Source organism: Chenopodium album, chromosome 20, assembly GCF_948465745.1.
Source record: "Chenopodium album chromosome 20, dcCheAlbu1.1, whole genome shotgun sequence".
Taxonomy (NCBI): domain Eukaryota; kingdom Viridiplantae; phylum Streptophyta; class Magnoliopsida; order Caryophyllales; family Amaranthaceae; genus Chenopodium; species Chenopodium album.
The window spans coordinates 22,793,045-22,865,133 of NC_137853.1; the positions used below are offsets into that span (position 1 = coordinate 22,793,045).

The following is a 72,089-nucleotide window of genomic DNA, read 5'->3' on the forward strand; positions in this document are numbered from 1 at the left end:
CGAAGAGCTTCAACCGTGAGTTAAAGAGGAGCACCTTTTGCCCTTTGACAAAATCTTTCTTGATGATTTGGGCGTCGTGCCACGCTTTTGATCTTGCCTTATACATACTTGCATTCTCATAGGCACTCAACCTCAACTCCTCTAGCTCATTCAACTCTAAAAGCCTTTGCTCCCCCGCACTATGGAGATCCAAGTTGATTTGCTTGATCGCCCAATGAGCACGATGCTCCATCTCCACGGGTAAATGGCAATTCTTCCCATATACAAGCTTGTAAGGGGTGGTCCCAATTGGCGTCTTGAAAGCGGTCCTATAAGCCCATAGAGAGCCAATGAGCTTAGAGGACCAATCCTTCCTCGTTCTGGCAACTGTCTTCTCCAAGATCACTTTAAGCTCTCTATTTGTGACCTCCGCTTGACCACTTGTTTGGGGGTGATAAGCAAGCCCCCGCTTGTGAGATACCCCATATTTCTCAAGTAGTCGAACGAAGGTGTGGTGTTTGAAATGTGACCCCCCATCACTAATAATCGCTCTCGAAACACCGAATCTTGGGAAGATCACTTTCTTGAAGAGGTTAACCACCACTTTTGAGTCATTTGTTGGAGAAGCTACGGCCTCCGCCCATTTGGACACGTAGTCAACGGCAACCAAAATATATTTGTTCCCATTTGAGGAGATAAAAGGGCCCATGAAATCTATCGCCCACACATCGAAAACTTCAAGCTCAAGGATGGGGTTTTGTGGCATTTCATCCCTTCTCGAAATATTCCCCACCCGTTGACATCTATCGCATTTCTTGACAAACATCCACGAATCTTTGAATAAAGAAGGCCAAAAGAGCATTGATTGAAGAACTTTTGAGGCGGTTTTCTGAGCACTCATATGCCCACCACACGGAGAAGAGTGGCACATATGGAGAACACTTTGAAACTCATCGTCGGGGACGCATCTCCTCAACAACCCATCAACCCCTCTCTTCAACAAAATCGGTTCATCCCAAATATATCTCTTTGCCTCGTGCTTGAGCTTTCGACGTTGTTGTGAAGTGAAATCAGGAGGAACCGCATGCTGACCCTCCGGTGAACTATCCGTACTTTCCGCCCCAAAAGGGGCCGGTTCCTTATCACGAGGAACCGCATGCTGACGGGACTCCCCGTCAACCGGTTTGGCCCTATTTGCCCGGGCCTTCATCTCAAGGCAACCCCCGTGTGAACTACCCCACCTCAGAGGGGTATGATTACAAGGCACCGGGGGGATGTGATTACCATGAGGATCCTAACTACCCCATGTACACATCAAAGCCACTTGAGATGCACCCTCCCTTTGACCCTCTTCTAGACTATCAACAAGAATTGTACCGGAACCGTGGTTTTCCACCGGGCTACACCGGTGGATGGGATCCCCATGGCCCCCCTATTGACGTCGACTATGAATGGCGTCCGTATGGAGAGGGCTCTAGTTTCCACATGGAGGACTAGGGCCCTCGGGCCGTAATTTAGCCCTTCCTCCCACCTATTTTCCATTTTTGTTCAAACCGAGGACGGTTTTTCGTTCAAGTGTGGGGGGTGCTTATTCATTGTTTTATTCAAAGGGCTTTGTTCTATGGGGCATATTCATGGCCAATAGGTTTCTTTTGCAAGCTTTCTTTCGATGTTGGTTGATGCTCACCTTCTCTGTTCTCTAAAAATGATGAATTGATGATAACCTTGTGTTGTTTTGGCTCCCAATTTCACAAATCCAAACTCCCTCTTAATCCCAACCATTTTTCTTTTCTTTGTTCCTTTTCTTTAGTAGTTTCTTATTTTATTTTGTTTTCTTGTTATTTCTTTTTATATATTTCCCTTGCTACTAACCAAATATTTTCCAAGTTGTTTTGGATTTGACATTTTATAGGGCTTATTGGCGCATTCCCCAAGTTTTTTCCGGGCAATGGAGCTTCATGATTGTGGACTTGCAATTTCTCAGCGTTATTGGGTGACAAAACTCCTTCTCAACTCTTTAAATATTTTATTTGGTTGCATAGTTTAGGTTAGACTAGGAAGGAGTTGAATGGTTCGAGGTTGTTTGATTTGGTTATAAGGAACTTGCGATCATTGATGTTGTAATTAATGATCATTGTATGGCGATTGGAATTTATTTGATTTTATGCCTCTTTTGTGATCCTTTTTTATTTCTTCCTCTTCCTTTTGTGTTGTTTTTCTTTGTTCTTTATTTTTTTTTTTTTTGTGACAATCATGACTATGACAAGTTGAAAAATTTTCAATGTGAATTTGCTCACTCATTTGGACATATGGACTTGTATGCTTTCTTGATGACATCTTTTTGAATGCTTACCTTCCTAGTTGATGAGGGTCTATACGGTATGAGAGTGTTTAGGGTTGAATTAGACACATTTTAAGCTAAGGTAGCCCGGTTTAGAACTTTTGAGGACGTTTAAACTCCTAGTTCACGGGAAAGTGGTAAGATGGTGTTGCTCTCCGTAGTGAATAGGATTCCTTTGGTTGGTATTTGCCTATTTTTATCCCGTGTGAGAGTCATTTGTTCAAGCTTCCATCATTTTTGTGAGCGGCATTTTGGATCCTTAACTATGTGTGACTTAATCCTTGTGTTGGTATCTAGCTCCCAAGATCGTGACCATATAACTCTAGAGGAGGAAGAGGGCATTTCTTCTCATTTTTCCTTGTTTTCCTTGTGTTTTGTTACAAATTTGGTTTTTATTTTACATTCACTTTCTTTCTAGCCATGTTGAGCCTTATTTCCCCTTTCTTGGTTAAACCATATTACAAACCTAGCGGCCTATGTTCTATCGACCCTTGTAGTTAGTGAAGCATCGGCTTGTGAGGTTTGAGTTTGATAGTGTTGATTTTGAGCAAGGAAGTTATGTAATTTGGTTCAAATAAGGTCTTGAAAGTTTATTCATGAAAAGAGTGTGCAAAATGAGATGAATGAAAAATATGAAAAGAGGTGTAGTATTGTTGTGTATTTTGTATTAAAGGTTGTAATTTGAGATTAGGTTCAATTCCTATGTTGTTCTTGAAGAGATGGCCACTCTTATGCTTCACTTAGGAGTTTCCATCAAATTTTTCAAATTGGTTCCCAACCTTAACCTCTAGCCATGATATTACAACCCTAGATAAGACCCTTGGATTTTAGAGGGGTGTGGTCAAAGAACGGTGGAGGGAGATAGATTTCAACCCTATGGAGAGAGTATGCATAGTTGAGATGTCGGGATAACCTCATTGTTCCACATAGAATTATTCTTTTTTCCGGTGCCCTCGAGGAATCATGAGGAGCCAACTAGGGGATGAATTGAAACTAGTGGAGAGAACGTGGACCGTCTTGGATGGGGCTAGGGTGGAGGATGAAATCATTAGTTCTCTATGCTTAGCTTAGGTTTGTCTCCTTGAACCATGAGCATCTTATAACGTGTTTTCCCTCTTGAATTGAGAAAGGTAAGTATTCTTTGTTGAATGTCCCTACGTTTGAGTCCAAATGGAGCACTTTCCACCGTGACACTGGATTGATTTTCTTAAACCTTGTCATGTTACGTTTGTTGTGTTTATTCCTTGTTGTAGTTCTTCCTGCTTGAGGACAAGCAAGAGGCAAGTGGGGGGATTTTGATGAGTGGCATTTATGTCACTCTTTTACCCTTTTTCTTTAAGAATTCTCCCCTCATTTAGCACTTGTTTGAGTCTTTTTCAAGCACTTTGTCTTAGCTTTGCTTTGCCTTGTTTCCTTTTATGTTTTCCTTTCTTTTCCTTTCTTTTTTCTTTGCTTTGTCGCTTTCCCCTCTCTACTATACTCATGTTTGTGTATGAGTGTTTGAGCAGGTTGAATGGAGTGCTCGTGTGATCTCGCTCGAGGCTTAGTTCACCCTTTTGAAGTGCATTGACAAGGGAATAATCGTGTCGTTTGACGACTACACCTAAATCAAATGAATTTATAACGCTCTACCAACCTAATATGAGTATAGGGCAAATAGAGGGATCGAACCACAAGGAGACATTCACAAACACCGCATTCACTACTTAAGGCTTAAGCTATCTCGGAACAAAACGTGTGAATGACTAAGAGATTAAACTAAGGATTAAAAAGGACTAAAGATCAATATAACTAAACACCAAGGGGAGTGGGTAGGTGTAGACACCACTTGATCATGCAATAACACGGAAGCAAATTAATGGTAAACTAAACATGCAAGAATATCGAAATAAATCCCGACCTAATCGCCTTCCGGGGTTAATCGGTTTCTCCTAACATAGCCTCTATGTTTCCACACTAGAACCATATATTAGAAGGTGCAATCAATGAACTATCGATAGTAATGAATCTCAACTAAGTCAACTTCCGTTTCTTATTAGCAAAGATTCACCTTTAATAAACTAACAATGTGCACTTGCAAGAAGATCAAAGAATATCAAGCATGCAAAGACTTTAATCACCATCAACATAACCCCAACATCATAAGCATGAATCAATCAACAACTACACCATCCCCATACCCTTGGCTAAATGACTACTCACAAATCATATTGAAGACAATATCAAGCCAATATGATTGCTTGGACCTGCTGATCAACGGCGACAAGGCCTTGATCCGCGACCAGGTCTATCGTTATATTTATTCCCCGGGCGGCCTTATCTGTTAACTCTGCCTATCTATTTTTGAATCATGGAATTTTCTTCCTGAGCTGCGGAACTAACGACTTTATTAGAAAGTAGAATTACCAACTTTTACACGAATTTTCAAGTGGATGAGATCGGTCGAGTGGTTTCAGTTGGAGATGGGATTGCACGTGTTTATGGATTGAACGAGATTCAAGCCGGGGAAATGGTGGAATTTGCCAGCGGTGTGAAAGGAATAGCCTTAAATCTAGAGAATGGGAATGTAGGGATTGTTGTCTTTGGTAGTGATACCGCTATTAAAGAGGGAGATCTTGTCAAGCGCACTAGATCTATTGTGGATGTTCCTGCGGGAAAGGCTATGCTAGGGCGTGTGGTCATCAAATCAATAAGCATCAACATGATCAATAAGCAAAGAAGGAAAATCAAAATAAGCAAACAAAACTAAATACTAAAGTAAAGAAAGAGAGTAAGAGATTGCTCATTAATTGAAGATGAAGATTTACAAAGATTCAATCAAGCTCCTTCTTCAATATCCAAGTTCATCAATGAAAATCCACACTTTCTCTCCCTATTAATGAAGTTTCTCTCTCTAGATTAGGGCTAAAATGTACATAAAAATCTCATTACAATCCTAGGGGTATTTATATGCCCCTCACATTACCCTAAAGAAGGATTAAAATTCACGGAAATACCCACGAGAGCGGCCGCTCCATCGAGGGGGAGCGGACGCTCTACAGGGTATTAATCAAAGCAGCCGCCTTATTGGAGCGGGTGCTCTCCCAGACAGGAGCTGACGCACCAGGTGTGGAGCGGGCGCTCCTCTCTGGTGGAGCAGACGCTCCATAAGTCTGGAAAACCGGGGAATAGATGAGTAAATGGAGCGGGCGCTCCTCTCTGGTGAGCGGCCGCTCCTCATGAAAGCTCCGGGCTCTTTTCCAAATCCATGCTCCTCTCTTCCGCTATTCCAATGCACTCAAAAGGGTGGACTAAGCCTCGAGCAAGATCACACGAGCACTCCATTCAACCTACTCAAACACAAACATAAGTATAGAAGAGAGGGAAAGCGACAAAGCAAAGCAAAAACAAAGGAAAAGAAGGGGAAAACACAAAAAGGAACAAGGCAAAGAAAACTGAAACAAAGTGCTTGAAAAAGGCTCAAACAAGTGCCAAACGAGGGAAAAATCCTTAAAGAAAAGGATAAGAGAGTGGCATAAATACCACTCATCAAAATCCCCCACACTTGCCTCTTGCTTGTCCTCAAGCAAGAAGAACTAAAACAAGGAACAAACACAACAAACATAACATGACTAGGTTTAAGAAAATTAATCAAGTGTCACGATGGGAAGTGCTCCATTTGGACTCAAACGTAGGGACATTCATCAAAGAATACTTACCTTTCTCAATTCAAGAGGGAAAACACGTTCTAAGATTCTCATGGTTGAAGGAGACAAACCTAAGCTAAGCATAAAGAACTAATGATTTCATCCTCCGCCCTAGCCCCATCCAAGACGGTCCATGTTCTCTCCACTAGTTTCAATTCAAACCCTAGTTGGATCCTCATGATTCCTCGAGGGAACCGGAAAAAAAAGAATAATTCTATGTGGAACAATGAGGTTATCCCGACATCTAAACTATGCGTACTCTCTCCATAGGGTTGAAATCTATCTCCCTCCATCATTCTTTAACCACGCCCCTCTAAAATCCAATGGTCTTATTTAGGGTTGTAATGTCATGGCTAGAGGTTAAGGTTGGGAATCAATTTGAAAAATTTGGTGAAAACTCCTAAGTGAAGCATAAGAGTGGCCATCTCTTCAAGAACAACATAGGAATTGAACCTAATCTTTAAATTACAACCTTCAATACACAATTCACAAAAATACTGCACCTCTTTTCATATTTTTCATTCATCTCATTTTTTTTCTTTTTCAATCTCTTTTTTTTTCTCATTTGGTTTTCGTGAGTTACAACTTCCTTGCCAAACCATTTGCACACTCTTTTCATGAATAAACTTTCAAGACCTTATTTGAACCAAATTACACAACTTCCTTGCTCAAAATCAACACTATCAAACTCAAACCTCACAAGCCGATGCTTCACTAACTACGAGGGTCGATAGAACATAGGCCGCTAGGTTTGTAATATGGTTTAACCAAGAAAGGGGAAATAAGGCTCAACATGGCTAGCAAGAAGGTGAATGTAATATGTATGACATGAAGTTTTCCATCCTTTCGTTGCCCAAGAACCGAACCAATAGCCTCGTCGCTTGCATCGCACATGAGCTCAAATGGAAGAGACAAATCCGGACCTTGGACAATAGGGGCGGTGCAAAGGGCTTCTTTCAACCTACAAAAAGATTCTTGACAAGCATCATCAAATATAAACTCTTTGTCTTGTTGCAAGAGGGATGTGAGAAGCTTTGCAATCAATGAAAAATCTTTTATAAAACGCCGATAGAACCCGGCATGGCCAAGAAAGGATCTCACTTCCCTCACGTTGGTGGGGGGAGGAAGTTTCTCAATGACCTCTACCTTAGCTCTATCAACCTCAATGCCGGCATGGGAAATTTTGTGCCCAAGAACAATCCCACTTTCTACCATAAAATGGCACTTTTCCCAAATCAACACGAGGTTAGCCTTCTCACATCTTTCCAAGCAACGAGATAAATTAGATAGACAATCTTCATAGGTGGCTCTTCCAACGGAGAAGTCATCCATGAAGACCTCTATCTCATCCTCAATCATATCACTGAAAATAGACATCATGCAACGTTGGAATGTTGCGGGAGCATTACAAAGCCCGAAAGACATCCTACGATACGCATAAGTACCGTAGGGGCATGTAAAAGTCGTCTTCTCTTGATCCTTGGAGTCAATCGGGATTTGGAAAAATCCCGAATAACCATCAAGGAAACAATAGAAGGAATGCTTTGTAAGTCTCTCCAACATTTGATCAATGAAATGTAATGGAAAATGATCTTTGCATGTACTTGTGTTAACTTGGCGATAGTCAATGCACATGCGCCAACCGGAGACAAGCCTAGTGGGAACTAGTTGATCGTGATCATATTTCACTACCGTCATGCCCCATTTCTTAAGCACAACTTGCACGAGAGATACCCAATCACTATGAGAAATTGGGTATATAATTCCCGCATCAAGAAGCTTAGCCACTTCCTTCCGCACAACCTCTTGCATGGAAGGGTTAAGCTTCCTTTGCCTTTGCCTAATGGGTTTGGCGTCTCCCTCTAGATCAATTTTGTGCATGCTTAAAGAAGGACTTATACCTTTGATGTCATCAATGGTATAACCCAAAGCTTTCTTGTGTTTTCTCAAAACATTGATCAAGAGGGAGGTTTGCTCCTCCGTTAGGTTGGAATTAACAATTACGGGGAAAGACTCATTAGAACCAAGAAATGCATACCTCAAGCCCAAAGGTAGAGGTTTCAAGTCTACCTTCGGTGCTCCCTTACCATTGGTGCTCTCTTCTTTTTCCTCAACTTGAAAGAGATCATGGATGTGAAAAGCCTCTTCCTTCATGCCCTCATCCATGCACTCATTATTGCTCTCCTCAAGCAAATCCTCATAAAATTCTATGTCGTCCTTGTGAGCACCTATCTTGGATTCATTCAACAATACACTTTCAAGAGGATCATTAGTAGCATGCAAGTGGGAGCGAGAAAATTAATCAAGCATGGTATCAAGAACATCTATTCTAAAACATTCATCACTTGAGGAGGGTTGTTGCCTGACATTATTCAAATCAAACTCAATGGAATCATTGTCAACTTTCAAAGATATCTTACCCTCCTTCACATCGATAATAGCTCTAGATGTAGCTAGAAATGGTCGACCTAAAATTATAGGAATCCTCTCATCCTATCCATCTCTAGCACATAAAAATCCACGGGGAATGTGAACTTTCCCACCCTAAGGGGAATGTCCTCAACCTTACCCATGGGGAACTTAATGGAACGGTCCCCTAGTTGGAGAGTAATGTTGGTGGGGGAAAGGGTTCCTACACTAAGCTTTTGGTAGACGGAGTAGGGCATGAGACTCACACTTGCTCCTAAATCACATAAAGCTTTATCAAACTCAATACCATTAATAGCACAAGGGATGGAAAAACTACCCGGATCCTTCAACCTGGTGGGAAGTTTGTTGGAAAGAATTACACTACAATTGGCGGTCAAGCTCACCGTTTCACACTCCTATCTCCCACTCAAAAGATCTTTTAAAAACTTGGAGTAATGGGGCATTTGTTGCATGGCATCAACAGAAGGAAGGGAAACATGCAAATTCTTAATCACATCCAAAAACTTCCCAAATTGAGCATCAAGCTTAGCTCTCACAAATCTTTGGGGAAAAGGTAATCTCTCCTCTCTAGGTTGGAGATTTAGGGGCAAGGGGGTGGTTTCTTTCTCCTTTTGCACCTCAACATCCTTCTCCTTCTCAACATTAGAAGGCTCTTTGGTTCTCTCATCCCCTCTCTCTAGCTCTACCTCATCTTGAGATTCCTCCTCAGCTAAGGGGTCACTCCCCACTACCTTCCCACTCCTTGTTGTCACGGCATACAAAGGTTTTGGGTTGACTCCTTGACTAGGGATAGCAGAAGAAGAAGAAGAAGAATTAGAAGCAAGTTGAGCAATTTGGGTTTCAAGCATTTTCATATGAGCATTGGCTCGCTTTTTATCCTCCTCATTTCTCTTCTTTTCTTCCTCATGCATTTTCATGATGGCATCTAGCTTAGCCATCACGGGATCATTTGGAGGGGCCTCAATTTGAAGAGGTTGTTGAGGTGGAGGAAGTTGGGATTGATGGAAACCCGGAGGCCTATTGGTTTGGGCATAGTTAGAAACATATTGGCCCCTATTGCCTCCGGTGCCTTGGTTGGGAACATTGCTTTTTCGATTGTGTCCCATATTACCTTGATCACCAAAATTTTGATTTTGATGGTCATGGTATCGGGAGTTGGGTTGTTGGTTTTGATAACCATACCCGCTTTGGTTAGAGTAGCCTCTTCCATTGAAATCGGAAGGGCCTCCCCCACCATGGTATTGGTTACCATAACCGCCGCCACTTTGGTTCCAACCACGGTTTCCACCTTGATTCCAATTCCCCATTTGATTGGAGTTTGGCCTCAAGTTCCCTACATTCTCCATTATAGGAGAAAAATTTATAGCATTGACATCTTCCACATTATCATCATGTTCATAGTGAGGGGGTTGAACTTCACAAGCATACACACAATGGGAGGTATCATGATCATATGTTTCACAATATTGGCAAAACATGGATCCTTGAGGCATTTTATTATAAGAAGAGGGGGAAGAAGTGGTCATACCATTGCCTCCCTTGGTTGAAGGGGAGTTATTACCATGAGGATTGGACTTCTCTTTCATCAATTCGTCCATTTGATTGGCCATCTTGGAAACTTGGGTAGATAGGTTGTTGATTGCGTTGGCTTGCTCCAATGCATAGACGCCCTTGCTAGAAGTAGCCTCCCTTTCTCCTTCCTACCAATCATCATAATGCTTTGCGGCCTCCTCTATGATGCACTCCACTTCATCCTCTCCTTTGTTCATGATTGGACCGCCGGCCGCGGCGTCTAGGCTTTTTCTCCCTTGAGGTGTGAGACCTCCATAAAAAGTGTGAATGAGTTGATACTTGGGTATCCCATGGTGTGGGCATTGACGTTGAAGCTCTTTGTATCGGTCCCATGCCGCACTTAGAGTCTCACCACTCTTTTGGCGAAAGCCTTGAATCAAAGACCGAGCCTCAGCTGTCTTCCTATGGTTGTAAAATCTCCTCAAGAAAGCCGTAGTTACTTGTCCCAAGTTGTGAGAGAGTTAGGGGGCACCTCATTCTCTAGCCATTCTAGACCTCTCCCAATTAAAGAAAATGGAAACATCTTGAGGCGGATGTACTCTTGAGTCACTCCATTGGCTTTGATTGTGTCACAATATTTCTCAAATTCTTTCAAATGCTCTTGAGGGCTCTCAAATTTCCCACCCGAGAATTGTTTCCTCTCTATCAAAGCATTCAAATTGGGCTTGATTTCGAAATTGTTGGCTTGAGTGGTAGGAGTTAAAATCCCACTTTGTGCTCTAAAGGCTTCGGGAGCCCCAAGACGACTCAAAGGTGTATTCTCCCCCATTCTAGAACCTTCTTCACTTTCGGACTTAAAGATTGAAAAGGGATTAATTCCCGGACTTGATGGTGAATTAAGACTATCTAAGTCTTCACTTGAGGGTGAAGATGGTGGAGTATCTTCCAATTCTCTTACTCCTTCTTTCGTCGGGGTGTGAGAATTTCTACTCCTCGCTCTCGCTTCTGTTCGAAGTAAGGACAAAGATCTCTCTAGCTCCGGATCGATTGGAATCAAAGACCGTGACCGGGTTCGTCCTCTGTTCATACAACAAAGCTAAGGAGAACATAAGCATTGACAAGTAACAAATAGTAGCAAATACTAACAAACAAGAAATGAGATAGTCTCAAATAAAGTAATGAAAAAGCAATGGAAGCCGTCTCCCCGGCAACGGCGCCAATTTGACAAGGGAATAATCGTGTCGTTAGACGACTACACCTAAATCAAATGAATTTATAACGTAGTACCAACCTAATACGAGTATAGGGCAAATAGAGGGATCGAACCACAAGGAGACATGCACAAATACCGCATTCACTACTTAAGGCTTAAGCTATCTTGGAACAAAAGGTGTGAATGACTAAGAGATTAAACTAAGGATTAAAAAGGACTAAAGCTCAATATAACTAAACACCAAGGGGAGTGGGTAGGTGTAGACACCACTTGATCATGCAATAACACAGAAGCAAATTAATGGTATACTAAACATGCAAGAATATCGATATAAAGCCCGACCTAACCGCCTTCCGAGGTTAATCGGTTTCTCCTAACATAGCCTCTATGTTTCCACACTAGAACCATATATTAGAAGGTGCAATCAATGAACTATTGATAGTAATGAATCGCAACTAAGTCAACTTCCGTTTCTTATTAGCAAATATTCACCTTTAATCAACTAACAATGTGTACTTGCAAGAAGATCAAAGAATATTGATGGGATGAAGAACGGTAGGTCGTTGGGCTACCACCCCACCCAATCAAACAAAATTTATAACTCAACTAACCCCTATAAAGTGTAGTGGTAAGTCAAGGTCGAACCCAAAGGAATGGAGGTCGAATGTATATTGCCTAAGTCAAGCTACTCCGAAGTCAAATGCGGGGTATATGATGGAAACTAGAGCTAGAGCTAAATGATGCAAAGAACTTGTATAAAATCAATATAAAAGACACTAGGGTAATGGATCCACATGTAATTGTAATGGAGAATGGTAATTTGGGAGGTCAAACCAACTAAGTCAAGTGATATGAAGGAAGATCAATCATGTATCCAAAAGAGCATACCAAGATAATTCTCCTAGAGGTCTAACTAGCGTCAACTACGCTAAACACTACCTAGGAAACGTCACAAGGCACCTCAATCGTGAAATTGCAAGTTACTAATCAATGGTCCGTATCATAGCAAGCTTACAATGCAATCTAGTGCAACAATTAAAGATGGCCAAGCTTCAATCAATTACACACATGCACATGAATTATCAACCAAATTTAATCATATCATCAACTCCATCAATTATCCCCAAATTACTCTAATCCATCACTCAAACATGCTTCACCATTTCCCTAGCTAGAAAACTACTCACTAGCCATGGAAATCAAGATCAAAACTACACTAATCATCAATTTCATCATCAACATATTTGAAATCAAATTAACAATCAATCAAACTTCAATTAAACTTCAATCAAACATCAAACAAACTTCAATCAATCAACAATAATATGGAAAACAAATGATTACAACTAAAATCAAACTTGTATTGAAATCAAGAAGAAGATCCTTACAAACTTTGATCTAAAGATCAATTACAATGAAGAATTCTTGAACAATCAACCAAAAACCATGAGTTTCTCTCTCTTCAATCCTTGAGTTTCTCTCTCTAAAATTCTAATAAAAAACTAACAATATGAATTCTAATGTCAAGCTTATCCAAAAATAGAAGGAAATAACTATATATACAAAGAGGAGGTCGATATTGACGCCCAAAAATAGACCCACGCCGGTGCGCGCGCTTGGAGGAGAGAGAGGAGTGCGCACGGGACACACCCAGAAAGGTGCGCCCGCACGCACCAGGTGTGCGGCCGCACTCGTCTAATGTGCGGCCGCACACTCCCCGAGTGCGCCCGCACCAAACTGGGTAGCCCCTCTTCTTCTCTTCGTCCTAGCTCAAGTGGTGCACACATCCTAGATGATGATGATGGAGGACAAGGTAGGCAGCAACTTCCTTGGAATTCTTGAAGAATATAAGCCATGAAAAGAACATATACAAGGCCTTGAAGCATGCTCCTTGGATCCCCCTTTGACTTGAAACTCCTTGCACAAGCATTAGGCATGAAAAACAATGAAAGATCATGGAGAGGAAGCTCGGGAATTCTTGGGCAATCAATCACAACCTACAAACAAAGGATAAAAAGCAAGTAAAAGGGAAAAATAACAAGTAAACTAGAAAATGCATAAAAAAGAGAAACTAACTACAAAAAGCATAAAATGAAGAAAATAAGAATAAAACTAAGGAAAACTAAAGAAATGAGTAATAAAATGGAATGAAATTCATCCAAAAAGAGATCAAATGAGTGCCATAAATGTCACTCATCAAATATCAAGCATGCAAAGACTTTAATCACCATCAACATAACCCCAACATCATAAGCATGAATCAATCAACAACTATACCATCCCCACACCCTTGGCTAGATGACTACTCACAAATCATATTGAAGACAATATCAATCATCAAATCAATAAGCATCAACATGATCAATAAGCAAAGAAGGAAAATCAAAATAAGCAAACAAAACTAAATACAAAAGTAAAGAAAGAGAGTAAGAGATTGCTCATTAATTGAAGATGAAGATTTACAAAGATTCAATCAAGCTCCTTCTTCAATATCCAAGTTCATCAATGAAAATCCACACTTTCTCTCTCTACGTACTAATGAAGTTTCTCTCTCTAGATTAGGGCTAAAATGTACATAAACATCTCATTACAATCCTAGGGGTATTTATATGCCCCTCACATTACCCTAAAGAAGGATTAAAAATGCACAAAAATACCCACGAGAGCGGCCGCTCCATCGAGGGGGAGAGGACGCTCTAGTGGGTATTAATTAAAGCAGCCGCCTTATTGGAGCGGGCGCTCTCCCAGACAGGAGCGGACGCTCCAGGTGTGGAGCAGACGCTCCATATGTGGAGCGGGCGCTCCTCTCTGGTGGAGCGGACGCTCCATAAGTCTGGAAAACAGGGGAATAGATGAGTAAATGGAGCGGGCGCTCCTATCTGGTGAGAGGCCGCTCCTCATGAAAGCTCCGTGCTCTTTTCCAAATCCATGCTCCTCTCTTCCGCTATTCCAATGCACTCAAAAGGGTGGACTAAGCCTCGAGCAAGATCACACGAGCACTCCATTCAACCTACACAAACACTCATACACAAACATAAGTATAGAAGAGAGGGAAAGCGACAAAGCAAAGCAAAAACAAAGGAAAAGAAGGGGAAAACACAAAAAGGAACAAGGCAAAGCAAACTAAAACAAAGTTCTTGAAAAAGGCTCAAACAAGTGCCAAACGAGGGAAAAATCCTTAAAGAAAAGGATAAGAGAGTGGCATAAATACCACTCATCATGCATAGGATTAGGAGAAGAGAGGAGCATGGACTTGAAGAAGAGCCCGGAGTACATAGAGGAGCGCCCGCTCTTCCCATGGGAGCGGCCGCACCATTTACTTCCCTTCCAGCCTTGCTTCACAGCTGAGCGCCCGCTCACCTTAGAGGAGCGGCCACACCGTTTCCTCCCTTCTTGCCCTGTTTCACAGGTTTAAGGAGCGCCCGCTCACCCAAAGAGGAGCGTCCGCTCCGCACCATGGAGCGCCCGCTCCTGTCTGGGAGAGCGCCCGCTCCACTAAGGCGGCTATCTTAATTAATACCCTTTAGAGCGTCCGCTCCTCCTCGATGGAGCGGCCGCTCTCGTGGGTATTTCCGTGCACTTTTATTCTATCTTTAGGGTAATGTGAGGGGCATATAAATAACCCTAGAATTGTAATGAGATGATTATGTACATTTTATCCCTAATCTAGAGATAGAAACTTCATTAGTAGAGAGAGAAAGTGTGGATTTGCATTGATGAACTTGGATATTGAAGAAGGAGCTTGATTGAATCTTTGTAAATCTTCATCTTCAATTAATGAGCAATCTCTTACTCTCTTTCTTTACTTTTGTATTTAGTTTTGTTTGCTTATTTTGACTTTCCTTCTTTGCTTATTGATCATGTTGATGCTTATTGATTTGATGACTGATATTGTCTTCAATATGATTTGTGAGTAGTCACCTAGCCAAGGGTGTGGGGATGGTGTAGTTGTTGATTGATTCATGCTTATGATGTTGGGGTTATGTTGATGGTGATTAAAGTCTTTGCATGCTTGATATTCTTTGATCTTCTTGCAAGTGCACATTGTTAGTTGATTAAAGGTGAATCTTTGCTAATAAGAAACGGAAGTTGACTTAGTTGAGATTCATTACTATCGATAGTTCATTGATTGCACCTTCTAATATATGGTTCTAGTGTGGAAACATAGAGGCTATGTTAGGAGAAACCGATTATCCCCGAAAGGCGGTTAGTGTAGACACCCATTTGTGTCCCCCCAAAACCAAACCCAGTGATGAATGCCTTTCACGTCGAACCATAATCGAATGAGGTGAAAGTGTGGAAGAGTCAAGTGTTGCGGTTTAGTTTTATTTAAAATTCTCTTCTCTCTATTTTTGAAAACAACTCTAATAGCCAAAACAGTTTATTTTTGGTTCGTAATAAGGGTCCAATAATAGTGTAGTTGGATGGGGCTCGAAAAGACCTTTCCAACGATATATTATAAGCCCAATTCCGATGAATATTGAGGAAGTTATGGCCAAAATGCTAAACTGGGCCCGGTTAATTATTTACATACGGCCCAATGATTTAGAGGAGGGCCCAATGTTAATTATTATTTCTAAAATTATTAGGATTAATTATAACTTTCTAGAAGTTTCTAGAAGGTTCTTTTTAATTCTAATATTATTAGATTTAATAATTATTTTAAGATGGATTTTTATTTGGAATAAAATATTATTATTATATTATTATTTTTAAAAGACACGTTTTATCTTCTGTACGGATTCCGTAGATCAATTTGGTTAAAGATCGGATTCCGCGTGGAAAAGCGCCTGCAAGTCAGACTGTCGCCAAACGACAAGTCTGTCGCTTGACGACAGACCTTGTCGCCTCGCGACAGTGTGTTTTTCTGGCGACAACGTGTAGTTTTATTCCTAATCAAATTCTATACTTTTCCGGACTATTTTCCTTATAAATAGGGTCTCGAAACTCTGTTTTCATTCATTCAGAATCACCCAATTCTCTCTATTCTCTCTTGAGCAATATATGCTTTCTTTCTCTCTCTCTTTCTAAACCAACCCTTTTAAACACAATTCCGCATACACAAGATTTAGAATCACCTAGCCAAGTTCGAAGTTGCCTTCGCCCTAGACGTGCAAGGTTTAATATTTTCTAAGGGTTTGGTCTAAATCTAGTCAAAACTTTATTTACTTTGCTTCTAATTTAATTCTTTAATTATTCTTTTATTATTTCCATTGAAGTTTACTAACTTGTGTATTTTGTCATTAGAAAGAGGTACGAGGCTTCAAAGTAAGTAGATTAGCTTACTCCCTATTTCTTTTACAATGTAGAAAGCATGCTTATATTGTTTAATATTCCTAGTATCATGTTTTTAATATTCCTAGTATCATGTTAGGATGTTTTTAATGCTTTCTAGTATCATGTTTAGGGTGCCTCTTATTATTTCTAATAGCATGTTAGTACCATGTTAGGTTTAAAGCTTTTATCTTTATTGTTTAGTGACATGCTAGGAATTGTTATTAATCCTGTTAGTATCATGCCTAGGATCTTGCTATTATTATTAAGCTTTATTATTAACATGATTTTTATTGTTACTATTATGATTATTATTATGTTGCTTGATTTTATATTTATCATTATTGCTTGATCACACCTTTTATGCTTGTTAAAGGGAATTTGTACTTGAAATCACGCTTAATAAGATAATTAATAATTTGGTTTATGCTAATATAATTTTAATTCAAGTGATCGCCAATACTTTTTTTATTTGTGCATTAATATTCAACCAACATAGATAAACAGGTTTAGGGTTAATCTAATGTTTGCATGTTAGTCAAAAAGCGCACATGAATACGAGTAGAACAAAGTAGAGGCCTATTTTATAGGGCGGGTCCTTTCTTTTGTAGATTGGATTCGTACCCTCATCCCCGAACCCTGTTTGGTTCCTGACCTTATGGAGTTGACGATCTCCTAGATCGTTTTGGGTTTACAAGTTCCTAAAACTTGTTGGCGACTCTTTTGCTCTAGCTTTCTTCCCTTTGGAACGCCACCATACTTTAGTGTATGATCACAGTGGGGTTCAAGCTTGGGGTTATAGTGCTTGAAATATTCCCTACAGTTAGGTCGGACTTTATTTTGATATTCTTGCATGTTTAGTTTACCATTAATTTGCTTCCGTGTTATTGCATGCTCAAGTGGTGTCTACACCTACCCACTCCCCTTGGTGTTTAGTTATATTGATCTTTAGTCCTTTTTAATACTTAGTTTAATCTCTTAGTTATTCACACCTTTTGTTCCGAGATAGCTTAAGCCTTAAGTAGTGAATGTGGTGTTTGTGCATGTCTCCTTGTGGTTCGACCCCTCTATTTGCCCTATACTCGTATTAGGTTGGTAGAGCGTTATAAATTCATTTGATTTAGGTGTAGTCGTTCAACGACACGATTATTCGTTTGTCAATTTTCTTTTTATTTCCTTTTCTTTCTTTATTTATTTCCTTCTTTTATTTTTCTATTTTTCCTAGCTTAGTATAAATACCCATTTTTGGGGTAATTAGAGGAACAATTATCAATTATTCTATTCTCTAATTAGTTTTAGGAGAGCTTCTCTCTCTAGGTTTAGCTTAGGGTTAGAGTAGTTTAGCAAAGAGAAAGTGAGGGTTTCACCATTGTTGAGCTTGGATTTTGAAGAAGAAGATTGATCATCTTGTTTGTAAACTTTCATCTTCAATCAATGAGAATCTCTAACTCTCTCTCCTCTATTTTATTTGCTTTCTTTTGATTATTGTTTTTGTTGTTGGTATTGCTTGTTAATCATGTTGATTCTTGATTATTTGTTGATTAATCTTGTTGTTATCATGATTAGTGAGTAATTCCCCCATTAAGGGGATGGTTGTGGTGTAGTTGGATCTTGAGCATGTTCTAGAGTTTAGAATTGATTTATTTGTGATTAAAGTCTTTATATGCTTGATATTCTTTAATTTTCTTGCAAGTGCACATTGTTGGTTGATTAAAGGTGAATCTTTGCTAACATGAAACGGAAGTTGACTTAGCTAGGGTTCATTATTATCTATTATTATTTAATAGTACCTCCTAGTATATGGTTCTAGTGTGGAAGCATAGAGGCTATGTTTGGAGAAGCCAATGAACCCCGGAAGGTGGCTAGATTGGACCTTACTTTGATATTCGAGCATGTTTAGTTCATAATTAATTCAACTTCTATGCCTTTGTTATGCTTGAGTGATTGCTACTCTTAGACCATTTCCCTTAATGCTTTATCTCTAGTTTTAGTTTGTTTAGACCTTTAGTTTACCTTCCCTTGTTCCGGACTAGCTTAGTTGTTGATAGCATTAGGTAGTGTTTATCTGTTCCCTGTGGTTCGACCCCTCTTCTTGCCATATACTCGTATTAGGTTAGTTGAGTGTTATAAATTTATTTGATCTAGGTGTAGTCGTCTGACGACGCGATTATTTTCCTTTGTCAAATTGGCGCCGTTGCCGGGGATTAAGAATTGTCGTTGGAATTGTTGCGATTATGCAATTTTTATGGAAGATTCTTGAGTAATTTGACATGTGTTGATGCAATTTATTGTTGTGTGAATTGCTAGAAATTTGGCATGCTTGAGTAATCTTCTAGGCAAATTGCTTGACATAATGAATTGTTGTTCTTTTTGAGCTATTTTTTTGTGGTTGGTTGTTGCTACTAACCCCTTTTCAGATTATTAAGTCGAAGCTCAATTTGTTGTTGTTGTTGTGGGTAACGTTTGGTTGCTCTTAAGTGTTGGTTCACTTTTTTGGTTTCGATAGTCGGTGTTACTTGGGGAATTTGTGTTGAATTGGTAAGATGAATAGAAGAAGGATTTGGAAGGAACCCCGGATGACAAATGAGGAACCCCAAACCTCCTCTCAAAATCAAAACCAAAATCAAAAAATCTTCCCACCTTGAAATTCTACAACCGACACCACTCACCCATCCACCAAACCCTTAGTCAGCGCAAGCTAAACCCGACTAGGCATTATTATCAACGCTCCATGCGCGATTTGGTTATAGATGAGGACCTTTGGTCCCTTCTAGATAATCTTAGGATGAGTGAGTTCATCAACCACCACTATCCAACCTACAAAGAGCCCACCTTTGAGTTCCTCGCCTCGTTTGAGAAGGAACCCCTTGGATACAATGAGTTCCAAATCTCCTTCCAGCTTTTCAACACCGCCATGAGATGTCTCTAAGGCGTCTCAATGAACTTTTGGACTTCAACCCCGATGCAGGCCTCCTTGCCCCATCCACCAAACTCTTTCCTGAGTATGATGCATTCCGTCGGTGGCGAACAATTACCGACATTGTTGAGTTCAGTACTCGGTATTCGGTAGCAAGCCAAATCATCCACCCGGTACTCCACATTCTTCACCGCCTCTTGGGGTTTGCGGTGTTCAGTAAACAGGACTTGAGCAAGCTCTCACACGAAGAGCTCTTCACTCTTTGGGTCGCCACTAAGGAGGAGTTGAGAGGGCGGCTCAACATGGGGTATTGGTTTGTGTTGTGTTGCGAAGCTATCAAGTCGGGTAACAAGACGGGTGAGATCGCTCTTGGTGGAATGATTACAAGGATAGCTTCTAAGCTTGGGCATGAGCAGTTCTTCCCCTTTTGTACTAGAGTTAGGAGGGATAAGGATCTCTTCGTGGACATCTCGTATATGAGGAAGTCCGCCTTCATTCAACCAACCGATGATGTCAACAATTTCCATGATTGGTGCGTCGAGCGTGAGCACCATTGCATTTTACCGTATCCTAGCCGCACATCTTTGAGGCGGAATGCTAGGAATGTGTGGAAGATTCCACAAGATAATGGTGTCTTGCCCAACACTCTAGGAGGCGAGCGGAACATGATTGTTCAGGATCAACAACAACAACAACAACAACAACAGCAACAACAAGAACAACAACAACAACAATTTCACCAACAACAACAACAACAAGGTTTTCACCAACAACAATTCGAGCATCAACCCTTCCATTATGGGGAAGGTTCTTAACCGATGCACATCCCCTCCTTTAGTGAGGAAGGTATGGCTTCTTTTTCTTCCTCTTTTAATGTTGAACGAGCTTTTCAAAACTTGACCATGCAAGTAAACCGGTTAACGAAAGTCGCCGATGGTCACTCGGTTTACAATGCCAACATTTATGATTGGCATGTAAACCAAGGGCATTTCGACCCTCCAGTGAACTATCCGTACTTTCCGCCTCAACAGGGGCCGGTTCCTTGTCATGAGGAACCGCATGCAGACGGGACTCCCCGTAAACTGGTTTGGCCCTATTGGCCCTGGCCTTCATCTCAAGGCGCCCCCCGCGTGAACTATCCCACCTTTGAGGGGTGTGATTACAAGGCACCGGGGGGATGTGATTACCGTGTGGATCCTAACTACCCCATGTACACATCGGAGCCACTTGAGATGCCTCCTCCCTTTGGCCCTCTTCCGGACTATCAACAAGATTTGTACCGGAACCATGGTTTTCCATCGGGCTACACCGGTGGATGGGACCCCCATGGCCCTCCTATCGACGTCGACTATGAATGGCGTCCGTAAGGAGAGGACTCTAGTTCCCACATGGAGGACTAGGGCCCTCGGGCCGAGATTTAGCCCTTCCTCCCACCCCATTTTCCGTTTTTACTCAAACCGAGGACGGTTTTCTGTTCAAGTGTGGGGGGGTGCATATTCATTGTTTCATTCAAAGGGCTTTGTTCTTATGGGGCGCATTCATGGCCAATAGGTGTCTTTTTGAAAGATTTCTTTCAATGTTGGTTGATGCTCACTTTCCCTCTTCTAAAAAAAATGATGATGTTTTTGATGATAACCTTGTGTTGTTTTGGCTCTGTAGGCGTCGCTCGAAGTGCGCCTACGTTAAAAGCATGTTGTGAATATGCTTGGCACTCATAGGAAGTGGGAATTGACATATACGATTAGGGACACGATTAGGGACAAGGAAAGTAGGGAGCCGCCAACAAGTTTTTAAGGAACTTGTAAACCGTTCACGGATCATTTAAGGCAACCACGATTAAGGGACAACGAAGGCAACAACGATTGACCCGTGAAGGTTACACCCCATTCATAATCCATGAGATTACTAACTCCATATGGTTCGGAACCACGAAAGGAGGATCGGGGATGATGGTACGAAGTGAGTCATGGAGTCACATTCGCCCGTATTGGCCTCTACTCGATTCTTATAGTGAAAAGTATTTCCTGCGATCTCAAAGGCATGCAAATAAAATATTCAATTTGCTCCAAACTATTATTAAGCTAAATTGGTTGAATATTAATGCAACATATAATTCTAGAATATTGGTGATCACTTGATTAAACAACAAGATTAAAAAGGAACCTAAACCGGTCGTCCAAATTAATTTATTAAGCGTGATATTCAATTACATATTCCCTTTAAACATGCAATATGGTGATCATAATAATAATAGAACAAACATTAATATTGGAAGCAATTCAACAATAATATCGTTAATCAAATCAAATAATAATAAACCCTAATCATGATAATAGCAACAAGAAATAATAACAAGAGTAATTAAGTGATTAATTACTCACTTTCCACGTTTCCTTGAATTGCTACATCATGAATAAACTGTTAGTAACTTCAATAAAATTAAATCAAATGGAAATTAAATTAAATAAATTTAGAAATGATTTGGTCCAAACCCTCAGTTAATTATACCTTTCACGCCTTGGTTTAAGTATAGAACTTTGGATCAAGTATGGACTCCTTAGAGTGCTTAAGGGATATAAAATGAGATAATAGGGTGGCTAGAGTTTAGGCTAGAGCAAGAGAGAGATGAGAGAATATTTTTGGTGTAGGGAGAGAGGATGATTTTTAGTGTAGAAGAGAGGAAGAGAGAATGATTTGGTGATCAAGCTTGTTGATGATTGAAAAAGGGGAGATATGACCTCTATTTATAGGGAAAAAGGAGGGGTCGAATCAAGAAAAGATAAGAATTCGAATCGGATAAAACTCTTGCGATAGACAACAGTTTTTGCGGTTTTTGTTTTTATCATATCTTTTGATCCAGAAATCGGAATAAGATGAATAAGATATTGTTGGAAAGCTCTTGAAGTCTATTTTCTAACCCAATTAGAATCAGATTAAAATATATTGTATAATAAAAGATATGGCCGAAATAGTGGGACAGTGTCAGTTTTGGATAGAGTTTCGTATTTCTTTTATATCTTTTTCGTTATAGCTCGGAATTAATATTATAATATATTATTGGAAAAATAATTTCAAGAGCTATCCAAACATATAAAAATTAGATAAAAACTATGAAGCACTAAATTAATATCTGACAATCTTTGAACGTCTTTCAATTCGAATAGAATTAGGACTTTCAAAAAGAAAAGTTTTATTCAATTTCAAATGCTTTAATTTTATCTTTTCAAAAAGGATAATTAAGATCTTTTAGAAACTTATAGAAGCTTCCAATTAATCCTAATTGGATTAGGAGTGAGATTAAAACCTTTGGACCCTCCACATGATCATTGGGTCGTAGGTAAGGTGGGCTTAGGTTCGGTTTAGATTCAGTTTAGTATTTTAGCCATAACTTATTCGTTATAACTCGGATTTGGGCTTATAATATATCGTTGGAAAGCTCTTTCAAATCCCCATACAAATATTTAATCATTGGACCCAGATTATGGACCAAAATAAACTGGTTTAAACGTTTTTATAAAAAGGACACGAAATGAATGATTGTAATGGACACGAAATGAATTATTTTAGGTTTAAAGGCATGAAATGAGGAAAATAAGTTATGGTTTGGTGAAATGGGTTAGGAATTGAGTTGGTTTATGAAATTTATTGGGAATGAACATGGATTTAAGCACTCTAAAGATTACATACTCAACCCGACCAATAATGGCGGTGAAAGGTTATTCATCATCGGGTTTGGTTTTGGGGAGACATTTTTAGGTGTCTACAGGCTCCCATTTTAGAAAATCCAAATTCCCTCTTAATCCAAACCTTTTCTTCTTTTCTTTGTTCCTTTTCTTTAGTAGTTTCTTATTTTATTTTGTTTTCTTGTTATTTCTTTGTATATATTTCCCTTGCTACTAACTAGATATTTTTCGAGTTGTTTTGGATTTTGACATTTTGTAGGGCTTATTAGCGCATTTCCCAAGTTTTTCTGAGCAATGGAGCTTCATGATTGTGGACTTGCGATTTCTAAGCGTTGTTGGGTGACAAAAACTCCTTCTCAACTCTTTAAATATTTTAATTGGTTGCATAGTTTAGGCTAGACTAGGAAGAAATTGAATGGTTTGAAGCTGTTTGATTTGGTTCTAAGGAACCTGGGATCGTTGATGTTGTTATCAACGATCACTTGTATGACGATTGGGATTTATTTGATTTACATGCCTCGATTATGAACCTTTTTAATTTCTTCCTCTTTCTTTTATGTCGCTTTTCTTTTTCTTTTGTGTAACAAGCATGACCATGACAAGTTGAAAAATTGTTGATGTGAATTGCTCTTCCATTTGGATACGTGGACTTGTATGCTTTCTTGATGAAATATTTTCGAATGCTTACCTTCCTAGTTGATGAGGGTTTACACGGTTTGAGAGTGCTTAGGGTCGAATTAGACACATTGTAAGCTAAGGTAGCTACGGGAAAGTGGTAAGATGGTGTTGCTCTCCATAATGAATAGGATTCCCTTGGTTGGTATTTGCTTATTTTTATCTTATGTGAGCGTCATTTGTTAAAGCCTTCATCATCATTTTTGTGAGCGGCATTATGGATCCTTAACTATGTGTATCTTAATCCTTGTGTTGGTATCTAGCTCCCAAGATCGTGACCATATAACTCTAGAGGAGGAAGAGGGCATTTCTTCTCATTTTTCTTTGTTTTCTTTGTGTTTTGTTACAAATTTGGTTTTCATTTTACATTCACCCACTTGCTAGCCATGTTGAGCCTTATTTCCCCTTTCTTGGTTAAACCATATTACAAACCTAGCGGCCTATGTTCTACCAACCCTTGTAGTTAGTGAAGCATCGGCTTGTGATGTTCGAGTTTGATAATGTTGATTTTGAGCAAGGAATTTGTGTAATTTGGTTCAAATAAGGTCTTGAAAGATTATTCATGAAAAGAGTGTGCAAAAGGTTTGGCAAGGAAGTTGAAACTCATGAAAACCAAAGAAAAAAAATGAAAAAATGAATGAAATGAAATGAAAAAAAAAGGAAAAAAAAAAGAAAGAAAGAAAAAAAAAAAGAGAAGGGAAAAATGGATGAAAATGAAAATGATGAGATGAATGAAAAAATATGAAAAGAGGTGTAGTATTGTTGTGTATTTTGTATTGAAGGTTGTAATTTGAGATTAGGTTCTCCTATGTTGTTCTTAAGAGATGGCCACTCTTATGCTTCACTTAGGAGTTTTCACCAAATTTTTCAAATTGATTCCCAACCTTAATCTCTAGCCATGACATAACAACCCTAGTTAAGACCCTTGGACTTTAGAGGGGCGTGGTCAAAGAACGGTGGAGGGAGATAGATTTCAACCCTATGGAGAGAGTATGCATAGTTGAGATGTCGGGATAACCTCATTGTTCCACATAGAAATATCTTTTTTTCGGTTCCCTCAAGGAATCATGAGGAGCCAACTAGGGGATGAATTGAAACTAGTGGAGAGAACGTGGACCGTCTTAGATGGGGCTAGGGCGGAGGATGAAATCATTAGTTCTCTATGCTTAGCTAAGGTTTGTCTCCTTCAACCATGAGCATCTTAGAACGTGTTTTCCCTCTTGAATTGAGAAAGGTAAGTATTCTTTGATGAATGTCCCTATGTTTGAGTCCAAATGGAGCATTTCCCACCATGGTACTTGATTGATTTTCTGAAACCTTGTCATGTTGTGTTTGTTGTGTTGAGTTGTCTCTTTGTCTTGGTTTTCTTTGCTTGAGGTCAAGCAAGAAGCAAGTGTAGGGGAATTTGATGAGTGGCATTTATGCCACGATTGAGAGCTCATTCTACGGGTTTTTCCCCTACTTGTAGCTTGTTTGTCCCCTTTTTCTTACCGTTTTGTTCTTCTTTCTTTTGTATGCCTTCCTCCCTGTTTTTCTTGTTTTCGTTTTGTAGGAGTCCCGGCGTTGAAAGGAGAACACTTTGCTTCCATTTTCCTGTGAGAACCCGCGCAACCTTGTGAGAACCCGCACAGCTAAGTCCTAGGAGCAAAACCAATACAGAGAGATTTACGCGCCCTGTGCGCGACATATGCGCGGGCACGCGCTTATGAACTGTGCGGGCGCACAGCCCTGTGAGAACCCGCACAGAAGAGCACCAGAGGCAGAGCCAAACCAAAGAGTTTTGCGTGCCCCGTGCGCGACGTGTGTGCGGGCGCGCACTCATCATGTGCAAGCGCGCAGAAGCTAAGAGAAGGCGTGCATCTATGGGTCTCATTTCTCCGTACCCACGGATCTGCGGGCGCGCAGGGATCTGAGAAGGCGCACGAGGCGACTGTGCGGGCGCACAGTGTTCCTGTGCGGGCGCGCACCGCGGGGTTTCAGTTTTTATTCGAGTCTTTATTTCCTTTTTCTTAGAGGACCTATATATATATGTTGTACTTTTCTTTTAGAAAGAGATTAGATTATTTTTATCTTATCAACATTGTTAGCCCTAATCTAGAGAGAGAAACACCATTAGTAGAGAGAGAAAGTGTGGATTTTCATTGATGAACTTGGATATTGAAGAAGAAGCTTGTTTGATCCTTTGTAAATCTTCAACTTCAATTAATGAGCAATCTCTTACTCTCTTTCTTTACTTTTGTATTTAGTTTTGTTTGCTTATTTTGATTTTCCTTCTTTGCTTATTGATCATGTTGATGCTTATTGATATGATGATTGATATTGTCTTCAATATGATTTATGAGTAGTCACCTAGCCAAGGGTGTGGAGATGGTGTAGTTGCTAATTGTTCATGCTTATGATGTTGGGGTTATGTTAATGGTGATTAAAGTCTTTGCATGCTTGATATTCTTTGATCTTCTTGCAAGTGCACATTGTTAGTTGATTAAAGGTGAATCTTTGCTAACAAGAAACGGAAGTTGACTTAGTTGAAATTCATTACTATCGATAGTTCCTTGATTGCACCTTCTAATATATGGTTCTAGTGTGGAAACATAAAGGCTATGTTAGGAGAAACCGATTAACCCCGGAAGGCGGTTAGATTGGGTCTTACTTCGATATTCATGCATGTTTACTTTACCATTGATTTGCTTCCGTGTTATTGCATGATCAAGTAGCATCTACATCTACCCACTCCCCTTGGTGTTTAGCTATATTGATTTTCAATCCATTTCGTTCTTAGTTTGATCTCTTAGTTACTTACACTTATTATTTCGAGATAGCTTAGACTTTAAGTAATGAATGCGGTGTTTATACGTTTCTCCCTGTGGTTCGACCCCTCTATTTAATTTGCCCTATACTCGTATTAGGTTAGTAGAGTGTTATAAATTCATTTGATTTAGGTGTAGTTGTTCAACGACGCGATTACTCCTTTATCATTCACCCACCAAAGATGAAAAGGGGGGTTGGTAAACCTAGCAGAAACAGGAAAAGGGAACAAGGAGAGGAGCAGCCTGGTAAAAGATCAAGGACTGTGAAATGCTCAAGTTGTGGGTGTTTTGGACATAACAAAACTACTTGCAAAGGAGGTCTGACAGGTTAAGAGTTAAGGGCAGAAGATGTACCTGTGCTCTAAAATCCAAGAGTGAGAGATCAGACAAATGTTGCAAAAGAAGCAAGAGCAAGATAAAAAGGTGAAGGTTCTGGTGCATCTGAGCTCACAATTTCACAATTGTCAAGTCAGCCACAAGACCTGTCACAATCCCAGAGCTGAGTCAAGGATGCAATGTTGATGCAGCTCTTTTTTGTCTATTTTGGAGTACAATTTTAGAAGTGTTTGTTCAGAAATTGGCATGGTTTATTTTTAGGTGAAAAAATTGTACTACAAGCTTTGGATTAAGCTTAGGTCTTTAATTTTAGTGTAACCTCTGAAACAGTATCTGTGGGTTGCAGTGCTTTTGCTAAGATAGTTAATATATGATATTTCTCTATGTTACTTCTTTTTCCATAATTTGACTACCAAATTCATTGTATTGATCAAATAAGTGTTAATAATTAAAGTAACAGGAGAAATAACATAAAGCAACCAATTTTATTTATGGAAATTCAAATTACATCTCAGAACTGAGTTCTTAGTACTCATTACACCTCACACACCCTTTCTTAAACTGCATCTATTTCATAACAACAACCAATAAGACCAAATACATAACAACAACAATTTTCACAACCATATACACAAAATCAGCAAAGTCATCTGTCTTCTTCATGAACTCAGAGAATTATGCCCTTAATAATTGAACATACGCTGCTTCTGACATTTCACCCGGTCTGCCACCAACATCCCTCACAATATGTTCATCACTAACCCACAAGAAGAAGTCGCAAAGCCTACACTTGTAATAGGGCCTCCCAGGATTTGTTGCTGAGTTTGAGAACCTTATGTCTGCAGATCTAGGAGGATTACAGTTGCATGATATGATTTTAACCCACAAACCACTTAAATTTCTGCTGCTTGAAGCAGAACTTGTGCCTAGAGAGGAAACCATTAGAGATTTGATACACAACACAGAAACAAAAATAAATAGCAAAAGAAAGTATGGGGAGGAGCTCGTATTTATAAGAGAAAATAGGGTGGCAACTGATTTTTTTTTGGAGGGAAATGTTGGAGGAAAATTAAATGGGTGGGTTTTGATGTCATTTCCTTTTTTTTTTCAATTAAAACGTGTATAAGTACCTTAAATTAACGTTAGCTTAACGGTGTACTTACTGCAGTAATCAGGAGTTAATTACAAGTGTACCGCTGATAATGAAATTTTAATGAGGTGTACCAAAGGTAAAAGCCAAAAATGAGAGTGTACCAATGATAATTTCCCAAAAAAAATAATTATCATAAACGAATGTATCACGAGTTGAGTTAAAAACCAACCCTTCAAAAATCAAAATCAAAATCAATATCAATATCAATATCAACGGAGATAGAAAAAGAAATTTTTGAGAGTAGGAATGACTTTCAAAATTCCCTGCTACCGTGGAGTCGCGCTACTGCTGATGCAGAATAGCATCACTGCGCACTGCCTCGTTGTAACGCTCATTTCCCAACTCTAAATGGCCTCATTTTCATTGAATTCACTTTCCAACTCCAATCAACCCTAGTCTTCTTCCTCAATTTCTCTCCATTAAAATCTCTTTGCCGCCGCTTGCTCGACAATGGTGGCTCCAACTGGCGATCAACCCAACATCTCCTTCCCTGGCACACTTGCTAGCAGTGCATTTGCTGCTTGCTTTGCTGAGGTGATCAATCAATACTCACTCTTGAAATTTATGCTTTGAATTCAATTCATGCATTTGATGTTTTTATTTTATCTAAATTCTGATTCTTGACGTATTTTTTTTTTTTGTTGAATCAAATTTGGTCTGAATTTTATCCCGTAATTCTTTTGATTTGATGGAATTTGTTGAAAAATTCGTGAAAAATGAAGTATGATAATCAAGGGGTTTCAATTGTTGTTATTTTTGATCTATTCAGATTGCTACTGTTTTTTGATAGACATTTGGTTTGTTTTTTTTACCTTGTTTGCTGCAAATATTTATTTATGTTTCAATTTTGTTGAAAGGAACATATAGCATGTAAGCTATTCAGAAGTATTCTAAATATGAAAATATAGAAGGATCGAGGCTGTTGGATATAATATGGTTGAATATGTTGACGATAGTCGTTACATGTCTATGTTAATGATGAAGAATCTTATGCTAATTAGTAAAATATTCAGATTGAGGTTAATGAAATGTGGCATGATGATGGGTGTAAACGACGAGGACGATTAATGAATGGCATTCAAACAATTGTTTTTTGCTATATGATTGAACCATTACTTCTTATATGGCGAACTTTGTTTATGTGGGTGATGTAGGTATGTACCATCCCTTTGGACACTGCCAAAGTCAGGCTGCAGCTTCAGAAAAAAGCAGTCGGAGATGCAGTAGCTTTACCAAAATATAAAGGTATGCTTGGTACAGTGGGAACAATTGGCAGGGAAGAAGGGCTAGCTGCGCTATGGAAAGGAATTGTGCCAGGATTGCATCGTCAATGCCTGTTTGGTGGTCTAAGGATTGGGTTGTATGATCCGGTAAGTTTCAGTGATTTTTCCTAATTAACCTTATCAGTCATGTCACATCCATCAAATGAGTGTAATTTTATGTGCAATTTGTACAGGTTAAGACATTATATGTGGGTAAAGACCATGTTGGCGATGTTCCCTTGTCAAAGAAGATACTTGCTGGACTTACCACTGGTATGGAACTTAACACAAACTATTTGGTTTTTGCTGGGATAAAATACTCAAGCTGTCAGTTTATTGGAGGGCTTGAAGACACCAAAGATGATTGTCAATTTTCATGCTATATTAGTGTTTGTTCAGCAGATTGAGGGCTGAGATGTCGGCTTTTTTTTGCAGGTGCTTTGGGAATCATGATTGCTAATCCAACTGACCTTGTAAAAGTTCGCCTTCAAGCTGAGGGGAAATTGGCAGCCGGTGTGCCAAGGCGCTATTCTGGAGCATTAAATGCCTATTCTACTATTGTGAAGCAGGTTATTGCCTATTTGGAGCCACATTAGAACAGTTGGTTTTCGTACAAACCCCTCTCTCCTTGTAGGTTAATCCTTTTGGTCTTTCAGGAAGGACTCAGGGCTTTATGGACTGGCCTTGGGCCAAATGTAGCACGAAATGCCATCATAAATGCTGCTGAACTGGCTAGTTATGATCAAGTGAAGCAGGTAAATTTGGTTTTTTCGTTCACTGTTTGGTTCTTGATTATTTTTTCTTGTCTTTATAGCTATAATTGGTTTACTGTCTCATACTTATACTTCGTATTTTATTTATACTGCAGACCATTTTGAGGATACCTGGATTCACCGACAATGTTGTCACCCATTTGCTATCTGGTCTTGGAGCTGGATTCGTTGCTGTCTGCATTGGCTCACCTGTTGATGTGGTTTGTCTTTCACTCACAGAGCAATCCTGATATCTTGAGCTTTATTGTGGTCCTGCCATCAGTATTATGTGCGGTTTAATCTCTAGACATTGACTATTAATGAACTGAAACTGTCAATAGGTGAATCTATCATCTAAATTCACCAATGACTGGAATTGGACTCCTATATATTAAAATGATGGCCAATATAGGAACAATTTGGAATACAATTTGGTCAGCTGATTATAGAAATGTATATGGTTGCCGGTGGTTATTGGTTAAATATTTATAGTCAATTGTCTTTTTAAGGAATCTCGTATATGCTTAGAACAATTAAACTGGTTTTAGAAATAGTACAATGCCAACTTGGGCCATGAATAGAAAACATTGGACATAGGGACTTGGGATGTAGCATTTCACAACTAATAGAGTAATTCCATTTAGGATGAGATGAGTTAGATGGGAACTAGCTGTCTAGTTCCTGGGTGATTAATATAAGAAACTAGTTTTTGGCTCGGGCAATGTCTCGGGTTATTATATGTATATTATAAATGAGGTTTTATTATAAAAATTATGTGCTAAAATACAAAAAAAAAAGTATTAAATTAGTTACATTTGTTGTAAATAAAGTAGTCTAGTACAAATAATATAAAAATATTTAAGTAATTAAGATCAAATAGATATTCACACAAACAATGGAATAATTTCTGATGAAAATCACTAAGTTGAAAATGAATTTCGGCGCAACCAATGTGCTCAATTGTATTCGCCGGCACATTCCTTAAGGTTAACACACCACTTCCCCACAAAGACACTTTTGGGTGGATGGTTTGAGTCAAGTAACTTATGCCCAATAGAGAATGTGTTTAGACTATAATGCTTGATGTATTTTTCAAGTATAAAAATCAGAATAAAAGCTTCTTCTATTTATAGAGAAATATGAAAGAACATAGAAGAAGAAAGCATCAAAAGGGAGGTGAATAATCACCTTAAATGTCCTCTGATCTTAAATGGAGGGTTATGAGAATTACTTATCAAGAGAATAATGGTTGTAATTAATCACCTTAAACATCCTCTTAAATTTAGGGTTATAAGAATTGAGGGAAGCCAAAGACCAAACCGTTGGAGTCCACTATGACATGGCGCCACATCATCTGCCTAGTCACGATGACACGTGGCGGGCTCATGTCTTCCTATTAAGGATTTTATGCAAGCTCTATTGTTTCTAGATGGGCTACATTATATTTTCACAATTATTGTGAATTTTTTTTTTATCCAAATATGGAACTGGATAAGACTATAAAAGTTAAAATGTTAATGATTCCAAAATTTTCTAATGCTTTCCAGTAAATATAAAGTGAGCGAGAACTAGCAACTTTATCAGGTTTGCTCAATGCTTATGTGGAAAGTGAGAAGAAGCAGAAATATAGATAGGCCTTCCTCCCTTTTGTAGTAGGATAATGTAAGGTACCAGCTGGTGAAGAATTATTATGAATTTTTTTAATCAAAATATGGAACTGGATAAGACTACAAAAGTTAAAATGTTAATGATTCCACAATTTTCTAATGTTTTCCAGTAAATATAAAGTGAGCGAGAACTAGCAACTTTTTCAGGTTTGCTCAATGCTTATGTGGAAAGTGAGAAGAAGCAGAAATATAGATAGGCCTTCCTCCCTTTTGTAGTAGGATAATGTAAGGTACCAGCCGGTGAAGAATTATTATGAATTTTTTTAATCCAAATATGGAACTGGATAAGACTATAAAAGTTAAAATGTTAATGATTCCACAATTTTCTAATGTTTTCCGGTAAATATAAAGTGAGCGAGAACTAGCAACTTTATCAGGTTTGCTCAATGCTTACGTGGGATGAAACAGATCCCTTAAAAAAAAAAGTGAGAAGAAGCAGAAATATAGATAGGCTTTCCTCCCTTTTGTAGTAGATGTGCTTCTCACATCCGGAAACAAAAATCTAGAAGAATTATGGTAGATTCCATTCAGGGACTAGCATTGATTCATAACTTCTAATTTATGCAATAAAGATTCCATGTCAAACAATTGTATGACAAGCCGAAACATATTATTTAAGGCTTATTTTCCACATAAATCTTTTTCTTCTTCTTCTTTTTTTTTTTTTTTTTTTTTTTTTTTTTTTTTTGGAAGTCGGTAAGGATGTATACGACCCATGGCTATTGTTGGTCAAGTGATATGGTCCGAAGACGAATGATTGTGAATCCAAAAGTTGCTATAAGATATAGAATTAGCTTGTGACTTGGTGAATTGGGCTTTTGTAAGAGATTGTGAACTTTTGGAAGCCTAAACTTTGTTGTAGTGATCTATTCATTGGATAGCACATTTTCTTATATTACGGTCCTTTTTTACTCTCAATGATTCATATGGTTCAATTGTACCTTAGACTTAGAATTTTTAAATTTTTTTATGCTATTTAGGTTGAACACTTGAACATTACACTTAGCATTTGGTGATACCTTATATGGATTTTTAGTGGAATCTCTTTTTTATTTTAAAATTCCTTTTTTTTTTTTTTTTTAATTATGAAATGAGGAATTGTTCCTTCTTTGATTCTTTCATTGCTTCCTGGATTTTTCATAGGAAGACCTTAAAGAAAATGGAGGGAGTATATGATATAGGGAGCACCTATTTATTTTTGCCTAGGTTGTTGCACTCTTTTACTTTCTTCTAACCTTAGTATTAAAAAGCGCATACCTATTGGATACGAGGCGCAACTTTTTTAATAATGATTCTATCCTTCCTTTTTGCTACCCCATTTTGTTGTGGTGATTGAGGAACAGTAAGTGGTCGGCGAATTCCTTGGTCTTCACAATATTTGTTGAATTCATTAGATGTGAATTCACCGAATCACGCCTTAACACTTTAATTTCATAACCTCTTTCTTTCTCTACTAATGCATTGAACTTCTTAGAAAGTTTCAAAAGCTTCAAATTTATTTTTCATGTGGCTTTTTAGCTCTTGAATTAGTTTCGAAGAGGGCTTCCTCGAATGTTTGCTCTTCACAAAGTCAATTTGGATGATCAATTGGGCAATCCTCATACCATTTTCTTGTGTCCTAGCTCCTTTAGTCCTTCAAAATTGAGGTGACCAAATTTCATATGCCACTTCTAAGATAGGATTTTAAATACACGTCTTCAAACACATCGGTCCAATTATTTGTAAGTTTATTAAGAACATTTTGTTCTTTGTCATAAAGACTATGGCTATAATCTTAGAGTATTTTATCACGTAGCCACAACTTTTGTCCCTCCATTATTATTTTACCTCTATTAACCTCCACTTGTTAGTAATATAATATACAAAGAATTAATTTATGACTCATATCTTCTAATTCGATCATGATTGTACCTTTTGCTTCAATCTTTACTTTTGAGCCATTGCCAAAAGTTACATTACCGGTATCACTCGTTTCTAAATCAATAAACTGTGATATGGTTACTTGCTCTATATCAAGATACCAAGTATAATTTTCATCTCCCTTGTCATCAATTTTGATAGCTAATAGCATGGTTGAATCTTTTGCTTTTTCTTTATCTTCAATAAGATTTGTTTCTTCATGGCCATATTTATCGAAATTGTAACATTAAATATTAGCTTATTTATTGTTTTTTTGAAATTCCTCGGCCTCGACCTTTAGTAAAAGTTCACCTCTACACAAATTATTGGCGTTTTAGTCTTCTCTCCCTCTTCCTTAGTCACGCCCATTGCTATGACCATGTCCTCGTGGACCACCTCTACCACGCAATTGAAATATTTGTTTATCACTTAGTATCTCCTTTATTATTATTCCCTCTGTTTCGTAATAATTGCAATACTAGGATATACACAAAGTTATAGGAAAATTATAGGGTGTGGACCAAACGAGGATTTTTTTTTTAATTTTATTTTTATTTTTATAATAATATAGAGTAATTTAATAGGAAAGAGAAGTGATAGAAAGTAGTGTTTGTGGGGTTGGTAGGAGAGAGAAATAATAAAATCCAACTGAAAGTGGGATTAGTGGGAGAGAAATATTATTAAATAATAATGGGTCTTTTCCAAATATGAAGGTGTTGCAATTGTTATGAAACATACATAAAAGGTAAGTGTTGCAATAGTTACGATATGGAGGGAGTAAAAGGGATTTTAGCTTGCAACACTTGTTGCCCATCGTCCTATTTAGTATTTACCCTTTTTAACTATTCTTTGTTCATAGTCTCTAAAAGGCCCATAATTCATCAATCATCATGGAATCCAAGTCCTTATTAGCCTCTTCGATAACAAACACTAAATGGTTGAAATCAGAATTAAGAGAAAGTAGTATTTTTTCAACTACACGACAGTTTGTCATTGACTCACCAAGCTTCTTCATATGATTCACAACGTATAAAACTCTTCCAAAAATAATCTAAGATGAGTTCTTTATCAAACATCTTAAGGTGTTCAAACTCTTCTCTTAAAGTTTGAAGGTGAACCTTCTTTACTTTTCTTACTCCTTCAAATGAATTTCAAAATTTAGGCGGGAGAGAAAAAAAAGAAAATGAAGCAAGAGAGGGAAAGAGAGAGAGAGAGTCCTTTTTTAAGGTATTACGAAGTATTCAAAATTTTTTCTAAAAAAACTAGCTCACAAAAATAGTGAAAAGTAAGGTTTTTTATTTTAAAAAACTAATTTTCTATAAATTAATTATTTGCTAAGAAGAATGAGAACTCATGGTTTTAATATGATCTAAACTATCCAAATCAAACTTAAGCTTAATTAGGCCATCGTTGTGGACCAATAGTGGGCAATCTCATTAGGATCATATCTTAGGATCTTAAGATCCAACAAATATGATAAAATGACCAATCAAAATGATAAACTATGATTAATACATGTATTTCAAGTAAACGTATTATTAATGTTACACATTTTTGGTTACTTAAGATCATTTATACATATTTATGATGATTTTGAGTATGTTGTTTGCACTCAAAGAGTTGCTGAAATTTTAGTCTACTAGATGAAATCTGATCATGCTTGTGCCTCTTCTAGGTGTTGTGAAATTTTTCATATTGTTTTTCAACTGTAGTTAGCAGCCGAATCATTGAGTTGATATGTTTTTTTTTTTTTATGTTGGTTGCGGTTTATAATAATGTTTGCTGGTGTTAGATGTGACACTTGGGGAGTTTTACTAGTTTGTGACAACAAAATGTATCACCAGAAAGATTGAATGGTTGAATTTGATTAGATTTATGGTTAGATATCCCAACACAACCCTACTTAGATGGACTGAATAGGGAGAAGATGGTGACTAAGAGTTCGAGAACTATTGTTAATAATGTTTTATTCTACTGGCAATACACTACTCTTGTTGCTTTTATGTTGTTTGTTTGTCCAATTCAATTATTCCCTTTACCCCTTTGATTACCTAATTTCCCTAGACCTGCTCAGCCTTCTTCACCAGAATGATGACCACCATAACACACTAGCACACCACCACCTAAGCTACATGACCCACTCCACCGGTAACCCCACCACCTACCATACCAACAAACAACCCCTAAATACCTCCACCACCTAATCCCACCACCAGCCACCCTCCGCCACCCTCCAACAACCCATAAATCTCCCTCTATCACCCACAAACATCCTCCAATCACCTCGAAACCACCCCAAAACTACCTCTTAACATCCTCCAACCATCCCGAATCCCACCACCACTGGAAATCCACTAAAAATTTGGAAAAAAAGAATGAAAAAATGGAAAAATTACTTTAAATATCATCACATTTAGTTTTAGATTTTCAAATTTTACCATGAAAAAGTTAAAACAAAAGTTTTAGTTTTTAAATTTGACTTATAAAACATTCATATGAGGTGAAACCATAATAGCAGAGAGAAGAGGATGGTGGCGGTGGTACTTTAAAAGTTAACTTACGACTCAATATTTAAACCCAATTTTCTACCCACAAAACTCTTAAAACAAAACCCTTTTAATATCAAAAGCCCTCATACCCATGACCCTTAAAGGTAAGGAGTGAGGGCCAAAGTCTTACCTTAATAATCTATAATATTATTCACTTATAGGGACAACATGTTAACGCTATGTGTCACCCTTCCTTCAGTATGATTGGGTGCAACATGTGCACCATGTGTCATCCTACGTGTCATTACTCTTCTCTCACCACATTGAATTGTACTCCGTAGCAGTGTTTAGTCTCTTTGAAAAACTCTTCATTAACATAACTTTTATTCTCTATTATAATGTTTAATTTACCAATAAAACTCTTCATATGCTTTACCTCTCTATTTAAATTTGATAGATTTTATGTATATTAATGAAAGATGATATAGATTATCATATTTTCATTCATTTATTAATATTGTTCAACATTAGCCTTTCTTAATTAATTAAAATCAAACTTATAAATTTATTATGAGTGGGGGCATCGGCTGGGCCAATAACTAGTTCTAAACCCAAAAAGTTCATCCAATTTTCCAATACCCATAATCTCAACCTTCCTAGTGTAGCTCTAAACAAACATTCCTTGATTAGCACATTAGCCCAACCACTTACACCTTCATTGATATCTCTCCACAATAGCTTCCATGAATTGTTAGTCTTTTTAATGGCTAAGTCACTTATGGCATTGAATGAATTCATGGAGTAATCCTTGAAAAGTAGCAGCAATATTAGGTGGCACTATGCATGGTTTGAGTTTGGAAGAGGAGTGGGATGCCTTCAATTGTTGTTGCCAGAAGGAAGATGTAGCCTGTTACTATCAACCTTAGGACAAGGTAGATGTAATGTATTGGATCAGGTTTATTGGGGGGAGGGCTTATAGGTAGTGCAATATGACTAGTATCTTTAGGAGGAAGATAAGTGAATTAAAGGAAGAATGTTCATAAATAGAGCAATGTAAGGGTAATTCATAGTATGATGAATATTGATGAGATTTATTTATTTAATTTAATTAATTTAATTTTGTATTTTTGTTGTGGTTTAAGTGTCCTCCCACTTGCGCTCTGTTTTGTGGTTTAATTGCATGGATACAATCTATTATCAATTCTTCTCCAAATTTCTTCTTCTTCCTAATTATTTGTACTAGGGTGGCTAACGCTCGCGATGCGCTTGCTATAGCTAGCCATTTCCGAAAAGTTAATGTTAACAAATGTTTTTAGGGGTATAATCGTGCACACACTATTTTTGAGAGTTTTTTTTATTTTATTTTATTTTTTTATTTTATATTTTTTAAATAAAAAAAGCAATTAACGTTAAGGAAGCAAATAGATAAATAAACATTTCAGAGAATATAATTGTCCAAACACTATTCATAACAGTTAAATCATTAAATCACATTAAAAAAAAAAAAAAAAAAGCTTAGAGGCAATTAACATCATGTTAATAGGGGTAAGTAGGATAAGTGTTTAAGGATATAATTGTGTCAAGTAATTCTTATATTTGGTCTTAAGTGAATAATAGAAAGGGAATATGATAAGTGTTCTCACACTATTGATAAGTGTTCTCTCAAACTTTTAAAAAGGTAGGGATTTATTTATTTCTGTTTATCTGTTTCATAACAAGTACATAGTGTAATATACTAACATTTTTTTTAAGTGTTTCTTTTTTTTTTTTTTTTTTTTTTTCTCCTCTTGTGCCGATAGTACATGTGTTTTAAAAAGGTCAACTACTCTTATAGTAAGTCACTTTTTCAATTGAAAAAATGTTGCAGATGAAACTAATGAATTGTTGTTTTAAGGAAGGTGCATTTTCTGTTCATATAAGAGCAGCTTCAAATTAAAATGTGCACATGAAATGCCTTTGTATTGAATTTACACATATAATGAGTATAGAGTTCAAATCAACCCCAGTCTAGTTGGAATTGTATATATTGATTCTGTATTTGCAACTACCAAGACAAGCACCTTTTGATGAACCGTTTCTCATAAGAAAAGGTTAAGATTTTTAATATCATCCTCATTCTCATAACAGGAAAAGGTACATTTATGTTGTTATTAATAAAGATATAAATGTTTTATAGATGCTCTCTAAAGGAGCTTGCTAACTAAGAGGAATTTGATCAATATATATTCTACCCCTGTTTGGAAAGACGTCTTTATATTTAAATATAAATGCTTGAAATTTCTGTTTTAGGTTAAATCCCGAATGATGGGAGATTCTTCTGCGTACAAGAGTACACTTGATTGCTTCATCAAGACCTTAAAGAATGATGTAAGTTGTTATTTATCTCTCTCTCTCTCTCTCTCTCTCTCTCTCTCTCTCTAATTGATGACCATACTGTTGAAGATAAAATATAATATATGAACTAGCATGGCAAACCTTGTGTATTCAACAAGCATGAAAAAATTGTGTCAAGTATTTCTTATACTTGGTCTTTAGTGAATAATAGAAAGGGAATATGAACTTAAATTGAGGTTTGATGCACAAAGCCACCTAATTTAAGAACTAACATTAACAGCATAACAACGATAATTCAGGATCAAAGATGTGATTGATGTGAATTTGAATTATTAATTAAACAAAAATTATTTCCACTGTGAACAGAATGTTGCAGGAGAACTAACCTTGGCTGAATATTCGTTGTCCTTTGAAATTACAAATTACAACACAGTGAGCCGCCCTACATATTGGGATGCAGATGAATCACCACATTGCATGAATGGCTTATGATTACAATGTAAGGCAGATAAATTACAAAATAAATTACCTTAAAGTCATGTTGGTGCATTGGGCATCATGCCAAATCATGCTTTAATTATCACTCACAGTAACTTGAAATCAACCAAGAAGACTTGTCTTGAAATTTTAGAAGTATGACTACCCCAGACAATATTTTTCTTTAATCTAATAGCTGTCTAGGTTTTGTGGGTCATCGCCTATTTCAAATGACCATGTCTTTTGGCCAAATTTCAAATGACCATGTCTCTAGTATTGCTCAAATTGCACATCTGATCGCCTTGTTAGGCCTGTTGAAACCCCATCAAGACCTGAAAACTTTATTGACTGGACTGGACTGGATCGTTTTTCTCTTTCGATCGTACAATGTTAAACATTGGCAACATTGATCCTCACATTGCAGTGACATTATAAAGGCTTTTGAACTTACAGTGCCTGTTAGACCGTGATAATGGCAAACCACCCTCATTTCCCTCGAAAATGGTTCTTCAACTGTTGTCATGATTGTGATTATATCTGAGACTGCATATAGGGTAGATAATGTACTGATAACTTTTAATCCTTTTTATTGTTGGCCCTCACCTTTGTATATAAAGATGTGCAAATATTTTTGTTATAACTTAATTACAAGTCACTAAACATGAAAAATATAAGCCTCCATAGTTCCATTAATAAAATAACAATCTTTAATACTAATTGTTTTCAAGCAGCAATTAAGTCTATAAACTTGCCAAATAAATGACAACCTTCATGGAAGAAACAGAATAAATTATAATTTTTGCTGATCACAAACTGGTTTAATATTTTCTGGTCCAGTCTAGTAGTATTGTTGGTCCAGTATCTAATCCACTTCCTTATTTATTTATTTATATTTATATTTATATTTATTTTTGTTTTGAAAATTCTCGTCTTTGAGCTATTGTTGGAAAGCTGTGACACCTTTTTCTTGTCATGGACTATCCTTCAATAGACGAGTAATGAATGCTGTTGAAAGTTGCCCTTTTGCAAATAATGTACCTTCATAAACCTTTCGCCATACGACATCTTTGCCCATTCTCTGTCAACTCAACTCTCCCAAGTTTATCAGTGCCATGGATTAACCAGTTTAACTACAAGTATAATTTATATAAAATGTCTCCATTGGCTTCATACATCATGGAACGTATGAGGATAGATTCAGTTTGTTCAAAACTTGATCGAGGCAAGATGCCCCAACGTCACTGCGTCACATGGGTGACTTGCTACCTTCTGTTTAGTTGATTAGATTGCTGAGCAATTTTGCCTTTGTATTGTTATTCGTTTTGCAAAATTTGAGTTGTTTAAAAGTTAACACTGTAAATTGTGTTTAGTCCATGAGCAATCCTTCTTTATTATGCAGGGTCCGCTTGCATTTTACAAGGGCTTTATTCCAAACTTTGGACGCCTTGGATCTTGGAATGTCATTATGTTTTTGACTCTGGAACAGGTATGTCCACTTGAATTTGAACCATCATATATCCTAAGTATTAGTAGACCAGATCTTCAACTTTGACTTTGGGGATTGAACTGAAAGGTAGTCTAATTGTACATTGCTCTCTTTGTTACCCTTTTGCTCTCTGTACAGATCTCTACTTCTGTATGATCAATGTTTATTTCCTGCATGCTTGGCGCTTATCATATGATTAGTAAAAAGACTAATAACTGAATTGACCTCTATGCAATAACATTATGATATTTAATTGGTGCTTTTGCCACAAAGATAGAGGGGTGTCCTAAGGCTTAACATGTTGTGGGGATGAAATTTTATTGTTTCGAAATATGTTTGATTTTGGTATTGACCACAGAATTTCAACCTGTAAGAACTTTGTTCCTATATAATTTCTTTCTTTTGACTAACTGCTAAATGCATTCTGTACTATATTGGACTACCCAATGTTGTCATTAGCATAAATAAAAAAAGATTTTAACTTCAAACGGGAGGGGAAGGGGGGGGGGGGGGGGGGGGGGAGAGAGAGAGAGAGAGTTTGGTAAAAACTTATTGTCAATTTGTCAGATTTACGCCTAGTAATAATACTTGGAAATAGTTTTCTTGCATATTAGGTGCTCAAATATGTCTTCCTCTTTGGCAGGCAAAGAAGGTTGTGAGGAATTTGGAATCATCTTGATGAAGATTTGACTACATTCTTTTTTGAAATCTGTGGAAACTGATTATCGAAAATAAAGCCTTGTTGTAGCAGTTTGTAAAATGCTGCTATATTCGTCATGTATGGCATACAAACAGAGGCGAACTGGTGCCAAATCATAAGTAGGAGAAGAGCATACTTAAACACATTTACAGTGTCCCAATTTGATGGGGATTTTGTCATCGCCCATCCTCTTCCCTGATTAAAACATTTATTTTACACCTTCCTAGGCCTAAAAGCCTTGTATTTCGACTCAGCACAATGACATGTATTCATCAATCAATTTCATTATTTTTCCAACAATTTACTTCTGCTTTATATTTATGTATGATATGATGTTGACAAAGGTCAATTTTCGTGGAAATTGACTAGGCAGTCTTGGCTTATCCAGTTGCCCATGATATAAGCGCTTGAGTTGATCTGTGTTCAGATTTTAACAATTCTGAATTTTCTAAGTGAAGCTCTAGCATTCAAGTTAAATTTGGTACCAAGTGTGCTTGTAATTACTTTTTACCATTCCAGTTTTAAAGTTAGCTTAGTTCCTCGATAAAATTTGGGCCAACTCTTAATAATCTTAATCACATAAAAATAGTGTCAATTTAGAATGTTAGAAACAAATCTAATGCATTTTTCAAAGGATAATATAAATTTTCTTAAGGATATATTTAAAAATAATAGAGGAGCAACAATTTGGGCTCTAATCTTCGCAAGAAGGTAGAAGAAAGCTTGGGAATTGTAGGCTCTACAACTTTAATAGTCAAATCAAATGAAAGTAAAGTCAAACCAAAGTCAAATGAAGTCAACCAACAGCTTGGAACCATTGTTAGCCCTTTTTAAAAACCGATGAATATTAAATAATCATTACGTTAGTCTTACAAGCATATAAATAATAAGCAAAGCAAATAAAACACATCATATTCTTATGGAAACTAAATAGGATTCGTTCTTCACTCATTCCCATCATGAAAATGCTTCATCACTTAAAAAGCTTCTCTTTATTTTTTCCCCACTACTCGTCATTAGAAATGGGTCATCGTAGGGCCAAGATAAAGACAAGGCCAAACAAACATACAACACACAATTAACAATGCTAAGTGTTTAGGGTAATTTTACCCCCGCCACGTGGTCCAATAAGAGGGTGACACGTGTCACCTAAGGGTCAGTCCAAAGTGGAACAATCCTAGCTTGACACGTGGCACTCCAAAGAAATGGGAGAAACTGCGGCCCTCCAGGGCCAAAATCCCGAGAAAGCCGCAATGCGGCGCAGCCCACTAACGGCTAGGTCAGAATGACCTAATCAAGGGTACAATTCCCGATTCCCTCCACTTGGAGGGTACGTTTTTCTATTTAATACAACCTTAATTCTCTCACATCAGAGAATATCTGATTCGAAATCCGAGAGGATCTCCCCTAAATTTCCGCACCTTTTTATCCTCTTTCAAGTACTAACTTGATCGTCGGAGGCAGAGCTCCAACCACCCGGAGTCTCCGTTATTTTTGCGGGTACAACTCGAGTCGGACCAGACTTTGTGTTACAACTCTCTCGAGAGACAAAAACACCCAAAAAATTTGGCGCCATCTATGGGAAAAGTACCTCAAAGATGGTTCAAGAGTCTGTACCAATTCCTGATCCAAACAACCGACAACCGGTTATTCAACCGATTAATTCAAGCATCCTCAACCAGTACATCAGCCGGAGCTCTTTACTGACCAAAATGATGATGATGATGACAATGTGGAGACTTATGTGGCCAAGGATGGCTCATTCATTTCAAAATACATTCGTTCAAAGGACTAGTTGGAACGCCATACAAGCAAGGCGGGTCCAAGCAGGCCCTCTAGGCGGCCATAAGGGGAAACCAGACGGCCAGAGGATCAGCCCCAGTCACCCGGGATGAACTTATGAAATTCATGACTAGTTTTAATGGTGAGATCAAGGATCTGATCAACAAAAACAAGGCTGGCTCTAGCATAGGTGAGCCGGCTAAAAAGACCTCTTCTGCAGAGAGGAGAAAGCTAGTCAAGGATAGACGACCAACTCCACATCCCAAGGAGAAGGCAGCTGCAAAACTTGACTGGACAAAGATCCTCTTGCCTCATAATGGTCCTCTAAGAAACTCCCGGCAGGATCAGCTGGGTAGGAGGAAGAAATCAGCCTTCGACGCTCGCACATCATCGAGCGGAGGAGAAACCAGCAGCTGTCTGAGTCAGCCTCTACATCAAGCTTTCCAGACAGCTTCAAAGAAACTTCTGTAAGGAATTTCCTGTCATTACATGAGAGTCGTACACGTGGCAAGTCCGTCCACACCGGCCCTTAAATGATTGGGCCAATTCCATATGCGCCTCGGGTGTAGTATGGTCAATACGACCTTCAATACATGCAGCCGTCCTACTACGGTCAGGCGGCATACAACAATGTCCAGCAACTGGACTGGCAGCTTCGTCTACTCAGGCTTGGTGAACAACCTTCTGCGTTCACCAGGGAAATAACCGAGGTGGAACAGCCGACCAAGGTTAAGAATGTGTTGGTTGGTACTTATGACGGTACCTCCAACCCGGAAGGCCACCTCATGGCATACATTAACCTCATGTATCTACAAGGGTTGGATGATGCCACCTAGTGTTGATGTTTCCCGGCTACATTGAAGGGTATCGCCCAACAATGGTTTGGCAACTTACCAGCCGGTTCAATTGATAGCTTCTAGAAGCTTGCCTTCTTGTTTGCTTCCAAATTCTCCATGAACATCCCTGCGAAGAAAACAAGTCATGACTTTAGCAACATTAAGCAGGGGGAGAAGGAAGGACTTCGCTCTCATGTCAGGCGGTTCAATCTGATAAGAATTCAGATTCAAGGACAATTTGACGAAGTAGCCTTTACAGACTTTTTCAAAGGTCTGAATGAAGGACGAGTCAACTTTTAAGTTTGACCTCGTCAGGAAGGGGGCATTAACCCTACAGGCGGCGCTGAGGGAGGCGGAGAGCTATATTCAAGCCACCGACCTCTGCACTGACATAGGGAAAACTAAGTCGTTGAACTAATCCTCCCTAAGGTCAAACAAATTTATAATCACTCAACTAACCTAAATACAAGTATAGAGGTAAGTCAAGGGTCAAACCACTAGGAACGGTTATGTTCAAGTATTTTTAATTAACACCTAAGCTAGGTCGATGTCCAAGGTGAAAGGTAACACTATTTTACTTCCTAAACCAAAAACCAAACAAACAAATGAAACACTAGGGAATGGGGATCAACATGCATTCATGATAACCAAGCTAATTAGGGAGTCAAGAAATCCAAGCAATGTAAAGACAAGTAGTAGGAGCACTTAGGAGCATTCAATTAATCATCCTCGTACTCTCTAACATAGATTTCTCTAGTGCTAAACAATAAGAAGAAACATAATCAAATACTCAACCAATTATGATCAAATCGATATCAAGTGGTCATGTCAATCAATTCAATCATGCAATCAATGCTAGTAAATGGTTAGCTACTCCAATCAAGTTAAGCAACATGCAAACCTCTATGAATCAATTTAATCAACACACAAGAACTACTCAAATTCCTAATCAATCTCAATCCACCAATCAGACATGTCTACCCAAACCCTAGCAAGTAAACTACTCAAGAAACATGATCAAATGAACAATCAAACAAATAGAATCAATAAAATCAATCAAAACCAATATCAAAATCAATCAACAAAATCAACCAAACAATATGAAATTAAACAAAGCAAATAAAGAGGAGAAAGAGTGAGAAATGCTCATTGATTGATTAAGAAGATCTTCAATACAATTGTCACCATTGAATCTTCAATCTCTCAAACCACCATTGAAATCCCTCACTTTCTCTCTCTAAAACTACTCCTAAACTAACCTAATCTAGAGAGAGAAAGCTCTCAACCTAAGAGAGAAAACTATTCTAAAACTAAGAATTACATGAATGAGAAATAAAGAAAGTCGTACACTATATAAACTAAAGGAGAAAAGGACCTAAAATCTTGAAATAAAACCCAGAAAGCCGCGCCCGCGGAGGAGAACAGGACGCCCCGAAAGCCGCGCCCGCGGGGCTAGGCCCGTTCCCGCGGGGTGCCCGCGCTAGCCCTTGGGAGCTTACTGCCCAAAAACGGCAGATTTGGTGTGCGGCCACTCGCGCCCGCGGTCATCAGACCTGCGCCCGCGACTGATGGTGCGTGGCTGTGCTGCTGCGCAAAGCTGCTGCGCGCGTGGCTGCTCGGGTGTGCTGCTGCGCGTGGCAGCTTGCGCAGCATGGCTAGGTGCTCGGGCTCGCTGCCTTGATGCTCGTGCTTGCAAAGCTTGCTTGGTTTGTCTTGACTTGCATGCTTGGCTTCCCGAACTTGGCTCCGTTGAATTCCTTGAAAACGCTTGAGCTTCCTCCTTGATAATTAAATCTCGGGAAACTCGGCACACCTAAAAAACAAGTCAAAAAAACTTGATGATTAAAGCCGAGAAATGAATAAAATAATAAGAAAACCATTAAAAGAACGCATTTCTCTAAACTTACACACAAACACGCAAATCAAGCATTATTCCCTAAAAACACGACATAAAAGACTAAAAACGAGCATGAAAATATGAAGAAAACCTACTCTAAGAGTGCCAAAAATGGCACGCAACATGCACGCCTGGCAATCAGCCAGACTCCAAGAAGTCTGACAGACAAAAAGATAGCCGGTCTGCTCAGCTGACGAAGTAAATAGAGGAGAGCAAGAAGAAAAAAGATGTCTGGGCGGTTAGTGACGCTGACCAGCCGTCCCAGAAGAAGAAGAAAGACTTTAAACCGTACGTCCCCAAGTACGAATTTAACAAGGACTGCAACTCTATCCTCATGGAGATAAAGGACCGGCTGTCCCTGGAGAAGCCGAATCCAATAAAAAGTTCCGTCCAGTCGCGGAACAAGAACAAATTCTGCCAATACCATGAGGAAGTTGACCATGACACCAACGACTACTTCAGCTTGCAGAGGGCGTTAGATCGTTTGGCTGACAAGGCGATGCTGAAGTCCTACATTTCTAAGTCTAAAGAAGGGACTAATAATAAGAACCCGGGCAGACGTCTAAGACTCCCCAGCCTACTAGTAGCTCGGATACTGACAAAGATCCGGTCTACACTATAGCAGGCGGGTTCTCGTGTGGTGGCCCTACCATCCGGGGCACCAAGAGCCATCTTAGAGAGATGGATAAAGCTGCTGATGACAGGCAGGCGTCTGCCAGCTCCACCTTCCCAGACGTTCTTATCACTAAGAAGGATAGGGGTAGCGTTCGCCGTCCGCATGACGATCCGGTCGTCATTGAATGTAAGTTCGTCAATCAACTGGTTGGACGGATCCTTATTGACACCAGCAGCTCATCGGACATCATCAGCCTCAAGTGCTTGCAGAAGCTGAGATACAAGCCCAGCAGCATGCACCCGGTTACCCACCCCTTGGTTGGTTTTGGGGGTAGTATGGTGTACCCAGTCGGTAGGATTGATCTACCTATCCGGCTAGGAGAAAAGGGAGAAGGACGACATCTGATCGTCAAGTTCTTGGTTTTTGAAGAGCTGACCGCCTATAACATCATCTTGGGTCGTCCAACTCTCAACTAATTCAAGGCGGTAATCATCCCTTCCCACATGCTTCTCAAGTATGAGAAGGATGATGGCTCTGTTGGTTCCCTGAATGGAGATTAGAAGACGGCCCGGGAGTGCTACCTCTCAGCCGTCAAGCCCACTGTGGCCCCAGGCGGCCAACGGCAGAAGCCAATAGACCTTGACGAAGTCAAGGATGCCAATCTAGCCCCACCAGCAGTTGGAAAGAAAAGAAAAAGCTGCTCAGCTTGTGGAGGTGAAGAAAGAAAAGAAGTAGCAATCACTGACCAGGGAGCGGTCAGATGAGCTCCGTCCCCAGCTAGGCGGTGAGCACATTAATCTCACTCTGGATGACAACCGTCTAGAGCGTACTGTTAAGGTGAGGGCGACTGCTTATGCTAAGTTGGGTGCAAACTAGCACCTGTTGTTGAAAGAATTCAAAGACATCTTTACCTTTGAAGTGGAACCTGACGCATGTGTGTTGACTACACAGACCTCAACAAGGCATGTCCAAAGGACAGTTTCCCGCTTCCCAAGATCGATAGTCTAATCGACTTCACAGCTGGTCATGCCTTGATGAGTTTCATGGATGCCTACTTCAGCCTCCATCAGATACCCTGTGGAAAAAAGATCAAGAGAAGACAGCCTTCGTCACTGATCATGGGTTATTCTGTTACATTGTGATGTCATTTGGTTTGAAGAACGCGTCTTCTACGTTTTAACGGATGATTAATACAGTCTTCTTTAATCAAATTGGGAGGAATGCAGAGGTGTACATTGATGACATGATAGTCAAATCCAAGCTATAGATGGATCACCTTGCTGGCCTCCGAGAAACCTTCACCACCCTCAGGCGGCATAAGGTCATGTTGAATCCTAAGAAATGCGTCTTTGGTGTTAAGTCTGGGAAGTTTCTCGGATTCCTGATTGATCAAAGGGGTATAGAGGCTAACCCCGAGAAGATACAGGCAGTAATTGACATGAAGTCACCCCGCACTTTCAAGGAAGTTCAGAGATTAACTGGTTGCCTGGCGGTATTGGGAAGATTCCTCAGCCGGTCATGTGACAAATGCTTTTACTTCTTCCAAGCAATCTAAAAGAAACTAGATTTGAATAGGGCTTGTTAGCAAAATTTGAAAGAACACTTGCACTCTTTGCCGGGGCTCGTTAGCCCTCCACCCAAGGAGACGTTGTACATGTACCTAGCCATCTCAGATGATGCCCTCAGTGCCATTCGCCTTGCTGAGAGAGACGATATTCAACTCTCGGTTTACTTCATTAGCCATGTACTCAGAAATGCTGAACTCCGGTACCCCATGATTGAAAAATTTGGCCTTGCTCTTTATATGGCATTCAAAAAACTGAAGCCTTATTTCCTGGCACATCCGGTGGTAATCTACACCGATCAGCCTCTCAAGCGGCCAATGTCCACCTTGGAGTTATCCGGCAAAATGTTGAAGTGGGCTATTGAAATGCAAAGCCTTGAAATCACTTTCGAACCAAGAAAGGCAGTGAAAGGTAGGCGTTTGCTGACTTCATTGTCGAAACGACTCGACCGTTTCCTCCGGAAAATCTCGATCAGGTTTGGAAAGTGTACGTAGACGGGAGCTCTACAAAGAACGGCTGTGGTGCAGACGTAATCTATGAGTCTCCTGAAGGGGTTTAATTTGAATATGCACTACGGTTCAAGTTTCAAACCATGTGTAAGGCGGCAGGGGCAACAAAAATTGACGCCTACTCTGATTTGTAATTGGTTGTTAGCCAATATCAGGGTCAGTATGAAGCTACCCATCCGACAATGATAAAATATCTTCAGGCGGTCAAAAATGAGGCTGGGACACTTGAAGAGTTCAATCTAAGTCAAGTGCCTAGATTCGGTAACAATCAGGCGGATGCCTTGTCCAAGTTGGCATCTTCCGCCTGCTGTGATACGCCTTGGTTAGTCTTCAGGGAAGTTCTGGAAAAGAGAAGCATATATGAAGAACCCATTGGAATTCTGGACCGAAGCTCTACCTGGATGGATGGCAACCGGGCATACCTTACAGACGGGACGCTTCCTGATTCACCACAAGAGGCAGCTATCATGAAGAAGCGAGTTGCAAACTTCGACATAAGAAACGGAGAACTTTTCAAAGCTGATTTCCTCAAACCTTTATTGAAGTGTGTTACCCCAATAAGGGAAAGGAAGTTCTCGAAGAATTGCATGCGAGATACTGCGCCTCCCACATAGGCGGCAGATCTCTGGCCGTCAGAGCCGGGCGGCACTATTTCTGGGCAACCCTTGAGTCAGACGCCATGGAGATGGTTAAAAAATGTGACAAATGTCAGAGATTTGGCAAGTGAATCCATCACCCAGCTACTGATCTAACGGCAATCCATAACCCAGTCCCGTTTACTAAATGGGGCATGGATATCTTGGGTCCTTACACGCCTACTCCAGGCGGAAAGCTCTATATCTTAGTGGCTGTAGACTACTTCACTAAGTGGGTGGAGGCAGAGGCGGTAAAGAACATCAAGGCCAAGGATGTCATCTCCTTCATCTGGAAGAATATCATCACCCGGTTTGGGGTACCTATGTCTATGGTATTTGATAACGGCCCTCAGTTTAAAACGCCTCACCTCAAAACTTGGTTGGGAGTTCAAGAGATCTCACGTTGTTTTGCATCAATCGGCCGACCCCAAGCAAATGGCCAAGTTAAAGCCTTCAACAAACTTATCTCAGACGGCATCAAAAAGAAAATCGAAAGAGCTGGAGGTTTATGGGCAGAAGAATTAATTCATGTCCTATGAGCCATCCGGACAACTACAAAAGGGGCAACCGGTGAAACCCCATTTTTCATGGTATACGGTGCAGAAGCCGTCTTGCCCATCGAGCATTATGAGCCGACTCTACGAGTCATTCTATACGATGAAAAGGCAAACTAGGAGGCCATGCGGCTAGCATTGGACTCACTCCCAGAACGCAGGGGCAATGCCGCCTTGAGTCATGAGATTTACCATCTGAGAATGACGAGAGCCTACAACAAGAAAGTACACAAGCGTCCTTTGAAAGTTGGCGACTTTGTGTTACGAAAGGCAACCGGTAAGGCCAATGAGCTTGGAAAGCTAACTCCTGATTGGGAAGGCCCCTACCGGATTAATGATGAGGTTAGAGACGGCACCTACCGCCTGGAAACTCCAGACGGCAGACGCTTGCCTAGAACATGGAATGTAGACAACTTAAAAAAGTACTTCTAAGAATTGTAAATTTTTTGTACAAAAAGTCTATTAATGAAAAAGTTGCTTTTTATTTCAATTATGTTATTGTTTTTATTGTTTTACGCTGTCTGGGTAATACATAGACGAATCATTCCTCTAATGATCAAGGTAAGGTAGGTCGTTAAACTACTCGCCTAATCAAATTAATCATTTATAAACCTAGACCTTCACTAAACTAGTTAGTGGAAAGTAAGGGTCGAACTCAAAAGGAAGCACGCAAGCTAAACATCAAATTCACTAAGCAAGAGTCAAGGAGAGGATATTTTTGTTGATTTACATTAAGGGCACTAAAGCTACAAATAAAGAAAGATAAAATAGAGATTAAATCAAGAGAGAACGTTGCTAGGGATACGGGGGTGTGAAACAAGATTAAATAGAGGGGAACAACGATGATTATCATGATGAACATGCCAAAGAATACTAGATTCTACCTAAACAACTCATTCTCATGCAATAGTCTAGGCAAATCAATGAAATAAGTCTTTACTAACTATGATCATTCTCATGGATCCTATTAGTTACAATCAAGGCAAGAGATTAAAGGTGCACAATACATAAAACTCTATTTTAACAATCCATTCTCATGGAATCATCAAACTAGAGATGATCTTAGTCTAATTTAAATCATTTTCATGCATTCAAACTAGAGAACATCAAATAAGTGCCACAATAATCTCAAGCTAATAAAAAATCATATCTTTCATTAATTTATGGCATAAGTTCAATCTAACCATCATCAATCATCCAATATCAACACATGTTTTTCACCCCCTTCCCCTAGCTAAGAATTTAGCCTAGGGAAGGGAGATTAAACATAATAACAATCCTAATCATGAATTCAAGAAGAAAAAATCTAAGCATGAATAAGAACAAATGAAAACAATACCAACTAGTTCAATTAAAGAGATAGATGAAAATAGCAACTACAAAGCAAATAAATAAAGCTAAAAGAAAGGGATTAGAGATTATTAAAGATGAACTTGATTAAAGATTAAAACTTGGAACTATTGCTTGATTGAAATGAACTTGACCAAATGTTGAATACAATGAAGAATCTTGAACAATAATCTACTTTCTTTCTCTTAAATTCTCTAATCTAACCCTAAAAGAGAGAAGCTCTCCTAAAACTAATTAAGAAAATAGAATAGATGATAGAGTATTAACCCAAAAATGGGTATCTATATACAAGTTAAATAAAAGAAAATAAAAATAAATAAAACTAATCAAAGTAATTAAATAATCAAACTAAAAACAAAAAAAGAAAATAAAAAGAAAAAAGAAAATAAAAAGGGGAAAAACAAGAAGAAACCACGAATTGTAATCAGACCCAAATTCCCCCAAATTCACTTCGTGGCTGCTCTTTGGTCATCACCAAAAACCATCATCTTTACCGTATATCAGCATCATCATCATCTAGCTGATGCAATTACTGTTTCATTAAGTGGTGAGCTGGCCAAGGGTGACATCAAGGATACTGAGTCAAGCAAGAGGACAAAGGACCAGAATGAAAGGAAGATTGCAGCTCAAGGAAATCAGAAGAATGGTCAAGGGAATAATTCAACTAGTAATTAGGAATAGTACAGGGAGGGTGTAGACACCCATTTGTGTCTCCCCAAAACCAAACCCAGTGATGAATGCCTTTCACGTCGAACCATTATCGAATGAGGTGAAAGTAGTTGAAAGCCAAGTGTTGCGGTTTAGTTTTATTTAAAATTCCCTTCTCTCTGTTTTTGAAAATAACTTTATTTATTTGAAAATGGCTAGACCAGTTTAGTTTGGTCCGTAATTAAGGTCCAATAATAGTGTAGTTGGATGGGGCTCGAAAAGACCTTTCCAACGATATATTATAAGCCCAATTCCGATAAATATTGAGGAAGTTATGGCCAAAATACTAAACTGCACCCGGTTAATTGTTTACATACGGCCCAATGATCTAGAGGAGGGCCCAATGTTAATTATTATTCCTAAAATTATTAGGATTAATTATAATTTTCTAGAAGTTTCTAGAAGATTCTTTTTAATTCTAATATTATTAAATTTAATAATTATTTATTTTTAAATAGACTTTTATTTGGAGTAAAACATTATTTTATTATCTTAAAAATACGTATTTTATCTTCTGTACAGATTCCGTAGATCAAGTTGATTAAAGATCGGATTCCGCGTGAAGAAAACGCGCTAATACAGGTTGTCGCCAAACGACAAGTCTGTCGCCACGTGACAGACCCTGTCGCGTCGCGACAGAGTCGATTCCTGGCGACAGCGTGTAGTTTTATTCCTTATAAAATTCTATAGCTTTTCCGGACTATTTTCATTATAAATAGGGTCCGAATCTCTGTTTTCAGAATCATCAACTCTCATCCTTAATTCTCTCTATTCTCCCTCCAAGCAATATAGCTTAATTTTCTCTCTCTCTTTCTAAACCAACCTTTTTACAAATACAATATTCCGCATTCACAAGACTTAGAATCTCTTAGCTAAGTTCGAAGTTGCCTTCGCCCTAAACGTGCAAGGTTTAATATTTTCTGAGGGTTTGGTCCAAAACTAGTCAAAACTTTATTTAGTTTGGTTATAATTTAATTCTTCAATTATTCTTTATATTTTTCATTGAAGTTTACTAACTTGTGTATTTTGTTATTAGAAAGAGGTACGAGGCTTCAAAGTAAGTAGATTAGCTTACTCCCTATTTTATTAACAATGTAGAAAGCATGCTTATTATTGTTTTATGATTCCTAGTGTCATGTTAGGATGTGTTCAATTCCTAGTATCATGTTAGGATGTTATTTTATGCTTTCTAGTATCATGTTTAGGGTGCCTTTAATCTTTTCTAATATCATGTTATCACGTTAGTACCATGTTAGGTTTAAAGCTTTGATCTTTATTGTTTAGTGACATGCTAGGATTTGTTATTAATTTTGTTAGTATCATGCCTAGGATCTTGCTATTATATTAAGCTTTATTATGCCTTAACATGATTTTGACTATTATTATTGTTATTATTATTATGATTATCATTATTGATTTATTATTATGTTGCTTGATATATTTATTGTTATCGCTTGATCACGCCTTTGATGCATGTTAAAGGGAATTTGTACTTGAAATCACGCTTAATAAGATAATTATTAATTTGGTTTAGGCTAATGTGATTTTAACTCAAGTGATCGCCAATAATAGTCTTATTTGTGCATTAATTTCAACCAACATAGATAAACAGGGTAGGATTAATATAACGTTTGTATGTTATTCGAAAAGCGCACATGAATACGAGCAGAACAAAGTAGAGGCCTATTTTATAGGGCGGGTCCTTTCTTTTGTAGATTGGATTCGTACCCTCATCCCCGGACCCTGTTTGGTTCAAGACCTTATGAAGTTGATGGTCCTTTTGGATTGTCTTTTGGGTTTACAAGTTCCTAAAACTTGTTGGCGACTCTTTTGCTCTCTTTTCTTTCCCTTTGGAACGCCACCTTACTTTAGTGTATGATCACAGTGGGGTTCAAGTTTGGGATCATAATGCTTGAAATATTCCCTACAGTTTTTGGCGACTCCACTGGGGAGGATTTCTATTTATATTCCTGAAATTTATTTTGGCAATTATTTAGAATGAGCGGATGAGACTCGAAAAATTCTAAGTATTTTATGTGCGTGATTTGATTAACATTATTGTCATATGCATTAAAAGGTCCTCATGGGAGAGCCCCATCAATCAATCCCTAGGAATTTTACACGTAGGAAATTTGAGAAATATCTTTCATGACTAGAATCGAAAAGATGATGCGAAATCTGGAAAATTCGAAGAACACAGAAACTTGCCAAGGCATGTAGGAACTAGCGTCTAGAAAACAGGGCTTGTCGCCCGTAAAAAGTTTCTGTCGCTTGGCGACAGAGGCTTTTTTGCGGCGACAGTCCCTGTAGTCTGGCGCCAAGTTCTTCCAATACCGAGCCAGGGGTCTGCCTTCTTGCTTTGACCATTTCTAGCATTGTTGGCTTGATTTTACTTATTGATTGAGTCATTTTCTCACTTTTCTGAACCCATATGTGTTCTACATATGGAAATAACCCTCTGGGGGTTCCTGCTTCACCTGCCCAATGGAATATCCCACTATCATGTGCAAAGTTCAAATTTGGGTACGTGCAAAGTTTGTGAATCCACCAAACCATGGAGTCAAGTTTGATTTCATCACGAACTCGCGGAATCCTGTCCAATCGCTCCAACCCTCACGGTAGGCTTGTGTACAATGCATATGGATTGATAACCATGGACCTTTTTGACTTAACCCATATCCTTGAACTTTAGAGAACTAGAGCCATGGTTAGGTTGCAAACTCATCATATTGTGACTATGTGAACTACTTGTGCATCCTTGCTTGTATATATTATATATGTGTTAACCGTTTGTTTGACTTGTGTTAAAGACTAAATAAATTGACTAATGACTAAAAGGACTTTGTCTAATTAATTAATTTTGAATTAATTAAAGGCTAATAAATTAATCAATTCGACTTAGTACGACTTTAGGCATTTCCATTTAGAGTAAAATTACTGGAAACAGTCCAGATTAATGTTCCAGCAATGGCACAGAAATTTGGACTGTGGCGCTGCAACTTAGTGTCTGTCGCCTAGCGACAGGCTTTAAACAGTGGCGACAGTCCTGTTGTTCTAGCGACAGTCCAGTTTTCTTGCTCGAGTCATCACGACGAGTCTAATTAACAGTCTACTAATCAGTTTATCAATTTATTAATGGTTTAAACCACGTTAAGTCTTTAATTGAGTTAGGCACTTAAAGTCCAATGGTCATACACTAAGAGTCAAAGCATGCCACTCACACACACATAAAGCACACACACAACATGTTTGTCACATTATGACCATGTCTAAGAATCTCGTATGCGTGTTTTCCGTCATTTTTTTTAGGGGGGTAAGTCGGATATTAATCCTCCAATTTTAAGACTTCATTAATTTTTTCCCTTAAAATATATACCCCATTTTCGCCTATTCTTTTTTTAATTTTTAAACCATAAAGTCAAGTCAATTAGAGTCGAGTATTAAAACAAATATGGTTTAACTTACAGCGCGTGGTCAAGAAAGGAAGGGCGTTTAATCAAGGACAACACTTTTGTTCAAGTCTTACTTTTTGACAAACCAATCGGTAGGAAAAGGAAAGCTAAGAAGGCAATGGCTAGTCAAGAAGAACTTAATGAGGTCAAGGGACAGGTAGCCATCTTGGCTGAGATGTTACAAAACCTATCGCTGCAAATAAGTAATCCTGAAAAACAGAAACAAATGGACCTAATCCAGGAAAGCTTGGGCAAGCTGTCCAACGACTTTAGATTCCAAGAGATTAGCTCACAAGGGGTCTCGGTGGATAAGGACCTTCTCCCACAGAAGTTCAATCCCAATGACATCCCTAAATTTAAGGCTATGGATAACCCTTATTTTCATTTAAGAGCTTTTGAAACCATAATGAACATTAAGGGGATAGATAGAAAAGCATTTCACTCTGTATTTTCATTATCTTTAGAAGCTGTATGTCAACAGTGGTACTTTTCACTTGATAAAGAAAAGACCTCTAGTTGGGAATCTATTGTAAGTGCTTTCATTGAAAGGTATAAATGCAATATCCAAATTGAAACCGATTATAGAGAGTTAGAAATGCTAAAGCAAAAAGAAAATGAAGGTTTCACCTCCTTCTTTAATAAATGGAGGGAAACTACTGCAAAAATGGTTGAAGTACCTAGTGAAAAAGAATCTGTCAGGATGTTCATTAAGAACCTCCAAGAAAAATATTCTAAACACCTTAGGTACCAAAGCAATTTAAATACCTTTAAGGCCGTCTATGATATTGGTATTAATATTGAAGATGACCTCGCTAAACAAAAAGCTGCTAATAATAACTCAAATAGTGGCTGGAAAAGTAAGAAGAACGACAATCCTTCTTCATCCAAATCCACCCACTCAAACAATGTTAGCACCTTTAATTTAAATGAAGTCCTAGCAATGAATAACAATCAGGGACAAAAGAAACCATTTAGGAAGAACTATACTCCTATTGGTATGAGTTATGACACCGCATTTGACCGCTTACATGCAAAAGGTCTTATAACTCCTATTGGACCATTTGGGGACCCACCTGTCGAAAGGAGAACGGCTAGCTGGAACCCAAATTCACATTGCAAATATCACCAAGGTAGGGGTCATCCTACGGAAAATTGTTGGAGGCTAAAGGAAGCTATTCAAGACTTGATCAACAGTAACAAGCTCCCATTGCCCCCTACAAGCAAGAAGCCAAGTATCAACACCGCACCACTATCGGATTCCTTGGCTATTTCCTACGAAGAAAATCAAGTGGATCCATCTAGCCTCATATAGCCTATCGAGACCATTGAAGAAGAAATCTTCGAAGATGCTCTCGAATCTCATGGCCAAGAACCTGCAACTAAGCAAGAGGTTTTGGCATTGACGTCAATATTGTCGGACATGTACAAGTTGTTATCACAAACTTATGAGGCCATAAGAGAGAAAAATGAGTTACTCAAAAATAGACCTCCACCCAAGCAAAAGAAACCTTTTTCTCTCCAAGTGATCGACACTCCCAGGAAAAATAATAAAGGTTATACTCCAATTAGGACGTCATACGCTAATATGTTCAAAATGCTCTCCGAGAATGGTTAAATTCAACCTCTCGAACCGAGACCATTTGAGTCACTAAAAAGGATGGACAAATACTATTGTTCATACCATCAATCAGGGGGGCATACAATAGAGCACTGCTTCAAGTTCAAGGACTTGGTTCAACGTTTGATTGATGAAAAGAAACTGGTTTAACTCCCACAAGATGCCACAATCAATGGAGTATGGGATAGTGATGAGGAGGACGTTTACCTTAAGGATATTGAAGAGACTCCTCTATCAACAATATACCCAGTAAGTGACATTTGGGACGAGGAGAATACAACCTCCCATTTCAACACAACCACTACAACAAATTGACCTTTGTGCCACGGGAAAAATCGTGGCACAAGTTTAAATTTCCACGGGAATTCTGAAATTTACTCCCGAGGCACAAGAGGTCGTGGCAAGAAATTTGCCACGGGAAAAAGGATGTCGAGGCAAATATTGGATTTTATGCCACGGGTATTCAAGTGGCAAACAAATTCTTTCGCCACGAATACTAACGAGGCTAACAACTAATTTGCCACAAATTCTATTGTGGCTAATAAACTTCATAGCCACAAATATTAACGTTGCTAATAAGCTTGTTTGCCACAAATACTTTCGTGGCAAATATTATCCATTGCCACAAATACTATCATGGCTAAACAAGTTGTTTGTCAAGAATTTTTACCGTGGCTACCAAATTTACTATCGATGATCATTGTCGTGAGCTCCTGGCATGATCAACACGCGACTAAAAATTTTAGATGATAATTTTCAATCAAATAAAGCACATTTGGTAATTTTTTTATACCAATAAATAAATTTCGTAACACATAATAAATTTGGAGGAATAGATTTTCTAATTGATGTTTAATATCCATACAAACAAAATATTTGAAATTAGTATGATTCATCACTATTCACATACACACACGGAAAAAGAAAAATAAATAAATAAAAAATGAGCTAAGAGTCATGCCCTCTAATCCTAAGCTAAAGAAATACAAAATTATTACATTATATGTAATTTGATCGATAAAAATAAATAGTACGTAGTATATCTTGGAACGTGCTTTGCATTCTCCTTTTTACCTACAAGAATGGAAAACAAAAAGAATTAGTTACAAATTATTTTATAAAAGCCTAATAAACTATAAATTATAAACAATATAACCAACACATGATAGAAACCTCTATGTTTTCCTTGCACCTTTCTTTAGAAGTTGATTATATACTGCAATTGAACAGATTCATGGACAGATTCACTAAACTGATACTTGGCAAACTACCTAAATAGGGAGGAGTTTTTCCACTGAACTGTATACTTAGCAGACTACCTATATAGGGAGGAGTTTTTCCACTGAACTGTATACTTGTATACTTAGCAGACTACCTATATAGGGAGGAAATTTTCCAATGAACTGATTCACGGACGATTCAGGGTCTAAAGATTAGTGCAGGAATTGGTAAAAATGGTCTCGAAATACGGAAGCAGCCCTGAAATTCTGTTAGTAGACATGTCAGGAACCTGCAGTCTACTAATACTACTATTGCTTAAGGTTGAACTCAGAAAATCTTTTAACAGTAAACCAGTTAGATTATTACCCGAAAGATTAAGGATATATAATCAGTCCTAGGAGATGTTTGCTAGTGTTCAGCAAATAAAGAAGGGTATGATATTAAGTTATTAAAAGTCAGATCACTATTAGATCATGATTATTTCAAGGTTACACAACATATTATTGTGTAAGTAAATTAAAGCAAGAAAGACCAGGCCAACTCTCAAATCAAAGCAAAACAGATAACTATAGTTGACTGAATGTGAATTCAGAGAGATCGAGGTGTACTTACTTCACTTTGATGAACCTTCAATTCCTGAATCATCATTATTTGAAGAACCTCCTGCTCCAAGAAAATCCAGAAGTGGACTAAATTTCTTCTCCCAAACCGCATTGTTCCCTGCAATTTTTTGTCCACGTCATTCTTAACAGCTTCCGCTTCTTTTTGGCTTGTTCAGCTTCTATTTTAGCTTGTTCTGCCTCTGATCTAGCATTTTCAGCATCTTTTCTGCTTCTTCAACTGCTTGATTTGCTTTCTTTCTAACTTCATTCACCTCTTCAAAAAGATCTAATCGAGAAGGCTTTACTTTGAAATGTTTTTCACCAATCACCATTTAGTTTTTCAACAGGAGGTAATAGGGTAAGCTTCCTGCAATAAACTGTCCCTCTTTTTTTTTCCAACTCTACCTAGATCATGCATAAGCTCAGTAGGCATAGAATTGACATGAAAACCAAATTGAGCATTATACGTATTAACGGATAATTCATACCTGCTGAAATGTTTAATTCCTCTACCTCTGCTATATCCATGAGTTCGTCATTGTTAAGTGGTTCACTATGTGATGAAGATGCATTTTCAAGTTCGAGATCTTGACCAATTTGTCCTTCATCATCATATCGCGCTGTGTTGTTATCATCATCCCTTGTCTCTTCAGCCTCTTCATCCTTTTCTGTTTACGTGTATTGGAAAAAAAATAGATAAAATATATTTTAATCACTATATATGTATAAAGAAGGGAATATTTCTGGTGTTGTTGCTAGGTTCTGCAAGAATTTATATATACATGGATATGTTTAATTGTTATTTAAACATGGTTCTGCTGCCAGAAGTGTATAGCCGCCCCTACCCTACCACAACAGTTTGTAGCATACAGCAGAAAAAAAAAAACCCTTCCTACATTTGCCCCCCTCCCTGCAGGCTTGCAGCATGATTTCAAAATGTGAATATTGGCCATGAAATAATTTGAATGGAATTTCGCACCTGTAATCTCTGATCTTATATTTAGTTTTGCCGTAGATACTTCAATATTCTTTATTTTATTCAAAAAAAGAAAAGGCTTTGGAAAAGCAAATTTAAACCAAAGAAAAAACACTTCCTTTGGAAAAGCATTACCAAATCCATTACTATTGGACATGAAATATTATTAAGGCACAAATCTTGATACAAATTGCAAAATGTGAAGTGAAATAAATCAAAATTCTATAGATTTCAAAGAAAAGGTTGAGCACCTCTTCCGTGACTGTGAGTTTGCAAGCCATATTTGGAATAACTAAATGCTTATGTCTCGATATAGAGAGTCAACAGAATTTTATCCTCGAGGATTGAATAAAAAAATTGGCTGAATTATGCAATGAATCAGGTCAACCCACCCATACAAGCAATTCAGGTCTATGAGAGTAAAAAGGAATAACAAGGCAGGGGACAAGTTCAGCCAGCAACAGCAACTAAGGAAACATGACAAAATCTTTTAATGAAGCACTAAAGATTGTGGTGAATGAGTAGCGTTTTTATGTAATTTTGTGTGTATTGAGTAGGATAGTTTAAAGTAGTCTTAAGCTGCCATTTTGATGACTTGTTGCCTCAAGCTATAACTTGTAATTGCTACCTTCAAATATCTATCAAAATTGCAAACTTTCACCTAAATTATAATTCCACCATTGAAATATTACAATCAGTTTTCCTAGTCGATCTACAGCAAACTACTTGCAGAAAGATTCTATGACAGTATGACCAATGAGGGCATGTACAAATATTTCCTATTACAGGGCATCTGGCTTGCTAGGAGTAGGAAAATATTCAAGGGCCTGAGTTAAAATCCTGCGATTGCTCTTGATGAAATTAACGGCATGGCAAGAGATTCTAAAAAGAGTACGAAGATAAAAGAGAAGGCACTAGGGAGGCGGTTAGATAGACAAGACTTGGAGCTCGGATGGCTACAACCAAGACCAGTCCCATACACCCTCCCTACCATACCATCTCCACCTACATCCCCTACAACCATCAAACCTCCTGCTGCCCTCGCATACCCCCTCCCCCTCCCAACACCATCTTCTAAACTGCCCACCAGTTGACACCCACAGCAACAACAAATATAGCCTTCGAGCATATAATAACACAGATGACAACAATACTAAAGATAGAGCTATATGTATCACATATTAAACAATGATAGGACACACATGAACTGCGACTTATTCAACAAAAGGAACAGAGTAAATTGCATACACGATGCATTCAAAAACCCAAAAGAATCTATTGCTTATTTAACATTACTGAGTAATCATGCTTCAAAAGTACTTACAAAGAACAAGGACTTTAAATAGTAGCATGAACACTAATTATTTAGCCCAAAACAAATTAAAAACTATAAGGAGTAGGAATTACTAATTAATTGCTATAAAGTACTCTGTTTTGCCTTTTTACTGTTCTTACATTATACATTAACAATTACAAATAATACGAGGTATTATATACTGGAAAATACACAGCGCATGCAAATATATCAGAAAATTGAAAATATTTCACAAAAAAAAAAAAAAAAAAAAAAATAAAATAAAATAAAAAATCCATTAAATATTGTTTAGTAATTCAAAATTTTGAATTGGTTAAATTAAATCAATTAAGCTGCCATACGAAAAAATCAACATTAAAGAACACATCGAAATTTAAACAAAAAATTGCAAAAGGAAAACACATCGAAATTTAAGCAAAAAATTGCAAAAGGAAAATTACAATTGGAGTATGTATAATTTTATTTGAGCATAGCAATTACACTAAACATAAATAAGAACTAAATTCAAATATTACCATATTCGAATTGAAATAAATAGCCATTACCATTGTTTTAATTCTTTAAAGTACAAAATAATAAGAAAAACGAACAATTAACGCATCTTACCTTGGAACTTTTACAACGGAATTAAAATCACGATTCAAAGGCGTGGAATTGCGTATCGAATCTTGATTCTGGTCACGAACGGTTGTGAATCACAAACAATAAGGGTAACGTGATTTTGAGAGGATATTTTTTTTTTTACTAAATTGGCGGAACCAATTTTCGTTTTAAATACTTAATTTTTTTTTTTTTTTTGGGGCAAAAGTGGGATAAACCGCCTAATCTATCAATGTTGGGATTTGTGAGTTTTTTATTTTTATTTTTAAGTGCTCGATTTTTTTTTTTTTTAATAATGCTCAATTCTTATATTTAATTAGACATGTATGATTATTTTTTTTTTTGATGCAAAAGAGGGCAAGCCCGAGAAAAAGAACAAGAAAATTACACCACCATACGTGGCAAAGCCACTGCCACCGTGTCCTCCTAGAGTAAGTTTTTTATTTCGATTGGAGGATCATCGAAATAAACTAGCTTCTCTTGAAGGACAACTCCCAAGCTAGCAAGCTTATCCGCCACTCTATTCCCCTCCCTAAAACAATGAACAATAGAAAAAGAAGTACCAAAAAAACTACAAAGACTACGACAAGAATTAATGATGTGCACACACTCTCCATGCTGCTTGTTTGCATCGGCAATAGCTTCTACACATGCTTTGTTGTCCATTTGCACAATGTATGATTATTCATAATGTAATAAAGATTTTTTTGGTGAAGTTCATCATGTAATAATGATATAAAAAATAAAATTTATATGATAATTTTTGAAAATTTTAATCTAGTACTTCCTTTGTTTTTTTAGTTGACATTTTTTTATTATCACGCTTGCCAGCGTATGTTTTTAACGATTAATATGACTAATTAGGGTCTGTTCATATTTACTGAAGTGAACTAAACTAAACTGATTGGAGCTGAACTGAACTGAACTGAACTGATTGGAGCTGAACTAAACTGAACTGAACTGAACTAAGCTGAAATGAATATTTTATGAGAGAAGGAAATTGAAAGCTAAACTGAACTGGACTGATTGGAGCTGAACTGAACTGAACTGAACTGATTGGAGCTGAATTGAAATTAAGTAAATGTAAACAGGACCTAATTATCAATATTGTAAAATTATAAAAAGTGAATATTAATAAAATATACATTGAAACGATTCAAACAAGATCCCACATGAATATGTTTTATCGTATCTATAAACTACAAAAACATTTTTTTGAATAAAATTATGATTCAATTTGTACATTTGAAAATTGGTATTTTATCGAAAATAAAACTCTAAACTAACAATTTCATCCTAAAATTCTATCCAAATTGAATCTAAACTAACTTTTTTATCTTATAAAGTCTATTTATTTAGGGGTTTACTAAGTCAGTCAAGGGTTACTATAAGTAACTTTTAACCGATCGAGTAACCCTAATTGACCGAGTAACCCTGAATAACCCCATAATAAGTAACCCCGTAATATAAAATTTTGTTATATTATAAATATCAATAAGTTAAATTACGACAATTGATTATTGATAAAAGATTATTTTGTGTTGACTTCCGACAAGTACACACAGTACTACACAGTATATAAATACAATCTACGTATATTATTGATTAATGGGTCAAAAACTAAAATAGTTCACAACAAAAAATAACACATTATCATGTAACTAGAGTTGACAATACAAGTGTTTGGGACGAGTTTGGAATGTGGGTTACATGTGACCGACGTAAGACCATGTTAATTACATTACGAATTTACGAGAGTGAGATATAGTTCAAGTGGTTAGAGCTCCACTCTTAATTCCATCAGATTTTGGGATCGATTCTCATCACCCGCCCTTGTGGCTCTCTAAACACCAAAAAAAAAATGTTAATTACATTACAAACAGATAGGTGCGTATCATCAGTGTGTTAATCTAAAGAATATGATATTTAAAACAACTTGGAATGTTGACGTCTTGACCATAAACTAGTTATTAGTATGTTCTTTATCAAATTATAATCAACCATTCTTATAATGTTCCATTGTCTTCTCAAATGATCGATTATAATGTGCTTCCTCCGTTTTTTTTTTTTTTTTTACTTGTAACACTTCCTTAAAAAGGAAATGTCACAATACTTGCAACACACTATAAAAGGAAAGTTACTTTAGGAAAAAACTATACTATATTCCTTATTTAAAGCACATGTCCAACTAAATTACACTCCTAACAACCACTCATCGTATTTTAAAGTTTATTATATCATGTAAACCCCACCTTTCTTAATTACCGCGCTAAAGGATGTGTTGCATCTAAAAGAAAACGGAGGAAGTAGTTTATATAAGATTTTAAGAAATTTAGGAAAAACAACATCATCATTTCATTACAACTAGTACTTGGATATTTGATGAGTTCCTTGATCCAATAGTATTTTAATAATCTCTTAAAGTTGATTAACAACATTATTAGAGTAGTATTAGCTTATTGTTAATCCATGAAATTAACAACCCCATTCCAATTATTTCATATACTTGTAATAGTTTAGTCTCTAGTCTAGCTTAATTCATATGCCTGTCTTATTACTGTATATATATATACAACATTTAGATTTATTCATGTATAGTGACCGAGTGCTATGTAATTGTACACTATCGTATATTAATTTAATGAGCAATCCGGATATATAATTACAATTTTACAAATAAAATCGTGAATTAATAAAAAAAAAAATCAAAATTTCAATTTTACAAAGCTACAAGAAAAAATTTAGGAGTTACCTCCATAATCAATATATTGTTTAACTTGGTTGAAAATTTTGCGGGAAATTCTACCCTCTAAAACTAAAATTCATTAATAAGCGGTAAAACTCACTCCAAATTAATTCTGAGCACAATTAATTTATAAAAATTAAAAATTAAAAGTTAAAACAGTAAACACCTACCTACTCAATTGGTCAATCATGCGTTCTTCACTCCATTCTCCATTCTATAATCTCCATTCTCCATTTTATATTCTCTACAGAAGCGTTTTAACATCTACTCTCTTCTATACACAAGTGGGAAATCTCTAATTCTCAGGTAATTTCCTTCTCTCATAAATCTGAAATTTAATTTTTCTCTAAAATTATGTTTCTTTAAATCAATTAGCGGTATCTATATTGGTTTATTTTTATTTTATTTAGTTTTTATTTATATTAGTGATATTAATTTCGGGTTTCCATGGGTTGTGAAATTTATTTTTAATCTATCATCATCTGTCAATTAGCTGATTTAATAATGACTATGGACAATGTTAAATGTTGCGCTATTTATTGATAGTTATTTGATTTAGTTGTTGTTCAATACATTTTGCGTTTTTTGTGAGATTTGTGTTCGGATCTGATTTGGGTTTTTTTTTTTTTTTTTTTTTTTTTTTTTTTTTTTTTTTTTGTGGTCATATTGTTTTTATTGAATTTGTTGCATTGTTTTCACTAAATTGGGTTTCTGAATGTTATTTGATCATGAGAAGTAAATATATATATTTTTTCTGGGGCTATATATTGTTTATGCTAGCAACTGATTGTGTCCAATTGGTTGGAAAGTCATTTACCCTCTAATTTCTTCTTAGTATTTCAACAATGGATAAAAGTTTCCTTTAAAAAAAAAAAAGGATAAAAGTTCTAGTGAGAGCTGTGCAGCAGCTTATCATATATAAGAAACCTATACATTGATTGAACCATGATGTGATAATTGGAAATTTTGTTGAATATGTGAATTTAATAGGCTATACAAACCCTTTATTGAGAAAATTATGCATTTCTGTAGTTTTGTTTATGCTGGACACATAATATCTATACTTAATATTTTTGTAAAAGGTTTTATTTTTTTCTTCTCGTGGATGATAAATGGAAAAATGGACACATAATAGAAATTAGCTTAGACACTTTGTTTGGAGGGCCTGTAAGGGGTTCTTAGCAGTTTGTGAGAGGCTACATTATATGCATTTCCTCTCTGACCCTGTGAGTGCGATCTGTGGGAATGGTATTGAGTGTACTCTACATGCTACATTTGAATGTCAAGCGATTAAGAATATTTGGACAACGAGCTCCTTCATGAACATTATTAATCAGGCCCTATCCTCTGATTTTGCTGCAAGGTTTCTTCGGTTAACGTCGAATGTATCAAGAAAAGAGCTCCTTTCCATTACAACCCTTGCCTGGTCTGCTTAGTGGTGCAGGAACAAGCGCATTTTTGAGAATGAAAGCCAGTGCCTAGTGCAAAGAGCATCAAGCTTGCTGAAGTATGTTGGGGAGTATGAAGAGTATGCTGCAAATAAAGGTTTTCATAGTATAGGGGAGATTACCATATGCTTCTTTAAATTCGTGGAAGTGTCCAAGAGCGAGGACTGTTAATATCAGAGACGAGAAGGGTGATTTGCTGGCTGCGGCTGTGCAAAATAAGCATGCTTGGTGGTTTCTTGCACTAGCTGAAGCTGCAGCATGCCGCTTTGGTATACAACTGGCTGCTAGGTTGGAATTTATGAGTATCATTGTAAAATCTGACTCCCTGATGGTTGTTGATGGCCTGATGGGGTTAAGAAGCAGCATGGTGGTTTTGATCCTTTGAGAAGCTGAGATTGCCTATCAAAACTGACTGTATGTTGGGAGTCAAATTCTCGAAGCTTATATCTTTCTTGTGTTCATATGCTCTGTTGGTGCTATGTAGCTTTGTAGAAAAATCAAAAGTTCTGCAATTTCACATTCACAAGTTGTATATATGTGTTTTCAGTATGATCTTTCTACCTAGATCTGGATTGATGATGTGACACCTTTTACTAAATTCAGGCATTTGTGAATTTTGTCCATGCTACATACGGATTTGGGAAAAATATGAGGCATGCTGGTCTAGGCCCTTGTTTCCTTCAGGTGATGGTTCTCATAATTATGTGAAGTCTGCTTCTTATTCTAAGCTTTTGATTACTGTAGAGTGTAGATTGAAATCTAATTATGATAATAATCATGCTTTAGAATGAAGTATGCCTTTGGGATTTGTTAATGCTCCAAAAACAGGCTGTAGTGCGGGATGATAAACATGGCATCTTTGTAGTAAGACTTACATAAGGGCACATTTTGTTAGGGAATCCTATTCTTATTCTGAGAATATTTTTGCGATTTCTTTATCACTTAGGTTCTGGGTTCTCAAGTTCGGCAGCATTTGTTTGCTCTTCTAAAATCACTATAATGGACGTTGTTGGGTTGAACTTCCCTAAGGTATTTTAAATTATCTGTAATAATTTTTATTGTTCTGTAGTAATTTAGTAATTTTCCTTTCTAAATTAAAGTATGCCTAACACCGAATGACCTTTTTTTAGAGGGCCGCTCATGTGTACTCTGAAGCTAAGAGGGTACATGCTTTCAAGGATATAATGTCCTCGGATTTGAGGTAAGCTGAATTTAGCTATTTTCTAGGCACTAGGATCCTCTTTCCCCTATATATTTTCTACGAAGTATATATGTAGTCTTTTGGGTTCTTGTATTTAACTAATGCATAGTTGTCATTTTAGCATAATTCTTAAAGTTATGTGTTTGCTGGTTATTCTCTTCTATTATAGTTACCTCCTAACGAGATTGACTTTTGTTGGACAGATCACTTGTGGGATTTGCTGGCCTCCAATGGTGGCTGCTAGTCCTGCTTGTGGACATCTATTCTAAGCATGTTTGTTCTGATGCAAATGTATTAATCTGATCTCTGATGCAAATGTGCTAGGTGGTGTTACTTGAGATTTATTTTTCTTTGCAGGTGATGCTGACAATCCCCTCGACTGACTTTGGCAGAAGTAGGCTCAAAGTGGTCAGGGCAGTATGAATTTTACAGAATCACAGTGAGTATTGATCAAGAAGGATTTTGGACACTAGCCGAGGCATGTTGCTCGTGCAGTGGCTGGGGCTTATGGATGTATAGTACTATAGTGTGACGATGCATTATTTGTGGTTCAAGCTATTCTTAGACACCAAGTTGGAGCTGCTCCAATCTCTCTTCTATGATGATATTAGTAGATTAAGAGTTGATTTTTTTAATTCTTTCTCCCTTTCTCATGTAAAACGAGTGGGTCATACAATGTGGCTTATTGTGTAGTTTAATGGGATAGGAGTATTTACTAGTAGTTTAAACTTTGGTGGATCTTGGTATTAGTTAATATATTTGCTTATTTTGCCTCCCCAAAAAAAGTGTCAAATACTTGGTATTTTTCATTTTTTATTTTTGCACCAACAATCAGTGTTTATAGAACATATAGGTACTAATATTCATTTTTACTCTTGACTCTTGAGATTATATATATGGTCATAATTTAACAAGACTCACATTCACAAATCTTAAGGTGTTCGGTTAGCTTAAGTTTACTTTGTCAATATATGTTTGCCACAAAAATAAATATTAATGTGGCACAAGTATTAGAATGAATGCCACGGCGAAATAAAAATAACCGTGACACAAGTGTTTGTTTGCCACGAGAATAATATTAGTTGTGACATTAGTGTACATTGGCCACAGGAACATAATTATATGTGGCAAAAGTGTTTATTTGCCACGGGATAAAAATTTTGTCGTGGCACTAGTTTCAATTAGCCACGAACTTTTTTTTTCCCGTGGCATAATATATTATTGTTATATGAAGTTTTTGACAGACTTATTTTTCCCGTGGCAACATAAAATTATGCCACGAATTTAGAATTCCCGTGACATAATTCGTGGCACAAGGGTCAATTTGTTGTAGTGAACCTATACCTACTATCCAGTAAATTCATGTGCCTATCATAGAAGACAATGATGTTGTCAAACAGCTAAAAAAGACTAAGGTTGAAATGAACGTATGGAAGCTTTTAGCCACATCCCGAGAGCATAGAGTCGCAGTCATTGATGCCTTGGCTAAAGTAGGCATAGATTCGGACACTACTCCTGAGGGACTTGCTAACTTCCTCGCGAGTGATCTTCCAAGTCCAATCAACTTGGTCACCTTTTCGGATAAGGATTTACCACCGAAAGGTGACAAACACAATAAAGCTCTAAATCTCACAGTGATATGCAAAAGGATGAACGTTCCTATGACTCTTGTGGATAATGGTTCAGCAATTAATGTTTGCCCACTTAGAACCGCAAGAATGTTAGGAATAAGAGATGAGGATTTATCCCCATCAACTCAAGGGATAAGATCTTATGATAACTCACGCCGTCAAGCATTAGGGACAATTACCATGAATATAACGGCGGGTGCAATTGAACATGCTACCACATTCCAAGTAGTGGATATTAAGGCATCTCTTAACTTGCTATTGGGACGCCCTTGGCTTCATGATCTAAAGGCCGTCCCTTCATCTCTCCATCAACAAGTAAAAGCCATAGTTGGAGGAATTCCAATCACCATTGATGCTTCATCCATGAGAATCAAAACGGTGGAAAATCCACTAATTAATGTGGAACATGATGAAAATGATGAAGATTTGTGGGGCTTTAGCGAAGAGGTCTCCTTAATAGAGGAAGATGAAAGGACCCCTCTTCATTACGACCTCCACTCAAATATGACAACTAACGCTATTCTAAGAAAACAAGGACATTTTCCTGGAATGACTCTAGGAAAGAAGAAAGGAATAGCTAAACATATGGGATTACCTGGCCTCCCTAAATTGGATACTTTCGGACTTGGTTTTGAACCAACTCACGAAGACCTTAAGTTGGCCCAGGAAAAATCAAGAGCATGAAGGAATTCTCGTGCACAAAAGAGGGAGATACCCATGGATCAATATCCTCTCACCTTAAATGGACAATTTATAAGAGAAGGAGAGGATTATCCTTGTCATGAATTTCCTGAACCTTTCGTTGTAAATGGCATAAGACAACCTGGGTTCGAGATCTTTTTGGATTGTTACTTCCTAGACGAGATCCCAGCTCCAATTTATAAGGAAAAGGCACCTCCTTGCTTTGACTTTAATGTCATGGGACTCCTCTTTGGAAGAGAAAAGAATGATCCAAGATACGCGGAAGATGATTCCTCACTCATTCAAACGGTTCTCCAAAGTGAAGGCTTTGATCCCTCGGAATTTATCACTCCAATAGAAGATCAAGAGCGTGGATGGCGCAAGACGGTGAAGATAACCACTACAAATGGAAGGAAGATTTCAGTAACTACAGGACAAGGACCAATGTTCGAAGAATCGTCTGAGTCAGAGTCTGAGTTAGAGTCTTCCCCTATCGAGTCTTCCAAACCTTTAGTTGTAGCACCCTCGCCTTCTATTTCTACTCCTAGGATAGTTAGTAATCAAGTCCCAACGGACATTTCTTTATTTGATGTAATGATTTCTGAATTCAATAATATGTCTTTTTCCCCGTATTCCTCTTGTTTTTCCTTATCTAAAGATGATGAGCATTGCTTAACTAATGATGAAAATGACAAAGAAATAATTAAAGCAATGGAAACACTTGAAAACAAGACACCAATAATTGAGGATACAGAAACGGTTGATATCTCAAAAGATCCAACCATTAAAAGAGAAGTTAAAATCGGACTAACACTAAGTAAAGATGAAAGAACCGATTTAATTAATCTACTTAAAGAATTTATTGATGTATTCGCTTGGTCATACGAAGATATGCCAGGCATTAATAGAGAAATAGCTCAACACACAATACCATTAATTCCAGGAATGAAACCTGTAAAACAAAAGTTACGTCGAATGAAACCCGACGTAGCTCTTAAAATAAAAGAAGAAGTGAAAAAACAAATAACTGCAGGTTTTATCAGGGTATCTAAATACCCCGAATGGGTCGCCAATGTCGTCCCGGTTCCGAAAAAAGATGGTAGAGTTCGAATGTGTGTCGACTATCGAGATCTAAATAAGGCAAGTCCAAAAGACGACTTCCCTTTACCACACATCGATATTTTGGTAGATAATACAGCAAATCATGCGCTTCTCTCGTTTATGGATGGGTACGCGGGATACAATCAAATCCTCATGGCCGAAGAAGACATGGAAAAGACAACGTTCATAACACCTTGGGGTACTTACTGCTAAACGGTAATGCCATTCGGGTTGAAAAACGCGGGTGCTACTTACCAACGAGCAGCGACTGCCCTACTCCATGACATGATGCATAAAGAAGTGGAGGTTTATGTGGATGACATGATCGTAAAATCAAAAGACCGCCCAAGACACCCAATAGCCTTAAAAAAGTTCTTTGAGAGGCTAAGGAAATATAACATGAGGTTAAACCCCTCCAAATGTGCTTTCGGAGTTACCTCAGGAAAACTCTTGGGATATGTCATAAGCTCTAGAGGAATAGAGATAGACCCTACCAAAATCAAAGCATGTCCATGCCACCGCCCAAAACTGAAAAGCAAATTCGAGGATTCATTGGCCGGTTGCAATACATAAGTAGGTTCATATCCAAGCTGACCACAATATGTGAACCAATATTCAAGAAGCTTAAGAAGAGTGTACCAATTATATGGGACGATGAGTGCCAAAAAGCCTTTGAAAAGATCAAAGCCTATCTCTCGAATCCTCCCGTATTAGCTCCAGCACTCCCTGGAATACCTCTAAGGTTATACTTAACCGTCACCAAGGAAACAATGGGAACAATGCTTGCACAAGAGGTAGAAAGTAAAGAAAATGCTATTTACTACCTAAGTAAGAAAATGCTCGAGTATGAGACACGCTTTACACCATTGGAAAAGTTGTGCCTCGCATTGGTGTGGGCCACAACTAAGTTAAGACATTACATGCTTGTACATACCGTTTACGTAGTCTCACGAATGGATCCTCTTAAATATCTATTCGATAGATCTACACTTAACGGGCGTATCTCAAGGTGGATAGTGAATTTGGCCCAATTCGATATAAGGTTCATGCCTCAAAAGGCAATCAAAGGATCAGTGGTCTCAGATTTTCTAGCAGATTACCCAATAGAAGATTCGACACCCTTGGAAGAGAATGAATTCCCAGATGAAAGTTTAATGATGACAGAGGATGATACATGGACTTTACCTTTTCCAAAAGGGATGCGGCGTAGGAGTCTTACTAGTATCACCTAAAGAAGAGCATGTTCCTATATCCATTAAGCTAAATTTCGACGTCACCAACAACGCAGCCGAGTATGAAGCATGCGTGGTAGGCCTCGCAACTATCATGGTCCAAAAGATAATGCGAGAAGGGTATTATTGGACTACCATGAGGGGATATGTGGAACACATGTTAATGGCAAAATTCTAGTCCAAAAGATAATGCGAGAAGGGTATTATTGGACTACCATGAATAAGGATTGTCATCAATATGTAAAGAGATGTCCCAAATGCCAAATTTATGCAAATTTGCAACATATCCCACTATCTCTCCTCTACACCTACACTTCACCATGGCCTTTCTCTACATGGGGAATAGACATAATTGGAAAAATCACACCTCCCGGAATATGAGGTCATGAATACATCTTAGTCGCAATAGATTACTTCACAAAGTGGGTGGAAGCACAATCATATGCTAAACTCACTGCCAAACATGTAGCACTCTTTATCGAAAGAAACATAATTTGTCGGTACGGAGTCCCACATGAAATGATAAGTGACAATGGAACTCACTTTCAAGCCGAATGTGAAGAATTGCTACAAAAGTATGGTATTCAACACCATCATTCTTCTCCTTATAGACTTCAAGCAAACGGAGCAGTTGAGGCCGCTAATAAAAATTTAAAGACAATCATTGAAAAAATGACTGAAAATTATAAGGATTGGCCTGACAAACTTCACTTCGCACTGTGGGGTTATCGCACGTCAATC

The 72,089-nt window shown here is 37.8% G+C and overlaps 1 protein-coding gene, 2 long non-coding RNA genes and 1 other non-coding gene across 10 annotated transcripts; 3 read left to right on the forward strand and 1 right to left on the reverse strand.

The window, feature by feature from the left end:
• The first annotated feature begins 10,293 nt into the window (after positions 1–10,293).
• Positions 10,294–10,399, forward strand: LOC145599944 (small nucleolar RNA R71). The gene has a single exon (XR_014104188.1). It is a non-coding gene; the product is annotated as a small nucleolar RNA R71 (small nucleolar RNA).
• Positions 10,400–28,323: 17,924 nt separating this feature from the next.
• LOC145597490 (mitochondrial uncoupling protein 1) lies at positions 28,324–41,372 on the forward strand. The gene is made up of 9 exons (XM_081653672.1): positions 28,324–28,540; positions 29,161–29,376; positions 29,463–29,541; positions 29,704–29,837; positions 29,925–30,023; positions 30,137–30,241; positions 38,365–38,442; positions 40,286–40,372; positions 41,016–41,372. The coding sequence occupies exons 1-9, from the start codon at positions 28,457–28,459 to the stop codon at positions 41,049–41,051; spliced, it is 918 nt and encodes a 305-aa protein (XP_081509798.1). The 5' UTR covers positions 28,324–28,456; the 3' UTR covers positions 41,052–41,372.
• A 16,036-nt stretch (positions 41,373–57,408) lies between these two features.
• Positions 57,409–61,586, reverse strand: LOC145598565 (uncharacterized). Of its 2 annotated transcripts, XR_014103579.1 has the most exons (4): positions 61,315–61,584; positions 58,906–59,085; positions 58,428–58,822; positions 57,409–57,668 (listed from the first exon to the last, which is right to left on the reverse strand). It is a non-coding gene; the product is annotated as an uncharacterized LOC145598565 (long non-coding RNA). The 2 variants fall into 2 exon arrangements; XR_014103578.1 differs by having other exon boundaries at positions 58,428–59,085; positions 61,315–61,586.
• Positions 61,587–64,169: 2,583 nt separating this feature from the next.
• LOC145599236 (uncharacterized) lies at positions 64,170–67,424 on the forward strand. Of its 6 annotated transcripts, XR_014103707.1 has the most exons (7): positions 64,180–64,360; positions 65,418–65,916; positions 66,106–66,186; positions 66,449–66,531; positions 66,633–66,703; positions 66,907–66,994; positions 67,061–67,424. It is a non-coding gene; the product is annotated as an uncharacterized LOC145599236 (long non-coding RNA). The 6 variants fall into 6 exon arrangements; XR_014103708.1 differs by lacking the exon at positions 65,418–65,916 and having other exon boundaries at positions 64,170–64,360; XR_014103711.1 differs by lacking the exon at positions 66,907–66,994 and having other exon boundaries at positions 64,186–64,360; positions 65,418–66,186.
• The last annotated feature ends 4,665 nt before the right edge of the window (positions 67,425–72,089 follow it).

Bases quoted from the DNA above. Each gene is read 5' to 3' on its own strand.
- LOC145597490 (XM_081653672.1), top strand. From the start codon at position 28,457: ATGGTGGCTCCAACTGGCGATCAACCCAACATCTCCTTCCCTGGCACA. The intron at 29,542-29,703 runs GTATGGAACTTA...TTTTTTTTGCAG, and splicing joins ACTTGCTGGACTTACCACTG to GTGCTTTGGGAATCATGATT. The intron at 38,443-40,285 runs GTAAGTTGTTAT...TTTATTATGCAG, and splicing joins TCAAGACCTTAAAGAATGAT to GGTCCGCTTGCATTTTACAA.